The 72089-nt window shown below is 45.9% G+C and overlaps 2 protein-coding genes and 2 long non-coding RNA genes across 7 annotated transcripts; 2 read left to right on the top strand and 2 right to left on the bottom strand.

Moving 5' to 3' along the window:
* Positions 1-32433: 32433 nt before the first annotated feature.
* Positions 32434-33210, bottom strand: LOC123139507 (agamous-like MADS-box protein AGL61). The gene has a single exon (XM_044559292.1). The coding sequence runs from the start codon at positions 33208-33210 to the stop codon at positions 32434-32436; it is 777 nt and encodes a 258-aa protein (XP_044415227.1).
* Positions 33211-38665: 5455 nt separating this feature from the next.
* On the bottom strand, positions 38666-43490 carry LOC123138503 (uncharacterized). 4 transcript variants are annotated; one of them, XR_006469203.1, is made up of 7 exons: positions 43266-43490; positions 41645-42869; positions 41058-41471; positions 40731-40953; positions 40552-40626; positions 38927-39002; positions 38666-38835 (listed from the first exon to the last, which is right to left on the bottom strand). It is a non-coding gene; the product is annotated as an uncharacterized lncRNA (long non-coding RNA). The 4 variants fall into 4 exon arrangements; XR_006469201.1 differs by having other exon boundaries at positions 40552-40953; XR_006469204.1 differs by lacking the exons at positions 38666-38835; positions 38927-39002 and having other exon boundaries at positions 39559-40953; positions 41645-41766; positions 42222-42869.
* LOC123138502 (uncharacterized) lies at positions 43236-47702 on the top strand. Its single transcript, XR_006469200.1, has 4 exons — positions 43236-43812; positions 44144-44590; positions 45946-47040; positions 47260-47702. It is a non-coding gene; the product is annotated as an uncharacterized lncRNA (long non-coding RNA).
* A 1527-nt stretch (positions 47703-49229) lies between these two features.
* Positions 49230-59292, top strand: LOC123134697 (U-box domain-containing protein 33). Its single transcript, XM_044553893.1, has 9 exons — positions 49230-49378; positions 50166-50287; positions 50638-50732; positions 51303-51380; positions 51466-51592; positions 51724-51801; positions 57423-57551; positions 57837-58181; positions 58477-59292. Exons 1-9 carry the CDS (start codon positions 49237-49239, stop codon positions 59182-59184), a joined length of 1824 nt encoding a protein of 607 aa, XP_044409828.1. The 5' UTR covers positions 49230-49236; the 3' UTR covers positions 59185-59292.
* Positions 59293-72089: the final 12797 nt, after the last annotated feature.

The raw sequence follows: 72089 nt of genomic DNA, 5'->3' as shown, positions 1-72089 counted from the left end.
AGGCTGCGTGGCCGCAACTTTATCGTCACCATCTCTGCTGCAGTGCTGCCGAAAGTCGCCGCTGCCGGCCTCCACTGCTGCGGTCGTCCGAACATCCGCCCGGCTCACGCCCAAGTCCGAGACGCCCTCACTGGCATCCTGCGGGCTCATCTAAACTACCCTACCGGGTCTGTTCCGCTCCGACGCTCGCCCTTGAGCTCCGACCTGCCGGCGGTCGCTGCGTCCGTGTGTCCGGGCTCTTCTAAGCTTGACCAGGGCCTCGTCCATCAATGTGTTCCGCTGCGGGAGAACCGCCTCGCCATGGAGCTGCTCTGTTGACCTGCTGCGCCTCCATTGCCGCTGATTCGCACCTCAGCTGTCGCAAGATCACACTTCCAAAAAACCGCCGGCGTTGTAGCGAGTTGCTGTTCCCGCGGCCTTGCTCCTGCTATGAGCCGCCGGTGTAACTCCTACATCCGCCCGACTCACTTGCACCGCCGCCGTCCCTCATGCTGACGAACGGCTCCTGCTGCCCCAGTGTCGCCGAGCCGAACTGAGCCCTGGCGTTATGGAGTTCTTGCCGATCTGGATCAACCTGTTCTTTGGACTCGAGCTGCTGGATATAAGCTTGTTTTTTATGCATTCAAGGGACATTCGGGCCGACGTACACAAGGGTCATCTTTTGTCCGGGTAAACAGGACAAAGGCTCACTATTTAACTCGCTCGTCCGCGCCGGCTTACAATGCCGCGGTCGACTCATCTGTCTGAGCTACCTCTAATATTGTGGTCATCTTTACCGTCCGTCTCTCGCGGCCTGGTCTACATCAACACAATGGGCCGCACCCGTCTGTATGAACTGTTTATTGAGTATGAGCAAGTCACTGCTTGGGAAGCCCGGTTTTTTCTTCCAACAAATTGGAGGCAAATTATCATATATTGTCAGCCGCCGTCTGCACTGGATGGTTCAATGGACAGGCGCACAAGTCGCCGCCACTACAGTTTGGTTAACTTCAAACAGCCAGTTGGAAGGAGCCATTGGCCGAGTTGCTGACACGGCTCATACGGGAACATTTATAACCCGCCGCAGTCACCTCAACCTTCTGTAGGTTCACATCGCGCTATCACCGCCAATGATATACACCTCCTGCTATGGTCAAAAATGGAGAATCTCAAGCCAACTCCTCGAGTCGCCTTGAGACTCGGGGGCTACAATGGTATGACTCGGCAAAACTAGCCGGTTTGAATAAATTCAAGAACTACGGGTCATTGAAGGGAAAAATAACCCGGGCCCCGGATATTACTGCTAGATCGATGAAAATTTAAAAGCCGTCAGAAGATTTCCGGCTCAAAATAAGGACTCTGGTTTAAAATCCGGTTCAAGAGACATCTTTCTCCCACAAAGCACTGAAGCTCTCAAATCCAGTTCGAAATCCGGCCCAGGGTAAATTTGTCCCTCACAAATTTTTGAAGCTCTCAAATCTGGTTTAAAATCCGGCTCAAGGTAAATTTGCCCCTCACAAATTTTTGAAGCTTTCAAATCCGGTTTAAAGTTCCGGTTCAAAAAGAATTAATCTCTCGCAAGTTCGAGTTCTAAGAAAAATTAAAGGTTGCCAAAAAGAACTTGTTGCCATGATGCACGGTTCAAACATAGGTATCCTGCCTTACGACTTATCTTATTAAGGTCACTCGGGGGCTTCCTGCTCATCCAGCATAGCTGTCGGTACCCTCTTGATCGGTGCAATGCTAAATGTATTGTCACTTGGGGGCTTCCTGTTCAAACATAGGTCGTATTCGAACCAAAGATAACATAGCTGTCAAAACCCTTTTGATCGGTAGACTGCCAAACTCACTAGGGGACTTCTTGATCGTATCCGAATCATAGCTTAACCTCTTTTGGGTCCGACGTGGATCGTATTCGAATCAGCGTCGTTAAACAACTCTCAAGGTCATTTGGGGGCTTCCTGTTCAAACATAGGTCGTATTCGAACCAAAGAGAACATAGATGTCGGTACCCTCTTGATTGACAACGCCAGAGCCACTGGGGGCTATATGATCGTATTCGAATCTTAGCTCAACCCCTTTGGAACGGTTTTCTGATCGTATACGAATCAGAAGCCTTAAACTTTTTAAGTCTTTTTTGCGAACAATTTTGGGTTTGACTTGAGACCTTTTTTAGGTTATATCTCAAATGTATATAAGTGTTTTATGCTTAACCTGGCTCGACTTTTGACTATAAGTCGCCAGCTTATGACAATCATCATCTACGTGGAAGAATTGGCTTCTAAAGATTGGGTTATCACCCTTACTGCACAGATCATGTGAACCGGCAGTACAAATTCAATATCACAGTGGTTATATGTGAGATATTATGACCCACCCTGGCTTTGACGCTAAGTCGTCAGGGCATATGTTGTTTAAACTCTTTGCAGTATTTACAGAAATATGGCATATAAATGATTAAGTTCAAGCTTATTACCAAAGTTGATGCTTCAAAATGATTATCCATTCTGGATTTTTCTCAAAGGCTATAAGCCGCCGGGTTATAAAAATTCCGGCTTACAATGGAGGCGTATTAACTCGCCATCGGCCAAGAGCCGCCGGGTATTTAAACTCCGGATTTACTTATCAACAGACGAGGTATTCAAAGTCGCTTTGGCGCAATGGTTATTATTTTATTAATGAATATGATTTATTCTACAATGGAAGGAATAGTCCCGAGTCGCTACAGGCTTACGACCCGGCACTTGGGGGCTACATTATTCAAATTGAGGTTACATCAAATATGCAAGTCTCATGTCGCTGCAAGCATGCATCATGACACTTGGGGGCTAATGCAAAGTCATTTTTTGCTCACCTCATTGAAGACCCATGGGGGCTACCAATTGCTCCTGTCAACAGTTCAAGGTACACAAGTCTTAATCCATTATATTGAAGGATCCATTGCTCAGTTGGTAAAGCACAAAGCTCTTAATCTTGTGGACGTGGGTTCAAGCCCCATGGTGGAGATTACATCATATGATGTTATTATCAATAAATTATATACAAAGTCCCAGCTCAGTAATATCTTACTGAGCCGGCCCTTGGGGGCTACACGTTGCTGCTCCAGTTTACATGATAATGTTTACAAAGTCCCTGCTCATTATTGCATAATGACCCGGCCCTTGGGGCTACATTGGTTGAAGTTTTATGAGCATAAAGCAATTACAAGTCCCAGGTTGCTGCAAGCATGACAACCCGGCACTTGGGGGCTACAGGTGATATGCATATAAGGGAGGAATAACTTCAAATCCTCAGTTTTGAGCAAATCGGGTATTATATTGTTATCAAAGAAATCTGCAAAGTTTAAGACCCGGTGTCCTCATAAGATTAACCCGGCACCAGCAACAATTATATGACCCGGTATCATTTGTTTATAACCCGACAATTTTGGCAATCATAAATCGGCAAGATCTACATCTTTAAGCCGGTTGAAAGTCAAATGAATATTTCAAGACTAATATTTTTTAAGTCGGTGTTTTGGAAGCCGACTCAAGTGGATTATTTCTTACAATATTTATCTACAAGAAGATCAATGTCAGCAAATTGATTATGAAGCTGGCCTGTTAACCCAGATTTTTCAAAAGAAGTATCTGGATTTTTTGCATTGAAAAGGTTGAAGCATATCTGTTAAAGAAGATTTTTCTATGATGTTATGGACATATTTATATCAACAAGGAAATGACAAGGACTTAAAGATGTTCAGGTGACCGGCTTACAAGAGTATTTAACCCGGAGCACAACCTGTCAAATTTGTTCTTGAGTTATTTTGCAGGATCAGTTTAACAAGGATAAATCCAAATTAAACTAGGGGCTAATGTCGGGGATATACCCCGCGGTATGACCCGGACGGATGGATGACCCGGCTGGGACTTGGCGTTTCACTGGTAACCCGCCGGAGGTTTGACGACTTACAAATCTGGTGGCTCACTGGTCTGACGACTCACGGGCCTAGCGACTCACCGATGGCCCCGATGGCGGGTTACAGATCACAAGGCCCAAGGCCCAGTAGGCTGGTTCATGTGATGGTGGGCTGACTTAAGAAGAAAGGTGTGAGGAATATTTCCCTTACAAGGAATCAAGACCCGGACTTGTATCCGGCTTGTAGTAGAAGATAGGCTAGTCCTAGTCCTACTAGGACTCCACATGTAACCCGCCCCTCTAACTTATATAAAGAGGGGCAGGGCTCCCCAAAGACAGGCAAGAAGCAAGATACAATCTCTAGGGCTAGACTCAAAGAGCCGGCTTACCGGCGATTCCCTCATGATCATAATGAGACCTAGCCACAAACAGCATGTAGGGTTATTATCGGATGATGTTTCCCGGGGCCCGAAGCTGTCTAAATCTTTGTCTTGTGTTGCGTCTCTCGATTCCGCCCAACCCCTCTCAAGCTACCACAATAGATGTGTTGGCCTCACGACTAAGTCCTCACACTAGGACATCTGACATGATAATTCCACAACACCAACCGTACGTGTGTTGAACGCGGAGGTGCCGTCCGTTCGGCACTAGGATCTTCGGTGATTTGGATCACGACGAGTGCGACTCCCTCAACCCCGTTCTCTTGAACGCTTCCGCTCGCGATCTACAAGGGTATGTAGATGCACTCCTCTCTCTCGTTGCTAGATGACTCCATAGATTGAGCTTGGTGAAGCGTAGAAATTTTTTATTTTCTGCAACGTTCTCCAACAGTGGCATCATGAGCTAGGTCTATGTGTAGTTTCTATGCACGAGTAGAACACAATATTGTTGTGGGCGTAGATGTTGTCAATTTTCTTGCCACTACTAGTCTTATCTTGTTTCGGCGGCATCGTGGGATGAAGCGGCCCGGACCGACCTTACACATACGCTTACGTGAGATAGGTTCCACCGACTGACATGCACTAGTTGCATAAGGTGGCTAGCGGGTGTCTGTCTCTCCCACTTTAGTCAGACCGGATTCGATAAAAAGGGTCCTTATGAAGGGTAAATAGAAATTGTCATATCACGTTGTGGTTTTGACGTAGGTAAGAAACGTTCTTGCTAGAACCCTATTGCAGCCACGTAAAAAACATGCAACAACAATTAGAGGACGTCTAACTTGTTTTTGCAGCATATGCCTTGTGATGTGATATGGCCAAAAGGATGTGATGAATGATATATATGTGATGTATGAGATTGATCATGTTCTTGTAATAGGAATCACGACTTGCATGTTGATGAGTATGACAACCGGCAGGAGCCATAGGAGTTGTCTTAATTATTGTATGACCTGCGTGTCATTGAATAAATGCCATGTAATTACTTTGCTTTATTGCTAACCGTTATCCATAGTAGTAGAAGTAATAGTTGGCGAACAACTTCATGGAGACACGATGATGGAGATCATGGTGTCATGCCAGTGACGAAGATGATCATGGCGCCCCGAAGATGGAGATCAAAGGAGCAATATGATATTGGCCATATCATGTCACTATTTGATTGCATGTGATGTTTATCATGTTTTTGCATCTTATTTGCTTAGAACGACGGTAGTAAATAAGATGATCCCTCATAATAATTTCAAGAAAGTGTTCCCCCTAACTGTGCGCCGTTGCGAAAGTTCATTGTTTCGAAGCACCAGTGATGATCGGGTGTGATAGATCCTAACGTTCACATATGATGGGTGTAAGCCAGATTTACACATGCAAAACACTTAGGTTGACTTGACGAGCCTAGCATGTACAAACATGGCCTCGGAACACAAGAGACCGAAAGGTCGAACATGAGTCGTATAGAAGATATGATCAACATGGAGATGTTCACCGATGATGACTAGTCTGTCTCACGTGATGATCGGACACAGCCTAGTTGACTCCGATCATGGATCACTTAGATGACTAGAGGGATGTCTATCTGAGTGGGAGTTCATTAAATTTGATTAGATGAACTTAATTATCATGAACTTAGTCTAAAAACCTTTGCAAAATGTCTTGTAGATCAAATGGCCCATGCACATGTCAACCTCAACTTCAACGCGTTCCTAGAGAAAACCAAGCAGAAAGATGATGGGAGCAACTATACGGACTGGGTCCGGAACCTGAGGATCGTCCTCATAGCTGCCAAGAAAGCATATGTCCTAGAAGGACCGCTAGGTGAAGCACCCATCCCAGAGAACCAAGACGTTATGAACGCTTGGCAGTCGCGTGCTGATGATTACTCCCTTGTTCAGTGCGGCATGCTTTACATCTTAGAACCGGGGCTCCAAAAGCGTTTTCAGCAACACGGAGCATATGAGATGTTCGAAGAGCTGAAAATGGTTTTCCAAGCTCATGCCCGGGTCGAGAGATATGAATTCTCCGACAAGTTCTACAGTTGTAAGATGGAGGAAAATAGTTCTGTCAGCGAGCACATACTCAAAATGTCTGGGTTGCACAACCGCTTGTCCCAGCTGGACATTAACCTCCCGGACGAGGCGGTCATTGACAGAATCCTTCAGTCCTCCCACCTAGCTACAAGAGCTTTGTGATGAACTACAATATGCAGGGATGGTGAAAAATATTCCTGAAGTATTTTCAAAGCTGAAATCAGCGGAGGTGGAAATCAAAAAGGAACATCAAGTGTTGATGGTCAATAAAAACACTAGTTTCAGGAAAGGCAAAGGTAAGAAGAACTTCAAGAAGGACAGCAAGGGAGTTGCCGCTCCCGGTAAGCCAGTTGCCAGGAAGAAGCCAAAGAATGGACCCAAACCTGAGACTGAGTGCTTTTATTGCAAGGGAAGTGGACACTGGAAGCGGAACTGCCCCAAATACTTAGCGGACAAGAAGGCCGGCAACACTAAAGGTATATGTGATATACATGTAATTGATGTGTACCTTACCAGTACTCGTAGTAGCTCCTGGGTATTTGATACCAGTGCGGTTGCTCATATTTGTAACTCAAAACAGGAGCTGCGGAATAAGCGGAGACTGGCGAATGACGAGGTGACGATGCGCATCGGGAATGGTTCCAAGGTCGATGTGATCGCCGTCGGCACGCTACCTCTACATTTACCTATGGGATTAGTTTTAAACCTCAATAATTGTTATTTAGTGCCAACTTTGAGCATGAGCATTGTATCTGGATCTCATTTAATACGAGATGGTACTCATTTAAATCCGAGAATAATGGTTGTTCTATTTATATGAGAGATATGTTTTATGGTCATGCCCCGCTGGTCAATGGTTTATTCTTAATGAATCTCGAACGTGATGTTACACATATTCATAGTGTGTATACCAAAAGATGTAAGATTGATAATGATAGTCCCACATATCTGTGGCACTGCTGCCTTGGTCACATTGGTGTCAAACGCATGAAGAAGCTCCATACAGATGGACTTTTGGAGTCTCTTGATTTCGAATCATTTGACACGTGCGAACCATGCCTCATGGGTAAAATGATCCAAGACTCCATTCTCTGGAACAATGGAGCGAGCAACCAACTTATTGGAAATTATACATACTGATGTGTGCGGTCCAATGAGCATTGAGGCCCGCGGTGGCTATCGTTATGTTCTCACTCTCACTGATGACTTAAGTAGATATGGGTATGTCTACTTGATGAAACACAAGTCTGAGACCTTTGAAAAGTTCAAGGAATTTTAGAATGAGGTAGAGAATCAACGTGAACGAAAAATAAAGTTCTTACGATCAGATCGTGGAGGAGAATATTTAAGTCACGAATTTGGTACACACTTAATGAAATGTGGAATCGTTTCACAACTCACGCCGCCTGGAACACCTCAGCGTAACGGTGTGTCCGAACGTCGTAGTCGCGCTCTATTGGATATGGTGCGATCTATGATGTCGCTCACCGATTTACCGCTATCATTTTGGGGATACACTCTAGAGACAGCTACATTCACTTTAAATAGGGCGCCGTCTAAATCCGTTGAGACGACACCATATGAATTATGGTTTGGGAAGAAACCTAAGCTTTCGTTTCTAAAAGTTTGGGGATGCGATGCTTATGTCAAGAAACTTCAACCTGAAAAGCTCGAACCCAAGTCAGAAAAATGCGTCTTCATAGGATACCCTAAGGAAACCATTGGGTATACCTTCTACCTTAGATCCGAAGGCAAGATCTTTGTTGCCAAGAATGGGTCCTTTCTGGAGAAAGAGTTTCTCTCGAAAGAAATAAGTGGGAGGAAAGTAGAACTCGATGAAGTACTGCCTCTTGAACCGGAAAGTAGCGCAGCTCAGGAAAATGTTCATGTGGTGCTTGCACCAACTGTAGAGGAAGTTAATGATGATGATCAAGGTACTTCAGATCAAGTTGCTACTGAACTTCGTAAGTCCACAAGGACACGTTCCACACCAGAATGGTATGGCAACCCTGTCCTAGAAATCATGTTGTTAGACAATGGTGAACCTTCGAACTATGAAGAAGCGATGTCGAGCCTAGATTCCAACAAATGGCTTGAAGCCATGCAATCCGAGATAGGATCCATGTATGAAAACAAAGTGTGGGCTTTAACAGACTTGCCCGATGATCGGCGAGCGATAGAAAACAAATGGATCTTTAAGAAGAAGACGGACGTGGATGATAATATTACCATCTATAAAGCTTGACTTGTCGCTAAGGGTTATCGACAACTTCAAGGGGTTGACTACGATGAGACTTTGTCTCCTGTAGCAAAGTTGAAGTCCGTCCGAATCATGTTAGCAATTGCCGCATACTATGATTATGAGATATGGAAAATGGACGTCAAAACGGCATTCCTTAACGGCTATCTTAAGGAAGAACTGTATATGATGCAGCCGGAAGGTTTTGTCGATCCTAAGAATGGTACAAGGTATGCAAGCTCCAGCGATCCATTTATGGGCTGGTGCAAGCATCTCGGAGTTGGAACATTCGCTTTGACGAGATGATCAAAGCGTTTGGGTTTATGCAGACTTATGGAGAAGCCTGCGTTTACAAGAAAGTGAGTGGGAGCTCTGTAGAATTTCTCATATTATATGTAGATGACATACTTTTGATGGGAAATGATATAGAACTTTTGGACAGCATTAAGGCCTACTTGAATAAGTGTTTTTCAATGAAGGACCTTGGAGAAGCTGCTTACATATTAGGCATCAGGATCTATAGGGGTAGATCGAGACGCCTCATAGGTCTTTCACAAAGCACATACCTTGATAAGATATTGAAGAAGTTCAATATGGATCAGTCAAAGAAGGGGTTCTTGCCTGTGTTGCAAGGTGTGAAATTGAGCTCGGCTCAATGCCCGACTATGGCAGAAGATAGAGAAAAGATGAGTGTCATCCCCTATGCTTCGGCTATAGGGTCTATTATGTATGCCATGCTATGTACCAGACCTGATGTAAACCTTGCCGTAAGTTTGGTAGGAAGGTACCAAAGTAATCCCAGCATGGAACACTGGACAGTGGTCAATAATATCCTGAAGTACCTGAAAAGGACTAAGAATATGTTTCTCGTTTATGGAGGTGACGAAGAGATCGTCGTAAAGGGTTACGTCGACGCTAGCTTCGACACAGATCTGGATGACTCTAAGTCACAAACCGGATACGTGTATATTTTGAATGGTGGGGCAGTAAACTGGTGCAGTTGCAAGCAAAGCATCATGGCGGGATATACATGTGAAGCGGAGTACATGGCAGCCCCGGAGGCAGCGCATGAAGCAATATGGATGAAGGAGTTCAGCACCGACCTAGGAGTCATACCCAATGCGTCGGGGCCGATCACTCTCTTCTGTGACAACACTGGAGCTATTGCCCTTGCCAAGGAGCCCAGGTTTCACAAGAAGACCAAGCACATCAAGCGTCGCTTCAACTCCATTCGTGAAAATGTTCAAGATGGAGACATAGATATTTGCAAATTGCATACGGATCTGAATGTCGCAGATCCATTGACTAAACCTCTTCCACGAGCAAAACATGATCAACACCAGAACTCTATGGGTGTTCGATTCATCACAATGTAACTAGATTATTGACTCTAGTGCAAGTGGGAGACTGTTGGAAATATGCCCTAGAGGCAATAATAAAATGATGATTATTATATTTCATTGTTCATGATAATTGTCTGTTATTAATGCTATAATTGTGTTATCCGGAAATCGTAATACATGTGTCAATACATAGACCACAACATGTCCCTAGTGAGCCTCTAGTTGACTAGCTCGTTGATCAACAGATAGTCATGGTTTCCTGACTATGGACATTGGATGTCATTGATAACGAGATCACATCATTAGGAGAATGATGTGATGCACAAGACCCAATCCTAAGCATAGCACAAGATCGTGTAGTTTGTTTGCTAGAGCTTTTCCAATGTCAAGTATCATTTCCTTAGACCATGAGATCATGTAACTCCCGGATACCATAGGAATGCTTTGGGTGTACCAAACGTCACAACGTAACTGGGTGACTATAAAGGTATACTACAGGTATCCACGAAAGTGTCTGTTGGGTTGACGCGGATCGAGACTGGGATTTGTCACTCCGTATGAAGGAGAGGTATCTCTGGGCCCACTCGGTAATGCATCATCATAATGAGCTCAATGTGACCAAGTGGTTGGTCACGGGATCATGCATTACGGTACGAGTAAAGTGACTTGCCGGTAACGAGATTGAACGAGGTATTGGGATACCGACGATCGAATCTCGGGCAAGTAACATGCCGATTGACAAAGGGAATTGTATACATGATTACTTGAATCCTCGACATCGTGGTTCATTCAATGAGATCATCGTGGAACATGTGGGAGCCAACATGGGTATCCAGATCCCGTTGTTGGTTATTGGCCGGAGAGCTGTCTCGGTCATGTCTGCGTGATTCCTGAACCCGTAGGGTCTACACACTTAAGGTTCGGTGACGCTAGGGTTGTAGAGATATTAGTATGCGGTAACCCGAAAGTTGTTCGGAGTCCGGGATGAGATCCCGGACGTCACGAGGAGTTCCGGAATGGTCTGGAGGTGAAGAATTATATATAGGAAGTCCAGTTTCGACCACCGGGAAAATTTCGGGGGTCACCGGTATTGTACCGGGACCACCGGAAGGGTCCCGAGGGTCCACCGGGTGGGGACACCTATCCCGAAGGGCCCCGTGGGCTGAAGAGGGAAGGGAACCAGCCCCTGGTGGGCTGGTGCGCCCCCCTTGGGCCTCCCCCTGCGCCTAGGGTTGGAAGCCCTAGGGGTGGGGGCGCCCCACTTGGCTTGGGGGGCAAGTTCCCCCCTTGCCCCCCCCCTTGAGATGGATCTCTAGGGGACTGGCACACCCCCGAGGGCCCCTATATAAAGAGGGGGGAGGGAGGGCAGCCGCACCCTAGTCCCTGGCGCCTCCGTCTCCCCGTACCACCTCTCCCTCTCGCTGAGCTTGGCGAAGCCCTGCCGAGATCGCCGCTACTTCCACCACCATGCCGTTGTGCTGCTGGATCTCCATCAACCTCTCCTTACCCCTTGCTGGATCAAGAAGGAGGAGACGTCTTCCCAACTGTACGTGTGTTGAACGCGGAGGTGCCGTCCGTTCGGCACTAGGATCTTTGGTGATTTGGATCACGACGAGTACGACTCCCTCAACTCCGTTCTCTTGAATGCTTTCGCTCGCGATCTACAAAGGTATGTAGATGCACTCCTCTCTCTCTCGTTGCTAGATAACTCCATAGATTGATCTTCGTGAAGCGTAGAAATTTTTTATTTTCTGCAACGTTCTCCAACAGTAGCACCGTATACTGTAAAAGCAAGAGATTGACCTTAGAGCTATCTCTTGGGGCTGCCCTCGTAGGTTGAATCTTATTCCTTTCCAGGATCCAAGATAGCTATTGTTAAAGAAAATCTCTGCATGAAAACTAGCCCTGGCATGCAAAATCGAGACAATCCAATCCAGAGGGAGACAACTAATGTGAGGATGTGTCTAGAATGAAATACTTAGTGTGCGCTGACAAATGAGATACTTAGGTTGCTGCCAATGTTGTAGTTTCTCCCCTCTAACATGTTTGTGGTGTTTAGCCGATCTGATTTAAAAGCCAGGCAAAAACCTTGTGTTTCATAACCACTTTAGATTTTCAATTCAATATGAAGCATTCTAGTGGGCTGAGACCTTTGAATAATACATTTTATTATTCTCTTGCCAAATAGCATGCACCCCAATGATATGACCATTCACATGGTTCTGGTTAGATGGATTGATGACATGCATACATTTTCTCACAAGTTGGAGTTCATCGAAGTCTTGTAACAATAGGGGTGGGTGAAATAGCTTCCGAGCTCATTTGGGCTTGGGCAAAATGATTGAATGAGATGTTTGCATCGATGACATATGATTATAAACGTGGGAGTATCTCAACTAGAACTCCATTGTTCCAATCACATTTTCATGACCATTATCCACTTGACAAGAAGAGATCCCTATGAAAATGATATTACTAAATCTACAATTCACTCTTCATCACCTCGCCTTTTGTCCTTGTCTACATAAGCACACACCCTAGCTAGAGAAACAAATTTGAGCAACATTAGCATGCATGCATGTCTCTAGGCGAGGGGCGTATAATAATATTGCACATTAGGATGAGCATTACTGAATTGTTCATGGACATCCTTTTTATTTGGAGATGATAAAGAGTGTTGCCTTGTTGGATGATATCCTTGGTTTGTATTTTTAGGTACACGTTTATTCATGCCTTTTGTTTTCTCTGTTTGCCACCTGTCATCTCACATCCATTGTGTTGCACAAAATTAGAGCAATATTTTAGGGAAATTACAAATAGCTAACGACTCCCAAATGTTCTAGTGGAGTGAGCCTGGGGCGTGGAGCGGAGGCGGGTGAAGGATGACAGGAGGTACGTTCGCTGTGTGGTAGCCCGTGTTGTCTGGAGTTGTTAGCCAGGCTTATCCCCTCCTAGCTCCATGGTTGTCGCCGCAGATGCCTCGTCCCTCGGCACCGTGCGGCGGATTGCAGTGATCCCTTCAGATGCGCTTGTTGCTTGGAGAATGGCAATAGTTGCGCGATTGCTGCAACCTTTGGCAACCACTCAGCTCGCTGGCATGTCTTGTCATGCTTCCTATCTCTCGCCTTGGCACCCATCATCGTCAAGCTCCTTCTCCAAGTGATGGTCCGACAAAAAACATGCTCCCTTCCAAGGACTTCTCCATGCATCTTGGGTGTCTGTCGTTTCTGCTACCGCTGCCCCGACAACCCCATCTGATACGGTGCTTTAGTCCGTACCCGCAGATCAGACTAAGCTATTGCAAGGTTGGCTGGAATGGGTTGGGAGCTTTCTAGAGCAGGCGGAGGTTACTCTAACCGGGTTCTCCTTTGCGCTGACTATAATGTAGACCACACCGACGCCGCGTCCTCTCGAGGTGGCCGGTGTTGGCTCCACGGAGGACAAGGGATGGTGCTCTATGGTTGTTTCCCCCTCGTGTTGGGGACAATTAATTCTTCGCCAATGTCTGTCATGTCCCATGTATTGCCTACTACTGAGGGTGAGCCCTTAGCGGTGCTCGTGGCTCCGGTCTTACAAATTGTCCCCGAGCTTCCGGAACTATACCCGAGCCCGACCTCGCCTCTCTCTAGAGATTTGGAGTTTGCTACCGGTGTTCTCGTCAGGAGTTTTGGTGTGTTGTTTAAGTGTTGAGGGTTGCGATATTCATAAATTAACCGGGCAACTCTTTTCTTCTTTATTAATCGGCTAGGCAGATATTTCATCTCCGTTTAATAATAATAAAAACAGTACTGTTTGAACCTCAGTTTTTCTGAATTACTTGCAGCTAGCCAAGACAAGCCCGTCGACCTGATGAACTGCTTTTGATGGACTACCGCGCTCAGCTGCCCATTTCTCTCTTAGTCGACACGTATACGCTGGTTTCCATTTTCGTCAGGGACGCCCACCGTCGAGCCCAGATGTATCGACTCAAATGGCAAAATGGTGAGGCAAGGCACGACGTCGACGCGCGCGGCCATCGTCGATGGCGTCCTTGTTCAGTGCATCGGCAGAGCCATACTCAAAATTCGCAATTTTTATTAGTACAAGCCAATGGTGCTTACATTATCATTTGGTACAGTACTGCTGAACTCGTACGTATACAAATTATTCACTGATTTTTACTACTCATGATTTTGAACACGTACGGTGGACTCAAATCAATTCATTAACACCTTTTTGTGCTAGATCAAAACTTTTTATTAACATGAAAACTAATTTTATTTTGACTTCTGGGCAAAAGGAAATCAAGGAAAATTGCCCCTCGCCTTTTGTCCTTGTCTACATAAGCACACACCCTAGCTAGAGAAACAAATTTGAGCAACATTAGCATGCATGCATGTCTCTAGGCGAGGGGCGTATAATAATATTGCACATTAGGATGAGCATTACTGAATTGTTCATGGACATCCTTTTTATTTGGAGATGATAAAGAGTGTTGCCTTGTTGGATGATATCCTTGGTTTGTATTTTTAGGTACACGTTTATTCATGCCTTTTGTTTTCTCTGTTTGCCACCTGTCATCTCACATCCATTGTGTTGCACAAAATTAGAGCAATATTTTAGGGAAATTACAAATAGCTAACGACTCCCAAATGTTCTAGTGGAGTGAGCCTGGGGCGTGGAGCGGAGGCGGGTGAAGGATGACAGGAGGTACGTTCGCTGTGTGGTAGCCCGTGTTGTCTGGAGTCGTTAGCCAGGCTTATCCCCTCCTAGCTCCATGGTTGTCGCCGCAGATGCCTCGTCCCTCGGCACCGTGCGGCGGATTGCAGTGATCCCTTCAGATGCGCTTGTTGCTTGGAGAATGGCCATAGTTGCGCGATTGCTGCAACCTTTGGCAACCACTCAGCTCGCTGGCATGTCTTGTCATGCTTCCTATCTCTCGCCTTGGCACCCATCATCGTCAAGCTCCTTCTCCAAGTGATGGTCCGACAAAAAACATGCTCCCTTCCAAGGACTTCTCCATGCATCTTGGGTGTCTGTCGTTTCTGCTACCGCTGCCCCGACAACCCCATCTGATACGGTGCTTTAGTCCGTACCCGCAGATCAGACTAAGCTATTGCAAGGTTGGCTGGAATGGGTTGGGAGCTTTCTAGAGCAGGCGGAGGTTACTCTAACCGGGTTCTCCTTTGCGCTGACTATAATGTAGACCACACCGACGCCGCGTCCTCTCGAGGTGGCCGGTGTTGGCTCCACGGAGGACAAGGGATGGTGCTCTATGGTTGTTTCCCCCTCGTGTTGGGGACAATTAATTCTTCGCCAATGTCTATCATGTCCCATGTATTGCCTACTACTGAGGGTGAGCCCTTAGCGGTGCTCGTGGCTCCGGTCTTACAAATTGTCCCCGAGCTTCCGGAACTATACCCGAGCCCGACCTCGCCTCTCTCTAGAGATTTGGAGTTTGCTACCGGTGTTCTCGTCAGGAGTTTTGGTGTGTTGTTTAAGTGTTGAGGGTTGCGATATTCATAAATTAACCGGGCAACTCTTTTCTTCTTTATTAATCGGCTAGGCAGATATTTCATCTCCGTTTAATAATAATAAAAACAGTACTGTTTGAACCTCAGTTTTTCTGAATTACTTGCAGCTAGCCAAGACAAGCCCGTCGACCTGATGAACTGCTTTTGATGGACTACCGCGCTCAGCTGCCCATTTCTCTCTTAGTCGACACGTATACGCTGGTTTCCATTTTCGTCAGGGACGCCCACCGTCGAGCCCAGATGTATCGACTCAAATGGCAAAATGGTGAGGCAAGGCACGACGTCGACGCGCGCGGCCATCGTCGATGGCGTCCTTGTTCAGTGCATCGGCAGAGCCATACTCAAAATTCGCAATTTTTATTAGTACAAGCCAATGGTGCTTACATTATCATTTGGTACAGTACTGCTGAACTCGTACGTATACAAATTATTCACTGATTTTTACTACTCATGATTTTGAACACGTACGGTGGACTCAAATCAATTCATTAACACCTTTTTGTGCTAGATCAAAACTTTTTATTAACATGAAAACTAATTTTATTTTGACTTCTGGGCAAAAGGAAATCAAGGAAAATTGCCCCTCGCCTTTTGTCCTTGTCTACATAAGCACACACCCTAGCTAGAGAAACAAATTTGAGCAACATTAGCATGCATGCATGTCTCTAGGCGAGGGGCGTATAATAATATTGCACATTAGGATGAGCATTACTGAATTGTTCATGGACATCCTTTTTATTTGGAGATGATAAAGAGTGTTGCCTTGTTGGATGATATCCTTGGTTTGTATTTTTAGGTACACGTTTATTCATGCCTTTTGTTTTCTCTGTTTGCCACCTGTCATCTCACATCCATTGTGTTGCACAAAATTAGAGCAATATTTTAGGGAAATTACAAATAGCTAACGACTCCCAAATGTTCTAGTGGAGTGAGCCTGGGGCGTGGAGCGGAGGCGGGTGAAGGATGACAGGAGGTACGTTCGCTGTGTGGTAGCCCGTGTTGTCTGGAGTCGTTAGCCAGGCTTATCCCCTCCTAGCTCCATGGTTGTCGCCGCAGATGCCTCGTCCCTCGGCACCGTGCGGCGGATTGCAGTGATCCCTTCAGATGCGCTTGTTGCTTGGAGAATCGCCATAGTTGCGCGATTGCTGCAACCTTTGGCAACCACTCAGCTCGCTGGCATGTCTTGTCATGCTTCCTATCTCTCGCCTTGGCACCCATCATCGTCAAGCTCCTTCTCCAAGTGATGGTCCGACAAAAAACATGCTCCCTTCCAAGGACTTCTCCATGCATCTTGGGTGTCTGTCGTTTCTGCTACCGCTGCCCCGACAACCCCATCTGATACGGTGCTTTAGTCCGTACCCGCAGATCAGACTAAGCTATTGCAAGGTTGGCTGGAATGGGTTGGGAGCTTTCTAGAGCAGGCGGAGGTTACTCTAACCGGGTTCTCCTTTGCGCTGACTATAATGTAGACCACACCGACGCCGCGTCCTCTCGAGGTGGCCGGTGTTGGCTCCACGGAGGACAAGGGATGGTGCTCTATGGTTGTTTCCCCCTCGTGTTGGGGACAATTAATTCTTCGCCAATGTCTATCATGTCCCATGTATTGCCTACTACTGAGGGTGAGCCCTTAGCGGTGCTCGTGGCTCCGGTCTTACAAATTGTCCCCGAGCTTCCGGAACTATACCCGAGCCCGACCTCGCCTCTCTCTAGAGATTTGGAGTTTGCTACCGGTGTTCTCGTCAGGAGTTTTGGTGTGTTGTTTAAGTGTTGAGGGTTGCGATATTCATAAATTAACCGGGCAACTCTTTTCTTCTTTATTAATCGGCTAGGCAGATATTTCATCTCCGTTTAATAATAATAAAAACAGTACTGTTTGAACCTCAGTTTTTCTGAATTACTTGCAGCTAGCCAAGACAAGCCCGTCGACCTGATGAACTGCTTTTGATGGACTACCGCGCTCAGCTGCCCATTTCTCTCTTAGTCGACACGTATACGCTGGTTTCCATTTTCGTCAGGGACGCCCACCGTCGAGCCCAGATGTATCGACTCAAATGGCAAAATGGTGAGGCAAGGCACGACGTCGACGCGCGCGGCCATCGTCGATGGCGTCCTTGTTCAGTGCATCGGCAGAGCCATACTCAAAATTCGCAATTTTTATTAGTACAAGCCAATGGTGCTTACATTATCATTTGGTACAGTACTGCTGAACTCGTACGTATACAAATTATTCACTGATTTTTACTACTCATGATTTTGAACACGTACGGTGGACTCAAATCAATTCATTAACACCTTTTTGTGCTAGATCAAAACTTTTTATTAACATGAAAACTAATTTTATTTTGACTTCTGGGCAAAAGGAAATCAAGGAAAATTGCCCCTCGCCTTTTGTCCTTGTCTACATAAGCACACACCCTAGCTAGAGAAACAAATTTGAGCAACATTAGCATGCATGCATGTCTCTAGGCGAGGGGCGTATAATAATATTGCACATTAGGATGAGCATTACTGAATTGTTCATGGACATCCTTTTTATTTGGAGATGATAAAGAGTGTTGCCTTGTTGGATGATATCCTTGGTTTGTATTTTTAGGTACACGTTTATTCATGCCTTTTGTTTTCTCTGTTTGCCACCTGTCATCTCACATCCATTGTGTTGCACAAAATTAGAGCAATATTTTAGGGAAATTACAAATAGCTAACGACTCCCAAATGTTCTAGTGGAGTGAGCCTGGGGCGTGGAGCGGAGGCGGGTGAAGGATGACAGGAGGTACGTTCGCTGTGTGGTAGCCCGTGTTGTCTGGAGTCGTTAGCCAGGCTTATCCCCTCCTAGCTCCATGGTTGTCGCCGCAGATGCCTCGTCCCTCGGCACCGTGCGGCGGATTGCAGTGATCCCTTCAGATGCGCTTGTTGCTTGGAGAATGGCCATAGTTGCGCGATTGCTGCAACCTTTGGCAACCACTCAGCTCGCTGGCATGTCTTGTCATGCTTCCTATCTCTCGCCTTGGCACCCATCATCGTCAAGCTCCTTCTCCAAGTGATGGTCCGACAAAAAACATGCTCCCTTCCAAGGACTTCTCCATGCATCTTGGGTGTCTGTCGTTTCTGCTACCGCTGCCCCGACAACCCCATCTAATACGGTGCTTTAGTCCGTACCCGCAGATCAGACTAAGCTATTGCAAGGTTGGCTGGAATGGGTTGGGAGCTTTCTAGAGCAGGCGGAGGTTACTCTAACCGGGTTCTCCTTTGCGCTGACTATAATGTAGACCACACCGACGCCGCGTCCTCTCGAGGTGGCCGGTGTTGGCTCCACGGAGGACAAGGGATGGTGCTCTATGGTTGTTTCCCCCTCGTGTTGGGGACAATTAATTCTTCGCCAATGTCTGTCATGTCCCATGTATTGCCTACTACTGAGGGTGAGCCCTTAGCGGTGCTCGTGGCTCCGGTCTTACAAATTGTCCCCGAGCTTCCGGAACTATACCCGAGCCCGACCTCGCCTCTCTCTAGAGATTTGGAGTTTGCTACCGGTGTTCTCGTCAGGAGTTTTGGTGTGTTGTTTAAGTGTTGAGGGTTGCGATATTCATAAATTAACCGGGCAACTCTTTTCTTCTTTATTAATCGGCTAGGCAGATATTTCATCTCCGTTTAATAATAATAAAAACAATACTGTTTGAACCTCAGTTTTTCTGAATTACTTGCAGCTAGCCAAGACAAGCCCGTCGACCTGATGAACTGCTTTTGATGGACTACCGCGCTCAGCTGCCCATTTCTCTCTTAGTCGACACGTATACGCTGGTTTCCATTTTCGTCAGGGATGCCCACCGTCGAGCCCAGATGTATCGACTCAAATGGCAAAATGGTGAGGCAAGGCACGACGTCGACGCGCGCGGCCATCGTCGATGGCGTCCTTGTTCAGTGCATCGGCAGAGCCATACTCAAAATTCGCAATTTTTATTAGTACAAGCCAATGGTGCTTACATTATCATTTGGTACAGTACTGCTGAACTCGTACGTATACAAATTATTCACTGATTTTTACTACTCATGATTTTGAACACGTACGGTGGACTCAAATCAATTCATTAACACCTTTTTGTGCTAGATCAAAACTTTTTATTAACATGAAAACTAATTTTATTTTGACTTCTGGGCAAAAGGAAATCAAGGAAAATTGCCCCTCGCCTTTTGTCCTTGTCTACATAAGCACACACCCTAGCTAGAGAAACAAATTTGAGCAACATTAGCATGCATGCATGTCTCTAGGCGAGGGGCGTATAATAATATTGCACATTAGGATGAGCATTACTGAATTGTTCATGGACATCCTTTTTATTTGGAGATGATAAAGAGTGTTGCCTTGTTGGATGATATCCTTGGTTTGTATTTTTAGGTACACGTTTATTCATGCCTTTTGTTTTCTCTGTTTGCCACCTGTCATCTCACATCCATTGTGTTGCACAAAATTAGAGCAATATTTTAGGGAAATTACAAATAGCTAACGACTCCCAAATGTTCTAGTGGAGTGAGCCTGGGGCGTGGAGCGGAGGCGGGTGAAGGATGACAGGAGGTACGTTCGCTGTGTGGTAGCCCGTGTTGTCTGGAGTCGTTAGCCAGGCTTATCCCCTCCTAGCTCCATGGTTGTCGCCGCAGATGCCTCGTCCCTCGGCACCGTGCGGCGGATTGCAGTGATCCCTTCAGATGCGCTTGTTGCTTGGAGAATGGCCATAGTTGCGCGATTGCTGCAACCTTTGGCAACCACTCAGCTCGCTGGCATGTCTTGTCATGCTTCCTATCTCTCGCCTTGGCACCCATCATCGTCAAGCTCCTTCTCCAAGTGATGGTCCGACAAAAAACATGCTCCCTTCCAAGGACTTCTCCATGCATCTTGGGTGTCTGTCGTTTCTGCTACCGCTGCCCCGACAACCCCATCTGATACGGTGCTTTAGTCCGTACCCGCAGATCAGACTAAGCTATTGCAAGGTTGGCTGGAATGGGTTGGGAGCTTTCTAGAGCAGGCGGAGGTTACTCTAACCGGGTTCTCCTTTGCGCTGACTATAATGTAGACCACACCGACGCCGCGTCCTCTCGAGGTGGCCGGTGTTGGCTCCACGGAGGACAAGGGATGGTGCTCTATGGTTGTTTCCCCCTCGTGTTGGGGACAATTAATTCTTCGCCAATGTCTGTCATGTCCCATGTATTGCCTACTACTGAGGGTGAGCCCTTAGCGGTGCTCGTGGCTCCGGTCTTACAAATTGTCCCCGAGCTTCCGGAACTATACCCGAGCCCGACCTCGCCTCTCTCTAGAGATTTGGAGTTTGCTACCGGTGTTCTCGTCAGGAGTTTTGGTGTGTTGTTTAAGTGTTGAGGGTTGCGATATTCATAAATTAACCGGGCAACTCTTTTCTTCTTTATTAATCGGCTAGGCAGATATTTCATCTCCGTTTAATAATAATAAAAACAGTACTGTTTGAACCTCAGTTTTTCTGAATTACTTGCAGCTAGCCAAGACAAGCCCGTCGACCTGATGAACTGCTTTTGATGGACTACCGCGCTCAGCTGCCCATTTCTCTCTTAGTCGACACGTATACGCTGGTTTCCATTTTCGTCAGGGACGCCCACCGTCGAGCCCAGATGTATCGACTCAAATGGCAAAATGGTGAGGCAAGGCACGACGTCGACGCGCGCGGCCATCGTCGATGGCGTCCTTGTTCAGTGCATCGGCAGAGCCATACTCAAAATTCGCAATTTTTATTAGTACAAGCCAATGGTGCTTACATTATCATTTGGTACAGTACTGCTGAACTCGTACGTATACAAATTATTCACTGATTTTTACTACTCATGATTTTGAACACGTACGGTGGACTCAAATCAATTCATTAACACCTTTTTGTGCTAGATCAAAACTTTTTATTAACATGAAAACTAATTTTATTTTGACTTCTGGGCAAAAGGAAATCAAGGAAAATTGCCCCTCGCCTTTTGTCCTTGTCTACATAAGCACACACCCTAGCTAGAGAAACAAATTTGAGCAACATTAGCATGCATGCATGTCTCTAGGCGAGGGGCGTATAATAATATTGCACATTAGGATGAGCATTACTGAATTGTTCATGGACATCCTTTTTATTTGGAGATGATAAAGAGTGTTGCCTTGTTGGATGATATCCTTGGTTTGTATTTTTAGGTACACGTTTATTCATGCCTTTTGTTTTCTCTGTTTGCCACCTGTCATCTCACATCCATTGTGTTGCACAAAATTAGAGCAATATTTTAGGGAAATTACAAATAGCTAACGACTCCCAAATGTTCTAGTGGAGTGAGCCTGGGGCGTGGAGCGGAGGCGGGTGAAGGATGACAGGAGGTACGTTCGCTGTGTGGTAGCCCGTGTTGTCTGGAGTCGTTAGCCAGGCTTATCCCCTCCTAGCTCCATGGTTGTCGCCGCAGATGCCTCGTCCCTCGGCACCGTGCGGCGGATTGCAGTGATCCCTTCAGATGCGCTTGTTGCTTGGAGAATGGCCATAGTTGCGCGATTGCTGCAACCTTTGGCAACCACTCAGCTCGCTGGCATGTCTTGTCATGCTTCCTATCTCTCGCCTTGGCACCCATCATCGTCAAGCTCCTTCTCCAAGTGATGGTCCGACAAAAAACATGCTCCCTTCCAAGGACTTCTCCATGCATCTTGGGTGTCTGTCGTTTCTGCTACCGCTGCCCCGACAACCCCATCTGATACGGTGCTTTAGTCCGTACCCGCAGATCAGACTAAGCTATTGCAAGGTTGGCTGGAATGGGTTGGGAGCTTTCTAGAGCAGGCGGAGGTTACTCTAACCGGGTTCTCCTTTGCGCTGACTATAATGTAGACCACACCGACGCCGCGTCCTCTCGAGGTGGCCGGTGTTGGCTCCACGGAGGACAAGGGATGGTGCTCTATGGTTGTTTCCCCCTCGTGTTGGGGACAATTAATTCTTCGCCAATGTCTGTCATGTCCCATGTATTGCCTACTACTGAGGGTGAGCCCTTAGCGGTGCTCGTGGCTCCGGTCTTACAAATTGTCCCCGAGCTTCCGGAACTATACCCGAGCCCGACCTCGCCTCTCTCTAGAGATTTGGAGTTTGCTACCGGTGTTCTCGTCAGGAGTTTTGGTGTGTTGTTTAAGTGTTGAGGGTTGCGATATTCATAAATTAACCGGGCAACTCTTTTCTTCTTTATTAATCGGCTAGGCAGATATTTCATCTCCGTTTAATAATAATAAAAACAGTACTGTTTGAACCTCAGTTTTTCTGAATTACTTGCAGCTAGCCAAGACAAGCCCGTCGACCTGATGAACTGCTTTTGATGGACTACCGCGCTCAGCTGCCCATTTCTCTCTTAGTCGACACGTATACGCTGGTTTCCATTTTCGTCAGGGACGCCCACCGTCGAGCCCAGATGTATCGACTCAAATGGCAAAATGGTGAGGCAAGGCACGACGTCGACGCGCGCGGCCATCGTCGATGGCGTCCTTGTTCAGTGCATCGGCAGAGCCATACTCAAAATTCGCAATTTTTATTAGTACAAGCCAATGGTGCTTACATTATCATTTGGTACAGTACTTCTGAACTCGTACGTATACAAATTATTCACTGATTTTTACTACTCATGATTTTGAACACGTACGGTGGACTCAAATCAATTCATTAACACCTTTTTGTGCTAGATCAAAACTTTTTATTAACATGAAAACTAATTTTATTTTGACAGTTCTCGTTCCAGTGCTACTGCATGATATTGACACTGATTAAAAATGGGTTAAAGTAAAATTGCAGATTAGAGCGTGCCAGTTCTTGCGTCAAGCAAGAACAAATCACAGCTAGGATTATGCCATTCATCTGACAGATCATAACAGTGCCTAATATCTTCGATAAGAAGGTAATACTGTTCTAGAAATTACCATAATCTGTTCTAGTTATTGTGCCAGGGATTAATCGGACGCAAGCTTTAGCTAATTAATTACTCAGTTGCAGTGTCGCTTCGCGCTCCGGCCGGCCGTCGATTTCGCTTCCTAGGGGCTCGCCCTAGGTCGCTGACGGTGGTAGTTCTTGCACACGAAGTACACCACCACCTGCGCCACCAGCCCTACCATCACCGCCGCCCACAGCGCCGCCGCCATCGCCACCCCAGCGGCCACCCGGAGCCAGACGCTGAGGCCCATCGTGTCGTCCACCACCAGCGCCTTGAAGGCCAGTTGCACGGCCAAGGCGCAGCCGTCGAGCGTCGAGAAAATGGCAGCCGCGGCCCAGAACTTGCCGGCGAGGAGCCTGCCGCTCCTTTGCATGGCGCCGACTCCCCCGGCGTCCTCCAGCACAGACATCACGCAGGCGACGCGCCAGATCGTGCCGATGTGCGCCGCCCAGATGAGAAACGCGGCGTCGCCCAGCAGCTGCAGCGTCCGCGGCAGCTGCAGCCCGCGCTTCACTCTCCTCAGCCGGAGCAGCGGCGAGAGGGCGGGGATGCCGATTGGCGGGCCAGGCGGAGGCGGAGCCCAGAGAGTGATGTAGCCGAGGAGGACGAGGAAGGCGTCGTAGGAGGTGGCTACGAGGCGCCATGCAACCTTGGGGACGGCTCGGATGTGGCGCGCGGCGCTGCGGGAGTCACCTCGGAAGATCGACAGCAGGAACTCTGGGACGGCGCGGAGGCAGCGCGCGAGGGAGCGCGCGTCGCGATCGTCGGTGAAGCCGTAACTCGGGGCGATGGAGAAGACGCAGAAGGCGGCGGAGCCGAGCAACTGGACGACGATGGCGAGGAGGCATGCGGCCTCCACGAGGAAGAAGCTTGCCCAGATGGCGGCGAGGCGGAGGAGGCCGGCGTCGGCAGAGGAGGCGACGGCGTCGGAGAAGAGGGCGCCGACGAAGGCGACGTGGGCGAGCAAGATCAGGGAGAGCGCGATCGCCGTGCCGGCCACGAAGGTGAAGCCCGGGGGGTCTCGCGGCAGATGCCGGCGAGCCCAAGAGCGCCCAGAGCGGCCATTGCCGATGAGAAGAACTGATCAGCTCAGCCAAGCAAAGGCCTATCTCCGTGTGGAGTGTGGACTGGACACAGTGAGCCGTTCCCCGTGCGCGCATTGCCGATCTCGGGCTCTGGCTCAGGCCGTGGAAACGTTGCCGTTTGCTGCGAAAGCCACTGCTCTGACCACGACACTTGACTCGTCGACCACACAGGGAAGCAGCAGCACGGATGAGTCCAGCGAGTTCAGATATGATGGTGCGGCGGGCAGCAGGTGATGCACTGCAAATCGTCTTGCAACGAGCCATCAAGGGTCACCAGGAGCGGCCATTACGCATTCACGCTAGCTACTCACCAAACGGAGCCTGCCGGCTTGTGGTAGCAGTCAACCGGACGTGGATGGCTCTTGCAGATTTGAGCTAAAAACGCCATGCCCTTTTGACTAGGTGCATCACCCGGTGACGAGGAACAAAACTTTTCTGTCATCGCGAAAAAGACTTGATGCTCAGGTGCATTCAGTTAGTACTGTCATGCTTCACCTCAATGACCAATCAACCAAACCGTACGTGCACCCAACCCAAGAGACCAGCTCGTGCAAGTATGACAAGATAAAAAGTACTCCTGTTTTAAATTAAAGTTTCGAAATGTTAATATCTAGATTTTTTTGACGCGAGCATGCCTTGCTTTGTTTCCACTAGACATTCAAACCAATATCTTATGTTCATATACTTTGATGACTTTCGTCAGCACCATTGCAACAACAACGCTGAAACGAAGAATCGGTGTCCCCATCCCCTCACAACACCAGAGTGTCTGACGGAGGGAGATGGGACGACTGGCCTGCAACCTTGGCGGTGGGGGGAGTAGGGGGAATGGGGTTGCCTCCCTTTCAGTGATGGAAAAATGATGCAAATATAGGGAATACTTTAAATTTTGTATTCTTGAATGGCTCCAAGTACAATACTACGTTCTTTAATCAAAATTAAGACAATTCTCTAGTTTTTTCTTTGAGCGGGTCATGTTTAACTCGTGTTTTTTAGGGGTAATCCACACTTTATTAAACAGGACTTCAGTTTATAGGATTGATTACCAGGTCATGGGCAGTTCCTAGCCACATATGGCGGCCCTCAGCTGACGAAGATGAAAAGTTAGCTAAACCACGAGCTTCGAAACTTAAAAAACGTCTTTCAAAAATAAGATAACTATCCGTGTACATGAAATGTGACCGTATATGAACGCCCGTGCAAGTTTAACAACCAGAAACACGTATTTTACAAGTTTGTGCACCAAACTGACCGTCACGTGCAAGTTTTATGACTCCTGGTGTATTTACCTCTTTGATTAATTAAATTAGACAACCATCAAATGAGATTAAATTGGCATTTGTGCCAATGAGGCATTAATTGTTTAAACAAATTTAAAGGCTTGTGTGTTCCTCCTGACACTATTTGATCGGCTACTTTGTCCTTCAAATTCTATTTGGGGCCACTTAGCTTAAAAAATAATTTTCCACGACAGAACAAGGACCATCTTAACCTCTCATTGTTTTATTGAAGGACAAATTGCACCAAACAATTAAAAAATTAAGATTCATGTATATAACTTATGAATTAAATTATGTATGTAGAACACTTCGTGTTAGAAATATGAAAAAATGACCCTAAAAAACAAATATGACATATTGTTTATTTTGTACAAGCTACACCAGGCCATCTATATTATCTATACCTGCTATAAAGTACGGAGTGCTTCTGCCCCGTCGGCCATCCTACGTTTTATAAAAAGACCCTGGTGTTTTTTAAACAACTTGCGGTCCAGTATTAAGTCCTTCTCCTTTCTCTCTATCTGTTGGGCTTCGGCCCAACTTCTGTGTCTACTGTAGATTACACCTGGGCGTTAGTTAGTATTTCGCGTTCAGCTGCAGTAGGCTCAGTTCACTCTGTTTTCAGCCCGTTTAGGTCCCTGGTCTTTATTATTTACAAAGAATATGTTAAAATGATCATGCTATAAGTTTGCAACCGTAACTCAGATTAAGATAATTTATATATGTAATTTGACTAGAAAAATGCTTAGTTTCCAACCGTGCTATTAGTCGTTCATGTCAACGAATAATATAAAACTGTTTGTAGGGCATAACCTTAATTAACATAATTAATTGCTATTGAATATTAAATGTTTTTACCTCATTTACCCGTTTAGGTCCCTGGTCTTTATATTTACAAAGAATATGTTAAAATGATCATGCTATAAGTTTGCAACCGTAACTCGGATTAAGATAATTTATATATGTAATTTGACTAGAAAATTGCTTAGTTTCCAACCGTGCTATTAGTTGTTCCGGTTAACGAATGATATAAAACTCTTTTGTAGGGCATAACCTTAATTAACACAATTAATTGCTATTGAATATTAAATGTTTTTACCTCATTTAAATTGGCTACATATGTTAAATAAAGTGTGTGTGTGTGTGTGTGTGTGTGTGTGTGTTACCCCATTTAAATTGGCTAGTAGCACCTACTAATAAAGTATGGATTATTTCTGTCTGCTTACCTTCGTTTTTTAGATTTAGCCAATGCGGCTCTCTCTCTCTATCTCTCTCTCTCTCTCTCTCTCTGTGTGTGTGTGTGTGGGGGGGGGGGCAGACCAATCAGGCTGGGCTCATGAGTGCGCTAATGTGGACGTCTAGCCCCTTAAGAATAGAAGACAAGGCATACTCGGGCTGAGGCGATGGGCGCTGGATGGGCATGAACATGATGCAGGGACGGCTGTTGCGGCCCATGGGACGGCTTGTCAAGGTAGCGCACATCAATCCATATTTGTTTACTTATTAAATAGTCCCACCTTGCTATTTACATTAATTCTTACCAGTTTATATACGTTCTTAGGTTATCAGGTATCAAGGGGGCTGCTTCCGAATTTAAGCAAAGAATGAGGCGTGAACAAGCTTTGTACTTAACGGAACAAATGAGAGGGAGAGCAATAGCCATTATGCATAACCAAGCCGGCAAGAAAAGAAATAGACATTAATTGCATGAGAAATAAGGAAGGAAGGAGAAAGGAAGGAGATAGCAAGAAAGGAAATAGACATTAATTGCATAGGAAATAAAGAAGGAAGGAGAAAGGAAAGAGACAGCAAGAAAGTCAATAGACATTAATTGTATGAGATAAGAAGGAAGGAGAAAGGAAGAGAGTAAAGGAAATAGATGGTAATTATGTGGGTGCCATATTAATCGCATGAGTAATTAACAAGGCGGCAAATGGGATTCATGACATAGAGCAATATCCATTATGCATAATCAAGCCAACAAGAAAGGAAATATACATTAATTGCATGAGTCATAAAGAAGGAAGGAGAAAGGAAAAAGACGGAAAGAAAGGAATTAGACATTAATTGCATGAGAAGTAAAGAAGAAAGGAGAAAGGAAAGAGATGCAAGAAAGGAAATAGACATTTATTGCATGAGAGATAAAGAAGGAATGAGAAAGGAAAGAGAGTAAAGAAAATATATGGTAATTATGTGGGTGCCATATTAATCACATGAACAATTAATAGGGCGGCAAATGGGATTCATGACATAGAACAATAGCCATTATGCATAATCAAGACGGCAAGAAAGGAAATAGATATTAATTACATGAGTAATAAAGAAGGAATGAGAAAGGAAAAAGGCGGAAAGAAAGGAATTAGACATTAATTGCATGAGAAATAAAGAAGAAAGGAGAAAGGAAAGAGACGCAAGAAAGGAAATAGACATTAATTGCATGAGATAAAGAAGGAAGGAGAAAGGGAAGAGATGAAATAGATGGTAATTATGTGGGCGCCATATTAATCGCAAGAGCAATTAACAGGCTGACAAATGGGATTCATGACATTCATGATATAATGAAAGAAAGAGAAAGAAAATGGAAAATTCGAATCTGAACCCAAGCTCATCTGCACCTGCGCTCACGAAAAAAATCAAAATAAATACTAAAAAATTCAAAAAATTCCAAAAACAATTGGGGTGGTGGACAATTTGATGCGTGAGGTACGCTCTAATTTTCAAAACATTTGGACTTCTGTGCAGCTCTCAGCAAAAAAGACAAATCGGAGGTCTGTAAAAATATGTACTGTTCATATACTGTTCTGGTCTGATTTGTCTTTTTTGCTGAGAGCTGCACAAAAATTCAAATGTTTTGAAAATTGGAGTGTAACTCACGCATCAAATTGTCTACCACCCAAAAAAATTTGGAATTTTTTAAATTTTTCTGAATTTTTTACGATTTTTTTTGACCGGGTGCAGATGCACCCGGGCACCGAAACGCCGCTCTCAAAGAAAATAGACAGTAATTGCATGAGAAATAAAGAAGGAAGGAAATAGACATAAATTGCATGAGAAATAAAGAAGAGCGAATACATGAGGATTGAATGAGGGAGCATCCTACCAAATGGATAGGACGTGTGGGATTTGTGGGTGCCATATTAATCGCAGGAGTAATTAACATGAGGTGTGGGATTTCTTAGTTGGTATGAATTTTAATTGGAATCAATGGCACACGTAGTGGCCTCATTTATATTTTCTCTACTACTTAAAAAGAACGTAAGGTTCTCATTTCACCTTTCTTCCCACCATCCCTTCGTTCAACCTTCCTTGCATAATAAAAAATCAACTTAATTTACTTACCTTCTGAATCAGTTTCACTTTAATTTACTTACCAAACTTCGGATAAAAAAAGGTAATTCATGGGCAGACATTGATGATCATTTATTTATCTCTACTACTTAAAAAGAACGTAAAGTTCTCATTTCACCTTTCTTCTCACCATCCCTTCGTCCAAGCTTCCTTGTATAATAATAAATCAACTTAATTTACTTACCTTCTGAACCAGTTCCACTTTAATTTATTTACCAAACTTCAGATAAAAAAAAGGTCATTCATGGGCAGGATTTGATGATCATTTATTTACAAAATCGCATTATTATAGATAGGTAAATCACAAGCCGGCGTATTAGAAGATTTATATCTCATTGCAACGCACGGGCATTGTTCTAGTATGAATAAAAATGATGCGGCATTCTTTTTACGACATGTAATCCTCACTAAATTCATGTCATTTTTTCTTCCGTGGAACAGACAACATGCCACGTTTTACTTACTAAATCTGCGCCAATTTTATAACACAATGAACGTTATGTTTGCACATACAATCCTTACTAAATTTATGTCAATTTTTCTACCATTGTAACCCATGGGATATATATTATTTATTAAATAAATGGAGGTATAATATTATTGGTCCTCCCATTTCATATGTCCATGGCATTTTTTCATACTTAGCTAGGCCACTCTACCGATAGTTTGTCCTGGGCCACGGGGCCGCTGCCCCGGTCGTCCGTGCAGTATTCCACCAATAAGAAAACAATGCCCTCCCAACCTGTCTGTGCGACCCGACCCAGACCCACCAGCCCGTTTAGGAGATGAGGAAAAAATAGTTGTCAGTGACAGTAATCACACAATACCATGGTGTTGAATTTTTTCGCCCACAATACCATGAAAGGCATTCCTCGTCAAACAAAATTACATCAGTATAACACTTCATCATGTTTGTTACCTACAAGTTTCAGGGTTTGTGTTTACCTTTTTTGCAATTACTATTTTTTTAAAAAATTGGTTGCACTGGCATCCGAGAGCCATAAGTCCGCTTTAATTGAGCTAAAAAAATAGTATGAGCGAAAAGGCAATATTTTGAAAAGAAGATAGCCAACTATCCACACTAATTCATAAATATTTTGTCTAGGGCATACTTTGGACCTGTGTGCAAATTCCTGTAGACTATTCAAATTTTTGGGCTGGAAATAATACTCTCACGGACCACGGTGCTTGTAATGAGCAGTAACTTAAAATTCTTGCATGCAGATCTTGGCATTTTTGTCAGTGAAGAGAACAAAAGAAAGGCTTTTATATTCATTTAATAATTAAGATCCACCAATGTAAAACATACTGTATTAGAAGAAATAAACTAACAATAATAGAATCTATTGCACTAGCAAACGGGTTTGCCAATTAGTTAAATATGATATTTATTTATTTCTGAAGGTGTCACATGGAGTGGAGGACATGATGTTATGTGAGTTGTGCAGTATTCGGCATGTTTTCTCTTATAAATTAGGTTACTCTGTATTTATTTTTCTATCTATATGAATGTGCAGGAACACCTTGCCTCCCTAAAAAATGATTTATTTGTGATCTTTGAAAAGAAACACTACATTTTTTAGGGCATAAATAAACATTTTTTATGACTCAGAGTGGAAAATTTATTTATTTATTTATTTATATGTGCGTATCAAATTTGTAAAATCGTCTGACCGCTATCAGTGAGGTAATTACACCACTGGTGCTTGAACTTGCCATGAATGTGCACTTTAGTGTCTAAACTTGCAAAATACATTGAACTGGTTCCATAACTTGGCATGGACGTGCAAATACGGTTCACATCTTATATGTATATATCCACCATGCTGATGTGGCAGCCAAAATGGCATTGGGCCCGCTGTCAGCGACCAGATGGCAGTGAGGAGGGCGTGTGACCTGTTTATTTTCTTTTCAAAAACATCCTGAAATTATATTTTTTTCTCTTACAAATAGGAGAGAAACAACACAGATTTGTAAAAAACTGGTAGCGCGGGGGGGGGGGGGGGGTTCAAACCCGCACCTATCGCTCGCATGAGGCGTGGCTAACCAGTAGAGCTAATCACATTTATACACATGTAAATGTTTGAATACTTTATATACTATAAGTCTGATCGACATAAACAAAGTAATTTATTCCAACAAAAAAAGAGTGGGTCAATTATTCGAACACGTACCCTAAGGGTATATAGCGGCCCCACATATGAATACAACCCAAGAAACATAATGTTACAAAAGATAAATTTATCTTTATAACATAATGTGCTCGTGTGGGTAAAACAAACCACACCGCGGCCCATTTTCAACGTGTTCATTTTTTCCATTTAGAAATTTCAAAAAACATGTAAATTATAGTCGTGTGTTATAAAAAGTACATTTGAAAAGTTGTATAATTTCATAAAGTATCTACACATAAAAATAATAATTTTATAATTCTAAAGTGCTCTCATTTTTAATAAAATATTAAAGTAATTTTAGAAATTTTCATATATTTAAATAAATTATTGTATTTGTTTCAAATTTTCCATGTTTTTTAATAAAATAGTCATGTAGTACATAAAAGTGTTCATGCTTTAAAAAAATTGTGTTGTTTTAAAAAGCTTATATAGTATATAAAAGTTTGTGTGTTCTAGTGCGCCCTCAGATTGCAGATCGTTACATGAATAATATTTGATTCATACAATTTGTTACAATTTATAAATATTTTAAATTGTATGATTATGTTTTAAAATAACACTTGGATTCTTTTTAAAATGACACCTAAAATTTCAAACTCTTTTGAAATTATGTTTGTTATACAATCATAAATATTAATTTATGTTGTTCCACCTAGTGTATATAAAGGGTGTCAATCCCTCCAAACATCAAGTGTTTGGTTTGTAGTCGATTGGCTAGCCACACATGCATCGTAACAGCAGTACCCATGTTCAAACTCCCTACAGGCTAGTTGTAATTTTTGTTCTACAAATGTCTGTTGTTTCTCTCCAAGTCCTATTTGTAAGAAAAATAATAATTTCTGGGGCTTCCTGAAAAACTAGGCCACACGCCCACTTTCCTGCCATCCAGTCACTGACAGCGGGCCGCATGCCATGTTGGAACGTCTCTTCAGCGTCATGAATGTATACATATGAGATTTGAACTGTATTTGCACATACATGCCAAGTTATAAAATCAGTTCTATGTATTTTTCAAGTTCAGACACTAAGTGAACATCCATAGCAAGTTCAAGCACCCTGGGTGTATTTACCTCGCTATCAATCTCTTTCTGGCCGAGTTGTGACCACGTCGCTGCATGCAGGCATGATGAACTGGACATCGGATTCGGTGTGGATCTCGTCGTCTTCTTCTCAGTAGGGTAAGCCGGCGTTCGGCCCGAGCCCCTGTTGTACTTGTATCATCTCCATTCCGGCAGCGGCGAACTCCGGCGGTGGCGGCATGGCCATCAACATCTGCTGCATCTCCATCTCATTCCTAGAGTTCGCGCCGCAGCTAGCGAACTCAAAGCCACCACCGCCTGCGAGCTCCTGCTGCGGCGGGGGCGCCAGGAGCATGCGGCTGGCGCTCCTGGCGCGGCCGACGTCCAGCGCCTCCTGGAGCACCTGGTTGGCGCGCGCGGAGACGGCGCCCTGCACGTCCACCAGCGCGGCGGCGAAGGCCATCAGCTCCTCCTCCCCGAGGTCGCGCAGGTAGGCGTCGAGCCACGCCGCCGCCGGGCTCCCCGTGGCGCGCTCCTTCTCCATGGCCTCGTCCGCGCGCTCCTTCCGCGCCTTCTCCGACTCCAGCTGCTCGCGCAGCTGGCCGTACTGCCGGTTCAGCTCCGCCAGGTTGCGGTCGCCGGCGGCACCAAGGCCCGCCGCCGGCCCGACCTGCGCCGCGGCGGAGGGGATGAAGCGGTCGAGGATGGCCTCGACGGAGGGGTGGCCGAAGGAGAAGGCCTTGCCGGCCGGGGAGAAGACGACGGCGGCCACCTCGGCGCCGCAGAGCACGGCCAGCTCGCTCACCTTCTTGAACAGCCCCGCCCGGCGCTTGGAGAAGCACACCTGGCGCGCCTCCTCGCTCTCGATCCGCCGGATCTCGATCTTCTGCCGCCCCATGCTAAGCTTCCGCTTCGGCGCCATCGACATCTAAAACCTCGCTCACAGAGTGTTTCTTTTCTTTGTAGAGGAGGTCTGTTTTCTCTACGGCTCGGCTGCTCGTGTTTATATACTTGTGCTCGCGCGTGTGCTTAGTTGGCCTGTAGCCATGCACATAAATAGATTCCCTAGGAGTATATATGCCAACTCATCCCGGGCAAGGCATTTTTAAGTTCTTAGGGCATCTCCAGCCGTTGGCCCTAGGAAGGGCAAAAAATCGCCCCCAAGGGCGCACCGGCGTTAAACCGCGCACTGGGGGCGTGATGCCCCCCAGTCACGGCGCCCACGGTTAGTCAAAAAAGTCAAATACAGCGCAAAAACGACTCAAATGTAATGCAAACATCGACGAGTTCGTTCAAACTTAAACATATTTCACAAAAAAAGAAAAAAAACTACCGCGGGCTACCCCTGCCGTCTCCCTCGCCACCCGCCCACGCGGTTCTACATGCCGAGGAGGCTGTAGAACCGCGTGTAGTCACCGCTGTCGTCGTCATCGTCGTCGTCGTCGTCGCCGCCCCCGCCTACGCCTCCGCCGTCCCTGCCGCATCCCTCCCCCGGTTGGCGCGGCGGGTTGGACGGTCCGGGGGCGTCGTCGTCGTCGTCGTCGTTGCTGTCGAGGACCACGACGTCGTGCTCGTCCTCGCGCCCACGCTTGCGGGCGGCAATCTCCTCCAGGGCCCGGCGCTGCCGGACCATCTCGTCGCGGAGGTAGTCATCCCGCGCCCACCGCATGGCGTCCTCGTCGGAGAAGCCGCGCCGGGCTATCTCCTCGTACTCCGGCGGGAGGCCGGGCTCCGGCTTGGGCTCGACGAGGATGAAGCGACCGGTGGGTGGAGAGGCGTTGGCGCCGATGCGGACGCCGGAGCTGCGGGTCCGCGCGCTGACCGGCGTGCCCTGGGGCTCCGGCTTGACGGGGCGGAGGCAGGGCGAGCCGCCAGACGAGGAGGAGGACCCCCCGGTCTCCATGCGCCTCGGGGTCCACGAGCTTCCCCGGCGGCGTGAGAAGGAAGGGGGAGCGGGGTACTCCAGGCGCGGCGTGTTACCGTCCTCGATGTACTCGAGGACGGCCTCCAACATGCGCCCAGGCACGCCCCACCATCGACGCCGGCCGGCGGCGTTGAGCCTGCCGGAGGGCACGACGCCGTTGGTGGCCTCGAGCTGCTGGGCGTGACGGCGGCGGAAGTAAGGCTCCTAGAGCGGGCTGTCGGGGACGTACTGTGGCCCCTCCCTCGCCGCACGCGGCAGGTTCGAGCGGATGCGTGCGATCTCCGCACGCCGCGCCGCGCCGGTGGGTACCGGGGGCACCGGCACGCCGCCGCGCTGATCCTCCACGCCCCAAGCACCCGCATGTCCGGCGGGACCGGGTACTCGGCCTCGTAAAGGAGGCGAGCCTCGTCTTCATGAAGATGGCGGCGGCCGAAGCCGTTCGCCGCCGCGCCGTCGCCTGGGAAGCGCTCGGCCATGGGTGTGAACTGGAGACGGCGAAAGAGAGGAGAGGGAGGAACGACGACGGCGGGAGAGTGTGAGTCGCCGAGTACGCCGGGGCGCGTCATATATAGGGCGAGGCGCGCGTGCCACCGTGTGTACGCGTGGCGGGCGAGGGAGGGCGAGGGACGCGCGTCGTCCGGTCTTCACTGCGCTGCCCGTGAGGCATCAATGGTGCAGGCTGACCGGCGCGGTAGCGCGCGGTAGCTTTGGCATTGATTCGCCGCGGGAAACGAGGCGATGAGGACGACGAATGGCCGAGAAGAGAGCCGTGTCGCTGACGCGGCGGGCCCGCGGCTTTTTCGCGCCAAAACAGTTCGCCCGGCGCCCACGGGCGCCCCCCAACGCGCTGGGTTCGGGCTGGGTCCGCCGGCGCTGTTTTCGGCTCAAGCCGGCGAAAATCAGGCTTCTGTGAGTGCGATTGGGCCGTTTTTTCGGCGCCGGCGCGAAAAAAAACACCTGAGGAGACCTTCCTGGGACGCGGCTGAAGATGCCCTTATTACTCACCACTGCTCATGAGTTGTCACTCGTATGACAAGATCTCAGCAGGCTTCAATACTTCAAAATTGGACGAATTTTGAATATTATGTAAATCTGGGTCGGCACCAAGGGTTTTGGATTCCTGACGCAAAATAAAATCTGGGGTGTTTTGGCGGTGATCAGAAAATATTGGGCAGTTACCAGACGATTTTCATGAGTGACTTTTGCCACCTTAAAAATCATTCAAACCAGAGTCTAAATTTAATCAAATTCAAAAAATGGGATTTTCCGCTTGGTGGTGATTTCTCGTGGGTAACCGAATTTTCTGCCTGGTAACATAATCCCTGCTTGACATGAACATATTTCTAACCTCAGAATTCCGGGCCAGATATTTTTTATTTTTTCATGGTAGATTTAAATTAATTTTCAAACCAAATTTTACTAGTGTACAGTAGGAGAGGTTAACAACTGATCAGTCCTTTCTTAACACAAGTACAATTACAGATGCCTACATACACACGTATATATACTCACCTCTATGAACGCACGCACATATATATTAGTTACTCAAACACATGAGTCTCACCTCACGCATAGGTAGCTTTCTAGCGGATTAACAACAATAGGGTGGTAATTATGATAGAGCTAATTGGGTAAATGGTTATCATCTCATCAAGCTCTTCCTGGAATAGTACTCGCAAAACAAAAGAAAAATCTTCATGGAATGGGCACCTCACGAAACATCTGTTTTAGGAGAGGCTCTAGATTTTATCAACGAAGACAATTTTTGTGAGGGGAGGAGAATCTATCTCCAGAACGAACAACGCCTGCGGTGGTTGCTCTAGCACTCAACTATGTGCGTGGAGCATAAGCAAAAATTACACCAAAGATAAATAGATGGCCGGCGTTCCTAGCAGGCCAACTAATCCTAAATGTTGATGCTTCATTCACAGTAGGTGATTATACAACGTTCTGTGGGACTATCATTCGTGATCACCGGAGATCTTTCATGTCGGCGTTCATGGCAAGATTAGAACATGTAGCTGATGTTTTCACGGCAGAAGCGGCAGCTTTACTTGAAGGACTGAACCTAGCAAGAGATACGGGATGCCATTATTTGGTGGTGAGATCGGATAATATCACAGTGGTGGATACACTCAGGCTCAATGAAGGTCACTCTATGGTGGCAGCGCCCGTCTTTGATAAATGTCGTAGTTATCTAGAACATTTCGGCATGTTTACTATTGAGCATTGTATTGAAGAGTCAATTTTCGTAGCTCATGAGCTAGCTAGATGGGGACGTGTTAATAATCCAGCTTGTTGGGTTGATGCCCCGCCTGATTTCATTGTAAATCTACTGGCAGACGATGTTTCTATCCTTTGATTAATAAAGTAAGCTTTCCCGTAAAAAGAAAGATCACTCCCATCATCCTAGGTTGCAACAAGTGGCACACTGCATGTGCGCCACTTGTCGCAACCTAGGAGTTTTCCCATTCTCTTTTTTACATCCGTTTATTCAAAATGTTTTATCTCTTAAACCGTGCGTCCAAATCTTGAATAGTTTTCACCGTTAGATTCCTTATGTCGAGCTCTTCAAAACTATATCTCATGTTGATATGTTTTGATAAACTTTTTTTCACAAAAAAACGGACGAAAAAACCGAACCGGGAACACGAGTTTTTCCCTTTTCGAAAGAGGCACGCCCATGCCTCGCGCGGAAGGAAGGAAAAACAGAAAACACGTTTTTTCGTTTCCGAGAGGCACGACCGTAACTCTCGCGAAAGCACAACGTGCCTCTCGCGCAAGCAATACCGTGCCTCTCCAGAAAAAAAATTAATAAATGTGTTTTTTACATTTTCGAGAGGCACGGTCGTGCCTCGCGCGAAAGCACAACCGTGCCTCTCACGGAAGAATAAAAAAACAGAAAACATGTTTTTTTTTCTGTTTCTGAAAGGCACGGCCGTGACTCTCGGGAAAGCACAACCGTGCCTCTCGCGGAAGCAAAAACGTGCCTCTTGCAGAAGGAAAAAAACAGAAAACACATTTTTTTTCATTTATGAGAGGCACGACCGTGACTCTGGCGAAAGCAAAAACCGTTCCTCTCGCGAAAGCAAAACCGTGATCTCGTGAAAAAAAAGTGTTTTTTCGCGCAATTTTTTTATTCAAAAGCTAAGGAAGACCCGTGAAAAACCGAAACATCGAAAAAACCAGGAAAACCCGTTTTAAAAACCGAAAACGCGTGCGAAAAAAAATTCGAAGGAAGCGCCCAGAGTGCGACATGTGGCGGGCGGCTGAGAGCGCGCCAAGTGGCGCTGATCGTTGTGAGGCTCCTAAAGGAGCGCTCGTCAACTAGTTGCTTCCATCTCACCGTCTACAAATCTCACCCTAAGCCTCCATATATATAAGCACTGAAGATGCGAGCTCTACTCTCACAACCATAAATTCCCAAATTCCTCCGCCTCCTACACTGGCAGCGGCGGCACACATACTTAACCCTCCCCTCGATGCATCTCCCACGTGAGATGGTCGTGGTCGACCTCCTCCCGTGCATGGCTGTGCAAGGGTGTTCGAGCTCCTCGGGTCAGACTCGGGCTTGTACTTAGTACATTGTTAGGGCTTCGAGCTTTGGGATGGGCTCGGGCTAGGTTATTGAAGGCCAGGCTTTTGTAAGCCCAGCCTAAAAAATGCCTAGGTCTAGCACCTACTGTGGTAAATATTAACAAAATAAAATTGTTGGAAGGATATTTACATAATAGGGTGTTTCGCAAGCACAAATGGATAAAGAGAGAGAATTACAGGAATCTGCTAGATGGAAATGTAATCATTAAGGTGTTGTGGCATCCTATATACCCACGGTCGGTCCTGAGACTTCGGGGGCCCGGGGCGAAACTAAATCTTGGGGCCCTTAGAAATTTTCTTCTACCATTCGTCAATGCACAATCATTTAAACATTGTCCTGCTGGTTATGCGACGGTGAAATTATATGTTGCGCTGAGCTGCGCAAGCAAGCAAGACAACAAAGTTGCAGTGGTAGCGGTCTCAAGGAGATTCAGACAATGGAAGCATTGGTTGTCACAAGAAGCCCTTTTGATGGCGATTGCTCGTTCGTGAAGCGAAAATCGCTAGAGCTGTATCTACGTCTTCAATACCCTCTATGATGGTTCATGGTGCCATTATGGGGAGACCTTGGAGGAGATCAGTGGCGGAGCTACGATAGAAAACAAGGGCGGGCCGGTACAATGGAAGACCCATAATTTTAACACGTAGCTCCGCCAGTGGAGGAGATTATGGCGGCAAACAACGAGTTCGAAGATATCCTTTTTCTCTGTGAGAGAAGACCTTCTAACTAAGATGCACACATCTTAGCGCGCCGAGAGATGAAGTTGGTCATCGTATGTGATTGACGGTTTCGCCTAGTGTCCTTTGTATCACACACACTTACTTAAATAAAGCGGACATGATTCTAAAAAAATCATGTCTATCTCATCCAACTTCGTCAAATAAGATGATACAAAACCGAAGTATGTATATGCAAGTCAATTTTAGTAAGTACTCTCCCTGTATTTCTTTACAGTGGCAGTACTAGATATTAGCAGTACTATAATTTTGCCATCCGTGATCGAGTGATCACCAACTCTTGGCACTGTTTCCCTAGCATGAATTTGTGAAATACATAAATAGAATCACATATCAGACCACATATGAGACCAAACGAATACGTAACTGTACCATGCATACACACCTGAAGATGATTATATGTTTCTTGAGATGTAGATCGTGAGGCCCTTGACTCCCATAATTCTAATGATAATATTTGCCTGTTCGAAGTTTCAAATTATAGTGAGGCCCTTGACTCCCATGAATTAACTGAAAACGCAACAAATTATCAACATCTAGACTGAAACAAGCATGCATGGATCAATCTCCCCAATGTCTGGATTACAACCTGCTCCACAGCACGGACGAATCGGTCCTAGAGCTCAACAGTCCACCGGAGGCAGGGCATGGGGTCGATGGTCAGGACGACCCGGACGAGGCGCGGAATCGCCGGCTTGCGATTCACGATCGGGGCGAAAAGGGATCTGCCGAGATCATGGCGAACCAGATCCGGAAGAAAACGCGACGACGTGGCCATGGATTCGGGGGCCCGGGGCGGCCGGCCGGCCCTGATATACCCCAAAAGCAAGAGATAAGCCTTAGGGCATCTCAAACACCGATCACCAAATTTATGTCCTCAAATGTTCTTGCCCGCCGGCCGGAGGCCATCCAACCATATTCAGGAAATGTCTGCTCGGCATCCGCGCATGTCCGGACTTCCCTAGAAGTCCCCCCCCCCCCCCCCCCCCCCCCCCCAAAAAAAAAAATTGAGGGCGATTTGAGGGATTTCGAACGTCCGGACAAGTACGCGGACATTTGGTGAGTAGCTTCGATGGGTAAAAGTGTTTGAACCATCTGGTCCGAACACTTGAGGCAGATTTTAGGACCCGCGCTGGCTTTGCCCTTAGACCTATCTCTCGAGTCTGCTCTCATAACAACATTAATAACTTTTTCAGATAAAGGTTGTTGCAACTTATCATTTTCCTCATCTGTAACTAGATCAGAGTCAGACCAAAAATCATGTCCTAAATGAATATGATCTTTAGCTTCAAAGCCAAAAAGATTTTTTGTAAAAAGAAGTAGCAACTTCCAACATTTGGTGGGTAGAATAGACAGAGCTGTCATCACCAATCAGCACAACCAGATGGTTCATTCTATGATGTTGATTAGCTAACCCATGGAAATAAGAATTGTTCCTACCCCCCAACACAAATTTCCTATCCCTAGATCTTTGCCATAAGGCGGTTCCATCTTTTTTCGAATATAATCCAGTTCCTTTTAAATATCATTCATACATTTTTTATCATCATCTGAAAGTTTATTTTCCTTAGAAAAGACATCAAGAATGTCAGACTCCACAAGGAGATCGCGTTTCTTTTTCTCAAGATCAGCTTCCAAATTAATGCTCCAACCTCTCAATTTTTTTCCTGAACAGCCTAGTCAAATTAATGTGCCGTCGTTGCCGATCTAACCATGTAACTCTCCAAGAGGACGTGTGCATTCAAACTGAATGAAAAGGTGATGTCTTTTACTTCATCAGTTAACCATGAATCTTCGATCTTTACTGGTATGACTTGATAATTCCACTAGAGTAGACAACCGTCAGATCATGGCGATGAGAGCAGCTAGCAGCCCGCGTCATAAGAAAAGCACTAGACTTTGTTGCGCCGTCTTCCTTGAGTTGATCGAGAGCATGTGGCTGGGCAGTCGAACACACAGGTGGTGTGCGATCATGAAAACCATAGGAGAGGAGTAAAGAAGAAGACTTACAGTAGGGAAGTGAAGTGAAGTGAGTGCCTTGCTCGATGATGCAGCAGAGGCGGATCCAGTGGGGGTGCCCTGGGCCTGGGTCCAAAATTGTAAAATGAATTTTACTATATACTCCCAAGTTGTTGCTAGTTTAAGACTATTTGTTGAGATTATGATGATGCTTAGTGTAAACTTTGAACCGTGGCACCCCCAAGCATGTGATTCTAGGTCCGCCACTGGATGCAGCCGTGGTAGCGGTCGCTCGTTCACAAAGCAGAGAACTTGCACAAGTCGTCCGTCAGAAAGGCGAACACAGCTAGCCCCTGCCATGCCATGGGAACTGCCGGGCAACTCTTGGCAGCAACAAGTCAAGCCGGCAGCAGGTGTGTGTGTACAGCTGCCAGCCTACCATAACGAGTCAATCTGTGCACAAAAATATATATAATGGGTCAAGAGGTTACTGAATCAATGGTGTATAAAAAAAAGGCTTAGAGCAGCCAGGCGCAGGGGACAAGTCCAAAGCTGACCTGAGCTGCTGGCTAACCAGCAAGAGAGAACGACACAGCTAACTAGCTAGCTGCCATGGACGCGGCGGGCGGCTCGCACTGGGGCGACTCGTCGGGGCTATCCTCCCCCTCCTCCTCCTCCGGCGGCAGCGAGCAGGTGTACGTGGCGGTGGGCGGGTCCAAGGCGATGGTGCTGTGGGCACTGCACAAGTTCCCCAAAGACACCGCCTTTGTGCTGCTCCATGTCTGCCCCCAGCACAAGCTCATCCCTATCAGTGCGCCTCATCCCCTCCTCTTTCACTTCTCTTCTTTCTTTTCTTTCCTTTTTGTTTTAATTTGGATTAGAAGTTCTTCTATTCTTCATGATATTAGTATATTCCCCATTTCAAAAAGAAGTTCTTCTATGCAGCTTTGTAGTTTCATTACCTGCTAGTACTTCAATAGAGTGAACAGCATAAACAAGACATGAGTCATTATTACCCTGACATGATTGCAAAATAGTTTTAGCATATTTTGGATGCGATGCAATCAGATCAACTAAAATCCTGCAGGATTCGAATAGCATAGAGTTTCTGCTGATAGTAAATTATGGTTGTGAAAGTTAATACCTCCAATGTTGTTCACAGTGGGTGCCAGGATCCCTGCTAGCCAGGTGCAAGAGCAGGAGCTGACTGCATACAAGAAGATGGAGTTGCAGAGAATCAATGACAGTCTGGACCAACATCTGCTCCTATGTGCACAGGAAAAGGTTCAGACATATCAGACACCAGAATGCCAAGAAAACTAGTACTATATGCTTGCTTCAAAAATTGACCTATGCATGTATCTCACAGGTACAAGCTGAGAAGCTGGTGGTTGAATCAGATGATGTGGCAGAGGGACTAGTGCAGCTCATCACTGAGCATCATGTCACTGCCCTTGTCATGGGGGCAGCAGCTGATAAGCATTACACAAAGTATGTGTGCAAATTTCTGAGTGATCTCTTAAAAACTTATAGATTATTATTACTAATTAAACACATCATGGTCATCAGTGAATGCCCTTTACCACAAAAGGGAAAACTAACTCCTCGTTCAAGAGTTCAGGAAAATGAAAGCCCTCAAGTCCAAGAAAGCACAGGTTGTAGAACAGAGGGCAGATCCTTCCTGCAAAATATGGTACATCTGCAAAGGAACGCTTGTTTACCGTAAGTACGGTTGGTCGAGCGCCGGATACTCTTCACTTACGTTGCAGAACTCCAGCCTGCATTTGACATGTTACCCTCCTTGTCTGCATTCTCTCTACACTAGGAAGGCTGTTCCCCTTAGCCATGGGGCAATGCCGCAAGGTACACAAAAGCCTGGTGCTCAACAGTTTTCAGTGGATAGATCAACTAGCTTGTCAGAGATGTGGTGTGTTTCAAATACATGGCTGCACAAACCAAATCTCAGACGATCCGACGGTAATGAAAAGGTAAACACAATTATATAAATGATATTTATTTTGGCATACTTAAAGTTTAGCAGTTACACTTCAAGGAACAAAGAAGCTGCTTCATTTATATTCTCCACATCTTCAGTAAGCAATATGCATCCACACTTAAACTTTGTATGGTCACTGATGAAGCAATCAGAAATGCATATGCACTTCAAATGTGGTCCATGCTGAAGAATTTGCTTGATAAATACACGAAATAGGATGAAGATATTAAACATTCAAGAAAACCTTGACATGACATGAAGTTTTACCTTATCTCACCCAGGAAACTGTTCACGAATTTGATGAGGCTGACAATAAATTCCAGCATATGCTCCGGGAGTTGGAGAGTGTAAGAAAACAAGCTTATGAAGACAACTGCAGTCGTGAAAAGGCAGAAAGGGAGTTGTTTGAGGCTTTCCAGAAAGTAAGTATAGCTTAATTTGCATTTTTCAGTCATGTCAAGTATACTGATGTTAACTGTTATTTCAACTGTATGATGTATGCCAGTAAGAGCATTATTTGGAAGATACACTTGCTACTGTGCTTATGAAGCACCATCACGAACTTTACCATCATCAATAATAAATTTGTAAACAATTTTGGATCCATTGTTTCCAGTAACTGCCAGCTAATTTTTTTAACGAAATACTCTCACATTTAGCTTGTCCAACAGGCACGAGCCTCTGAGAATATGTACTTCGGAGAAGTGAAGCAAAAGAATCAAATAGAGGATAAGTTGAAAACAACACTGGAGGAAGTCGAAAGACTCACAGAAACAACTAATGAACTTTGCGCAAAGCTTCAAGATGAACGCAAGAAAAGATCAGCCATTTGTGTACCAAGCCAGCTCCACATCGACCGGCTCTCCTCTTCTCTCACAGCCAGATCCTCTCTCCCTCGCCTCGTCTCCGACGATTTTGCCTCTCAACAACGAATCCAGATCCGGTGGAGATCGACCTTGGAAGCCACACTGGGAGGCACCAGGAGCAGGAGAGGTCGCGACCGACGGCGGGAGGAGAGGCCCCAGCGGTGGATGAAACGCTGCAGATCGCCGGCGTCTCCGCCTCTCCCCCGCATGCCGCCTCCTCCACTCCCCTTCCCTCACAGCCCCACCCCCTCTCATCTCGTCTGCTAACCCTTTTTCCCTCTCAATACACTCAATAATGAATCCTGATCCGTGCAGATGGATGGCAGAGTCCCTATGGTCGATGGCGCCGGGGAGGAGGCAGAGCGGCAGGACGGGTTCTGTAATGCTGGGTGGAGCGGCGGCCGGAACGGGTCACCGGTGTGAGAGGGTGGAGTCCTTTCGTGTGGCCAGGTAAGCAGATATCTAGCTGGTGGTGAATTTCTGAAGATGGTGTGAAGCTAGTCCGGCTTGCTGTGCTTAAATTATTCCTACATTTGATATACATGCTGTACAAGTGTCAGTTAATTCATTCACAACCCATTCATGATTCTTGTTTTTGATTGACTACGACATACTCCCTCCGTCCGGAAATACATGTCGCATAAATGGATGAAAATGGATGTATCTACAACTAAAATACGTCTAGATACATCCATTTTGCTGACAAGTATTTCCGGACGGAGGGAGTACTACAGAAATACTCCTATGATATGATTCTTATGCAGCTTCCCTTTTCTAACAGAAATATTCCTACAGACTACATCGCCCTTACTTTCAGAATGTCATACTATAGTTTGCATAGAGCGGGGCATGCTCGATCAGTTTGGAGGCCAAGATGACACCAGATGGACCTTACTTTCAGAATGGCATATCGCTATCTATTCTATTTTCTAAATTTAACCTCTTGAAAGAATCACATCTACTGTATATTCTGATTCTACTGACTTAATCAATAGTTGTGGATCCATATTCCTTGCAACACCGTTGATCTCTTGGTGCGGTGGCGCGAGGCCAACCTGGGTTTGCCGGGGTGATCTCCCTGTCACTGGACGAGGAGGTTGACAAGGACACCGTGGTGGAACTTGGCGACGCAGACCACAGGAGGTAGGAGGAGGAGAAGAAGAAGAAGAACCGGCGCAAGAAGAGGAGGAAGAAGCAGCGGAAGGAGGACGCCACCGCAAACAAGGAGGTAAATGTTGCAGGCCTATGCTCAGCTCGTGATTATGTAGTATCATGTATTTATTTTAGCAAAAGAGGATTTAGTAGCAATGTCATGTAGAATCACTTTAAATCGGAAGCTACTTTTTCAACTGCATCAAGTGTGAGCTCACTGGAAGTTTTTTTTATGTGTGGATCTAGAGGAGCATGCCCGTTGCTTTCCTTTGGTAATGCTATTGTATTGCTACGGTCATTTGTTTAACTATGCCTTACTAGGATTCAATGGTCAATACTATCCAATTTTATTTTTTTGCGGACAATATAAATGCAAGTATGTTGTTTCCTGTGCAAAACGCACATACTTTTTGGTTTCGTGAAAATCAAAATGATGCAATGTTTTTGTTTTCACCCATTAAAAGTTAGTGAAACATGTGTGTGCACAATGAAACATTCATGAACTGAATAGCGAATTGAAAACCTTGCATGTGTAGTACAAATAATTTTATCTTAGTGACTCGACATCTGTGTTTGATCTTCATGGAGCTGCAGTTGATGAATATATGCCTTTGATCAACAATTATGCAGTACGATTTCTGCTTGCATTGACATCAGTTCTTTCTTTGCACAATTATTAGTTTTGCTGAACACCACAAGATTTGTTTTATGTTTCTTCTTTTTTATGATCCATGTAGCTATTGCAAGATAAGTACCCTCGAAATAGAACTTCATTGTTGCTGCCTCCAGTTCAAAAACAGCAAGGTACATCATGTAGATTGACAGCCAGCTAATATATTGACGACCTACCATCCTCGCATAGTCTCTCTCTCTCTCTCTCTCACAACATACCATAAGTTCATCCATCTACATGTGGGTAAATAATACAGAAAGAACAATCTTAACCTATTAGAGAATCCAGGAATAGCTAATTTCTGGAACACACATAAGGTCATCCATCTAGGTGTGGATAAATAATACAAATAGAACAATGTTAACCTATTTAGAGAATTCAAGAATTGCTAATTTCTGGAACACACATGCTCTTTGTCAGCTGAAATAGAAAAGCATCACGATATGCAATCTGCTACTCAAAGTAAAGAAAGACGAGCATAAATGAGTTTTATGTTTTGCTATGTTATATGCATTCAATTAATTACTGTTTGTATAAGAGCTATGCCTAAAACTGGAGTGAATTGCTGAAACTGATCATTTAAAAAGCATAATGAATTTGAATATGCAAAACTCCACCGATATTTAACTATTATTCTAAGTTTTTGTGTGCAAGGTCTTGCTGCTTGAAAAACTAATTCTACTGTCATCAACAAGTTGTGAGTGTTATGTGCATAAGAAGTTAACAATAAATTTTTTCTTGTCTATATCTTCTTACAGATATCACATTTGGTTCCAAATTGGTGCTGTGATGTATGCTTCAAGAATTGAAGATCGACACGGTGGCTGAGGGTTGTGTGTTGGCTGTCGGGGCTAGCTGTAGCGGAGGCGACAGCGGCCATTGCTAGCTAGAGGTATTGGCATGCGTCAGCTGGCACGCAGCTGCAGCACAGGAGGCATGGTCGGAGGCAAGAAAGAAGGAACTCTCTAAAGTATAGTATGAATCTCTCCCTGCACTATTAGCTTGATTTACTTGGTTATCTAGGTCACAGAGCATGTCACTGCTGTTACATGTTTCACTTCATTCTTTTTTTTCCTTTTTGTAGAGATGATTTCAGTACTCTATCAGTGTGATGTTAATTAGCACCAAGATGCATGTGTCACTCGTTCGATCAAGTGTGATGAATTTTGTATTTTGTTCCTGGTGATCTGAAATCCCGGTTTTGTCTCGGCTAAATGTTGCTTAATATACACCTGATATTTTGAATCTGATGCAATAACAATAGATAATGTAAACAGGAAAGTGAAAGGGGCGCCTCCCACCACCACTTAGCTTTCTCTCACGAGGCGCCACCAGGTGGCGCCCCAACCGCTAGTAATGTAGCAAAGCTCAGTGGTTTTGGCGTGTGCCGAATGTTCACTGATGAGTTCAGGGGCACAACCACTCTATATAAGCATACCCACCCAAAGGGATCTTTTGTGTACATTGATCCTGAATATGTTATGACTGGTGACCTGACCCCCCTATCTGATGTATACTCTTTCGGAATCGTGCTGTTGCGCCTCTTGACTGGAAGACCAGGATTCGGGCTGTTGAAAGATGTGCAACGGGCAGTGGAAAAGGGTTGCCTGGAAGCAATTTTGGATTCATCTGCTGGGGGCTGGCCAGCTATGCAGGCTGAGCAATTGGCTCGGGTAGGTCTGAAATGTTGTGAAATCAGAAGAAAAAACCGTCCTGACCTGCAAACGGAGGTTTGGACTGTACTTGAACCAATGTTGAAGTCCAGTTCCTTCATGTTGTGTTCCTTATCATTTAAATCAGTATCCGAAGACCTTGGAGGTGTGCCGCCCTACTTCATCTGTCCAATACTACAGGTGAGTGAGTCATAGATTTAACTTGGTGAATATTGTTTTCTTCTATTGTTCATTTTGACATATTAAAGTGTGTAAGCATGCTTGATTAACCTTAAATTTTCCCCTGAATTCTTGTTTCCAATTTATCATTCTTAGCAACTTTAGACAAAGTCAGTAATTTCTTGCATAGACAACATTTGTTATTTCAGGTTATTTCACCCTTGCATTTCTATGGTGCAGGATATCATGAGGGAACCTCTAATTGCTGCAGATGGTTTTACCTATGAAGCCGAAGCTATAAGGGAGTGGATTGACAATGGCCACCATACATCACCCATGACAAATCTTGAGCTACTCCACCGTGATCTTTTGCCGAACCATGCCCTCCGTTCTGCGATCCAAGAATGGCTGCAGACAAATGCAAATTAATATGTTAGCTTTATCACCATGGAACTTTGAGATGAAAAATTGGTGTGCGCGTAACTCCTTGCACAGATTAGTAGGCACAAACCGCAAAAACCAAACGCTTCTGTGTGTATTCAGAAAGAATGATCTAAGATATACACAGTGCTTTTCATTTTGTTTCTTCAGCAAAACGTGTATGTAAAATATAATAGTTTGGAGCTCCATCAGTAGCATGCTGTACTTTGTACATGGATTTATAAAGAGAAAACTGTTTTGGTCATGATACCACCATTGCATGTGCACACTGCTTGAATGAACAATCAATATTGGTGTGGTAATGACTGGCCTCTGAATGTCGATGTTCCATGAATGAATAGTGCATATCAGCATGGAACTATCAATTATTTACAACCATATATGCTACAGTGTCATTTTACATGTTAAATCCAGTTTGAAAATCTAATATTTGCAGCATCGATCTGTCTATTCCGAAAGTCCAAAATGATCAAGCAATCAAACTTCAATGACCTATGATCAGCTTATTTTATCCTCTTGTCAATGACACAGATCCTTCGTGTTGAACAATACCAAGTTTGTTGAATTTTCTTATCAATGCGGTTGATCTACAAATCCAAAAGGTATGATGTCCTTGTCTGAGATGACTGACCAAATTGCCAGCACAATCTATTATATATTGGTCCTTCAGAAGCCGGTAAGGCGGTAACCAGCATGAAACTTCATTTGCCTTGAAGTCCTGATCTATCCGATCTGGACCTTGATTTTTAGCAAGAGTCCAATTCATCTCTGACATATCACTTCCTAACCTACCTTCCGGTCGCTGTCCTCACACTGGGATACCGTATTTCTGAAAGCATGCAATTTCTCAACAAGCACTTCCGTCCAAATGAGTCCGACAGAGATTCCAATCATCCAAAGCTGCACCCCTCTTCACGCATTGTAGTTCAAAGTATAATGCTAGTACTGTATATGCTAATCATCAGATGCTTTAGAAAACAGGAGATGCCTTGATGTACATTACTATATTGACAGCCTGGGAGCAAGAATTGTGTGAAAGCCACCTGCAGAGAACGAACATTATTGCATACATCTAATCATATCAAAACTATATGTGCTGGACAACATTTACGCATCTTGAAAGCAACCCTTTGATGGGCATTGCCGGCCAGGGAGATGGGATGATCACCATCTAATTAGATGACTTCGTTGCTACGCATCAAAAGTCAGTCAACCAGGGGCAGGCATGTACAACAGTTCCTTGGAAGCAGTGGAAATTTCACGGAAAGTTCACCCGAATCAGACAAGTTTTCCTGCCAATAAAAAATAAATTATTATCAGCATGGTCATTTCTAAATTGGATTAGCTGCTCGATGGGTAAACCAATGTTTCCTAAGCTGAAACAACATTTTTCTCATTGGACTACACTTGGGACCCAAAGCAAGAGACTGACCTATAGTGTGCTCACTGCTGCTGGATGCAGTCACAGGAAGACCAAATCCAAGGCCACTATCTAAAACCACCACCATTGCCTCTCCTTCAGGCCTTCTATGAGCTGACACTTCCTAGGAAGAGCAAAGGCACAAAAGGGAAAAGATGCCCCTGGGTTGATGAAAAGTGGTGCAGCACAATTAGGTACTTTCGTAAGCCTTTTAGACCACTTCCAGAAATCTTCACCTTTTCGCGTTTGAGGTGAGGCTTCTATGGTTCAGGTTCTGCTGAACAAGATAGCAAAAGCAGAATCAAGATCTAATATTAATTCTTGATTTTTAACGGTATATATAGGGAGCAAGAAAGATGGATCAAGAAGAGGTTCATATCGCGGTGGGGAAGAACTTCAAAAGAGAGAAGGCTAACATATTATGGGCAGCTGCAAATTTCCCAAGGGCCACACTAGTTCTTGTCAATGTTCACTGGCCATCCAAGTGGATGCCTTTCAGTAAGATTTCTTCAGTCAAATATTTTCCATCAGAAGGAAAAATCAAGAATTAACATCAGATCTTGGTTCAGGCTCTAATAATCACACATGTGCCATTTTTTAAAAGGAAATTTAAAAGATGTTTCATCAGAAAAGAAAACATGTGCAGTTCAGTGTACTGTCTTTCAACTTGTGTGTGAATAGAAAGTAATACGCTATCCAATCCTATAAAGAAGCATTTCAAAGAGATAGATAATAGGAACGCAAATTTTTATCATTATTTAGTAAATGTAGCCATCTTAGATACCAATATACTTATTCTCTCAGAAAAAAGATACCATACACATTTAATTTGTCTACCAGGCCAGGAAAGGAAATGCCTAATCAACTTCCCCAGTATGATAAACAGCCTTTTCCTGCTCTCATCTTATTCTTGACAAATGCACACATAACAACTGCTGTCGGTACTAAAAATGTTGTAGAAGATTACACACATGAGCGAACAGGCCTGTAGCCTAGTGGTTGCAGTGACCTTAGTAGCGCTCCAGGTCCTGTGTTATACATGTGGCCCACATGTCCTGGGCACCCTGTGGCGCGTCCAAGCAGCCGGCCTTCGGGACCTTTTCTCGATCAGGCCAGGAAGAGATTCTTCTTAGTGCAAAACCGTGGGGGCAGTTTCCCCCCACCAGCTGAGTTTTTATTTTATTACACACATCACTTATTGCAACACAAATATAAACAGCATAAAGTATAAATTTATTTTTATGGGCTGTATAAATAATTTTCTGTTTCTACTCAACAACTGCAGTGGGTGGCGAGTTGCTATACAAGTTTGCAGATGAAAAGGAGAAGGAGATGCATAGAGACAAACAAACAGAAGCAACGGTTAAGATGTTGTTACAATATAAAAGCCTGTGTGATACAAGAGAGGTAATGATCTCTATCCTAAGATTTTAAGTTCAAATTAAGATAAATCAGGTTACAGCAGAGCAATTTGTGTTCATCCAAAAAGTCTTGTACCCATTTGGTACTCCCTCCGTCCTAAAATAAGTGTCTCAAATTGAGTCACTTATTTTGTGACGGAAGGAGTATTTGTTTTGAGATCATGGATGAACCCAGACATAAGCTGAATAATTGTTTTATCCGATGCTAATAACTAAGCACACAAATCATGTGGAGACGGATCAAACCAATATTACGCTAACTTCTGAAGAATAAGAGTTATAAGGTACCTATTTCAGAGAAGACATGTTTCATAAACAGGGCATGTATCTTTGCAGGTTAAGGCACATTACATCACACACGATGACATTCTTGTTGGTCTTGTAAACCTGATAAAGAAGCTCAAAATAAAGAGAATTGTCATCGGTTCAAGGTGAGATCTTAAATGAACGCATCCCCAAAAAAGAGCATTCCCTCTTGATATATGTTACTTGATGTAACATGTACACAATAAATGTATCAAGTTTCATGCATAAACCAGTAGAATCAAAAGTCTGAACTTCAACACCCCCTCTCACATGTGGCTCGATAAGGCCTAACATGGACAGAAAGAGTGCAAGCAATTTTTTATTTAAACTGCAAAAACTGAGACTTGAACACAAGACCTCTTGGCATTGATACCATAGTAAGTTCATGGACCAGCCGCTTTATCCAAAAGACCGAAGACCGAACTGATGGAGAGGAGGGGGGCACTCCCCCTCACTTCTAGGCTGCTCCAGGCCTTGGACGTGCGATCGATGTAGGCTGTAACTATTTCTTAATAGTGCGTTGTCCAGGCCTTGAATTCGAGTCTTGGCTCTGATGCCATATTAAGTTTCATGCACCAACCAGTAGAATCAAAAGCCTGAACTGATGGAGAAGGTTGGGCAATCCACGTATACTTCAACAAAATTAATAGTACCTTAGTGGATATAACTGTATAACACTGAAGCAAGTTATACAGGAAAATGGCAAAGCAAGAGGAGCTTCGCAAATGCTGTCAGGTTTGGGTGGTGCTCAATGGAAAATACATGTCCACTAGGTATAGTTTGTCTTAAGTCCATAACTGCAGACATCTGGATCAAATCCAGTAATTACTTGATGGATGAGATCATTCCTAAGTGCAGTAATGATTATCTGAAACATACGGGAAACATTGGAAATAGGGGGAGCTCTGATTTGTTAGCGTCTATACATGAGCTGACTCAGCTGAGCGACGAATCTGATGGATACACAACACCACCAAGTGATTTTGTAAGTAACCTAGCATTACCCACTTTTTTATCCAAAAGAGCACTACACATATGCAAATAATAACTGTTTCAGTTTACAAGTTCATGACTATGGTTCAGAGTTTTGGTCCTAACTCGTGGTGTATTCTCTAGTATGTCTCATTTCAGGCAGATGATATCATCAGTGGGGATGGGGTTATTCAGATGGAGGGTGCTGATCAATCAGCAAAGGTAATAACTCATCTTCGTTTTTGTTTTCAAGACAACTACTAAAACATGTGCATTCAGAAATTCTACCTGCTCACTCTTTAAGGTTGCCCACACATATAGAAACAATATCCAGGGTTTTGTACAATCCTTGCTCTCTCTTGCAAATATCCAGGGTTTTGTAATCCATGATGTACTATGCATTTGAGCTTAATGAAGATGGCACCTCGAGTGCCTTTTCCATTATATTTGAATTTGTTAGGAATGAACAACTAGTATTCCCTGAGGGCCAAAGGCCATTACATATACATGTGTGTGAAAGTGCAAAAAAGCCCCTTATACAATGGGGATGTACACAATGAACTATACACATCTAACACCCCCCCTCAAACTCAGGGTGGATCAACAACACTGAGTTTGGAGAGGAAAAACCCATGCTGCGCTCGAGTCTGTGCCTTCGTGAAGAAGTCAGCCAACTGCAACTCAGAGGGCACATAGTGAAGAGCGAGAGTCTGATCCTGCACAGCAGCACGCACAAAGTGGGCATCCACACCGATGTGCTTGGTGAGCTCATGCTTCACCGGGTCACGCGCAATACTGATAGCACCGGTACTGTCGGACAGTAGAGGAGTGGAGGTAGGAGCAGACACACCAAAGTCCTCAAGTAACCACCGTAACCAGATCACCTCAGCCGTCAACATAGCCATGGCTCGCAACTCAGCCTCTGTACTCGAGCGAGAAACTGCAGTCTGCTTCTTTGTCTTCCAGGCAATAAGAGAGCCACCAAGAAAGACACAATAAGAAGACAGCAAGCGTCGATCCGAGGGATCACTAGCCCAGGTAGCATCAAGAGTAGGCCTGGAGCTCAAGAGAGCTGGAGCGGGGAAAGAAAAGGCGCTGAGAGATCGTGCCACGAAGATATCGTAGAACACGGAGGAGATGACTATAGTGGACAGAGGTGGGGGCTGAAACAAACTGACTCAGGATGTGGACAGGATAGGAGATGTCAGGACGCGTAACAGCAAGATAGACAAGACTGCCAACAAGATGACGATAGCGAGTGGGATTAGAAAGAGGAGCACCATCGGTGGCACGAAGCTGAACGTTGAGCTCCATAGGAGTCACAACCGTGCGCTCATCATCGAGAGCAGCGCGAGCAAGAAGATCCTGAATATATTTTTCTTGGGAGATGTAGAAGCCATCAGAGGTCGAGGAGATCTCAATCCCAAGAAAATAGCGAAGTGGACCAAGATCAGTCATAAGAAACTGGTCACGAAGGCGAGCCTTAACAAAGGCGATGTAGTCAGTGTCGTCACCAGTGATGATCATGTCATCAACATAGAGAAGGAGAAGAGTCCGACCACGAGGAGACGTGTGAACAAACAGTGCGGGATCATGGTCACTGGGCAAGAAACCAGCGGTGGTCACCACAGAGGCGAAGCGCTCAAACCAGGCGCGAGGGGCCTGTTTGAGACCATATAGAGAGCGGCGAAGTCTACAGACCATACCATCAGGAGCATAGTACCCCTGTGGTGGCTGCATATAAACCTCCTCACGCAACTCACCGTTGAGAAAAGCGTTCTAAACATCAAGTTGAGAGATAGACCACTGACGAACAGAAGCTACAGCAAGAAGAGTGCGAACAGTGGTCATGTGGGCCACAGGAGCGAATGTCTCATCATAATCGCGTCCCTGCTCCTGTTGGAAACCACGGGCTACAAGACGAGCTTTGTAGCGCTCAAGAGAACCATCGGAGCGAGTCTTAACCTTGTAGACCCACTTGCAGGTGATGGGACGAACGCCGGAAGGGAGAGGAACCAGATCCCAAGTGCCAGAGCGCTCAAGGGCAGCAAGCTCTTCGGCCCTCGCAAGCTGCCACTCAGGCTGAGTCATGGCAGTCCGATAGGAAGTGGGCTCAGCAATGACAGAGAGACCATACCGATCAGGGGAGTAGCGATCAGGTGGGGGGCGAGGCCGAGCACGGAGATTATGAACCGGGCGAGATGTGGAGGGAGGAGCACCAGAGGTGGAAGGCTCATCAGGGGAGACATCCTCAGTATGAGGGCGACGAGTATAGTGGAGAGGAAACGGTGAGAGAGGGCGACAGACTGAAAATGATGGTGGAGAGGTGGAGGAGGAGGATGGAGAGGATGGGGTCGGTGGTGAGGGAGAGGATGGGGTCGATGGTGAGGGAGAGGGGAGGAGAGGTGCCAGAGGAAGAGGTGACACAGGAGGCACGTAGCGGAGTGTATCGGGAAGGAGAAGGAAAGCAAGGTCATCGACAGAGAAACTCGAGGAAGAAGAACGTGGGTAGTAGGAACGAGACTCATCAAAGGTCACATCACGCGAGATGCGCAAGCGACGACCTACATGATCCCAACATCGATAGCCCTTGTGCTCATCGCTGTAGCCAAGGAAGACACACTCAACCGACTGAGCAGTCAGTTTGGTGCGTTCTCGGGGGGCAAGAAGAACATAGCACACACATCCAAACATACGAAGAGCAGAATAGTCGGGAGAGCGACCAGTGAGACACTCCAGAGGAATACCACCCTAAAGAGCAGTCGATGGCTGAATGTTGATGAGATAGGTGGATGCGGAAACAGCCTCAGCCCAAAAATGGGGTGGAAGGGAAGCAGCAATCATTAGCGCACGAGCCGTCTCAAGCAAATGACGATGCTTGCGTTCGGCAACGCCATTCTGAGCATGAGCCCCAGGACATGAGAACTGGGCAAGAGTACCCTGGTCCGCTAGAAAACCACGCAACAGCTGAGAGATATACTCCCCAACAGAGTCAGCACGAAAAGTACGAATGGACGTGGCAAACTGGGTGTGAACCATGGCAGCAAAACGTTTGTATATAGAGAGAACCTCGCTACGAGATTTCATGAAGTAGAGCCAAGTGTAGCGAGAGAAATCATCAATAAACAAAACATAGTAGCGATGACCACCTTTCGAATCAAAGGGAGCAGGACCCCAGACATCAGAATGAACTAAGTCAAATGGATGCTGAGATACTGACTCACTAGTAGGATAAGGTAACTGAGTCTGTTTGCCAAGTCTGCAACCATTACAACGTAAGGAGACATCTCCAGATACAGACCCTAAGAGGCCCTGACGCACTAACGAAGATAAACGAGAGCCACAGATGTGACCAAGTCGATGATGCCACTGCTGGAAGGACGCAGACGAAGAGGCAGCAAGAGCACGGGAGCTGGCAGAGGTGGTGGCAGCGGAAGGAACACAAAGCTAGTCAACCTCCCAAAGGCCCTCTGACTCACGGCGCCGGGGGCCAGCACCAACCAAAGCTTTGGTGCGACGATCCTGAATGGAGCAAGAGTCGGTGTCAAGAATGACACGACAACCAGAATCAGTAAGTTGGGCAGCAGAAAAAAAATTCATGGTAAGGCGAGGAACATGTGAAACACTCGGAACAGAAAAAGATGGAGTGGAAAGAATGCCACGACTAGCAACAGGAAGAGGTGTGCCATCGGTAGTAAGAACATTGACAGGCAAATCAAGAGGTTGGAGAGAAGACAACACAGAGGAATCAGAAGACATGTGGAAGGAGGCTCCAGAATCCAAAACCCACGAAGATGTACCTGACTGTGTAGATGCCTGCGGTGGTGGAGAAGGGGCTGCAGTCACAGCAGCAGCTGAACCAGTCGACGTAGAGCCTGAGGAAGCAAGGAGGCGCTTGAGGCGAACAATGTCCTGGTCAGTGAGTGACGGAGTCGAGGAAGACACGGGAGTCCCGCTGGAGGAGGAGTGCCTCTGATCTCGCTTCTTCTGGCGACAGTCAGACTCTGTGTGACCTGACCGGGAGCAGTAACCACAAACGATGTCGCGGCGCGACGTGCCCTTCTCAGCATAAGGAGGACGGCTCACCCCCCCTGGAGGAATAGGCAGGAGCGGCGGAGCAGTGAGGCGAGCAGACGCCACAGGGGCACGAGCAGCCAAGACTGACGGAACCAGAAGCAACCCAGCAGAGCGAAGGCGGGTCTCCTCAGCCCGAAGCTCGGCAAGTATCTCTGAGATAGGAACACGACCACGAGCAAGCAAGTGAGCACGTCGAGGCTCAAACTCCGACCGGAGACGAGATAAAAACTCATGGACCCGCTGAAACTCCAGATCAGACCGAGTAGTCTGACAGCAACGACAGGTTCCACAAACAACTGTCCGAAGAGAGTCAAGCTGGCGCTAGATGGCAGAGCACTGTGAATAGAACTCATCAACAGAGGAATCACCTTGCTGGAGTGCGTGCTCCTGGCGCACCACAGATAGGTAGAGAGCATCACCAGAGGGCTGATAGCGCTGACAGAGATAAGACCACATCGCTGCAACTGTGCCAAGTCACATGAACTCGGAAGCAAACTGAGGGAGGACACTCGTGGTGAGCACAGCAGCGGCTCGAGCATCATCATTGCACCACTGAGTGTAAGCAGACAGATCATCCCGGTACACAGAGAGAGCATCAGAATAAGCGGATACCTGCTGATCATAAGCATCAACCGCATCATCATCCAGAGCCTTGGCAGCATCACGGTCAGCCTGAGAAGCATCAGTAGCAAGGACCGGGGGCACGGGTTGGATTGGTGCCACGGGCGCCACCGGGCATGGCGGACAGGAGACCTCGCCAGAGAGAAGACCCCATAGAAGGAGGCCACTCATATGGATGCGCATGAAGCCCACAAACTCAGCATAGTTGGTGCCATCGAAGATCACCGAGCACTGAGGGACCGCGACATAGCCTGAAGAGGACATGAGGAAGTCACTTTGCTGCTGTTGTCCGCGTTTTTTTGGTCAACTGGCCCTCAACCCGATCTGGATCGAGGCAAACGCCCGAACGGATCGAGCGCACCCAGAGAGGCAGGAGGCTCGATCTGAAGCGAGCACGACTAGAAGGGCGACCAGAAGGAGTCCCGGTGGCCGGACCAGGGGGCGGCAGCGGCCGGGCCTGGGGGCGGCGGTGGCCGGACCAGGGGGCGGCGGGGGCCGGACCAGGAGGTGGCGGCGGCCGGGCCTGGGGGCAGCGGCGGCCGGACCTGGGGGCAGCGGTGGCCAGACCTGGGGGCAGCGGGAGCAGCCGGACCTGGCGGCAGCGGCGACCAGACGAGGCGGCTTCAACACAGCAGCGGCAGCTGCCGAACGGGGTGACAGCGACGGCCGACAAAAGCGGGAATGGAGAGGAGACAAGCGGGGGAAGTAGCAGCGAGCAAGACCAGCCTCGGGCTGCAACGGGAGCGGGGGGAAGTGGCGAGCAACGACGGCGGCAGCCAGAGATCGAGCAGAGGAGCACGGAGTTGCAGCGTGCGGGGGAGCAAGGGAAACCTAAGCATCTGATACCATGTTAGGAATGAACAACTAGTATTCCCTGAGGGCCAAAGGCCATTACATATACATGTGTGTGAAAGTGCAGAAAAGCCCCTTATACAATGGGGATGTACACAATGAACTATACACATCTAACAGAATTCACTCTGTGCTTAAGCATGTTTGACCAGAATTATATTTACCACTGCTGCCACATAGACAGGTTGATGAACTGTATCTAGTAAAAAAGAACAAGTGCTACCTATGACTTTTGAAATGTGCAATTTGCGTAAATAACATTAAGTTTTGCTCCATTCACGTATGATGTGCAGGAAGCTGAACAAGGCGTCGAGGAATCAAATGCTTATGAGGAGGTCGAGATTTTTTCCGAAGAGGGTGCTGATAAATCTGATGAGATACAGAGTGCCAGAAATATTTCTGAAGAGGCTGCAAAATTGATGGTAAAAGTCACATGATGCAACTTTTGTTACAGTCCATTCCTTTTGAGATCGGACACAGTAGAGCTTGGACGGAAAACATGCCTAGGTGAAGGTAAGCTAGAAAATAATAAAACATTCAAAATGAAATTAACACCGATGAAGATAAGCTAGTGACATTGTGCTTCAGGAACAGAAAAATAGGAGATAGAAAATCATAAGACACAAGGTGTATATCACGCAACATTGGTACACCATTAAATCTCTTCTTGATTACTTCTTCAGTATGTAGCTTTTTGTTTTGTACAGGAAGAAATGAAGAAACTCCAAAGGAAATTAAAAGATCTGCAAGATGAGGGCTATAATCATGAACAAAGCATCTTGTCACCCAGAAAAGGGAGTGCTTTGCTGAGGGAGAGAACCTTATTGAAAAATAGATACCCGAAGCTGCATATTCCAGATCACATTTCGGAGTTCCCCATGTCGCGTATTGAGAAAGCGACCAATAACTTCCACTCAAAAAATCTCATAGGAGAAGGAGGCTATGGCCCAGTGTACAAAGGAAAACTAGGTGGGGTCATAGTGGCTATCAAGATGTTGGGACCCCACGGTAAACCCCATGGTAAACAAGGTTTCCCAGAGTTTCAGCAGGAGGTAAATATAATAAACATTCTATCAGGTCATTCATTTAACTATCTGAGTATGCACACAACATAGCATAAGATTAACTATAAGAAGAAGCAAACTTAATACAGAGCAATAAGCAAGTAGTCCACCCTCAAAAAAGCAAGTAGTTCTATCTGAACTGTAGTATGATCCCTGTTTCTTCACTTCTTTTATGAGAACTGTTTCCTCCTTATATATAAAAGAACCCGCAGAAGTAGATAACATACTTGCATACCTGACTACTTGGAGAGGCATCTCCTGAATCGTGTTTGGAACTCTCCAGGTTGTGGTACTGAGCAGAACCGAGCACCCACACATCGTGAGGCTGATTGGCGTGTGCCAGGAATCATGCATCCTCATTTACGAGCACCTCCCGAATGGCACGCTCATGGATGGGCTCTCCAAGGGGCTACCATGGAAGGACCGCATCAGGATCCTCGCCGAACAGCGTTCCGCTCTAGCGCACCTCCACTCCAGCTTCCCCCACGCTATCATCCACGCGGACCTGAAGCTGACGAACATCCTTCTCGACGCCGGGAATGTGAGCCGGCTAGGGGACTTTGGAACGGCGCGCATTGTGCAGATGAAGCCCCTGGAGGAGGACACAGTCTGCCGGCGGACGAACCCGATGGGCACGATGGGGTACATGGACCCCATCTTCTTCATGACTGGCGAGCTCACCACAGAGTCGGACGTCTACGCGTTCGGCGTGGTGATCCTGCAGGTGCTCACGGGGCTGCTTGACCTCAACATCGTCGAGCAGGTACAGGAGGCGCTCAGGAGGGACGCGGTGCACGGCCTGCTGGACGCATCTGCCGGCAGCTGGCCAGAGGTGCAGGCTGAGCGGCTCCTTCGGCTGGCGCTGAAGTGCTGTAACCTGGAGCGGAAGCAGCGACCGACCTTTACGTCCGACACCGACTGGAGACCGCTGGACATCCTGCGGACCATGGCGACCGCAAGTAAGTCCCGGAAATGGAGTCGTGGAAAGTGAAGAACTGTGCCAACGCCGCAACGCATAGGCAACTTGCTACAAAATGCCAATAGATAGATAGTAGCATTTCTCTTGTGAACCTGCACTATACATGGGTTTAGTTTGTGATGCTATAGCCTTTTTCTTGTGAATGTACATTAATTAACTAGAACATGATGTATCATAGAACAGAACAGTTCATCCCTCTCATTGTAAATTTTTTATCACGTCAATGTAGTGGCAAAACCATAGATAAATGTGCATGGCAAATTATGTAAGCGCCCACAAACATCTCAGGATCCAATGACCCACATGAGCAATATGTAATAGTGTAATGTTTTTCTTTTATTTGTGAGCCTGCTGCTACTATAACTAAAGCATCACAAACTAAACCAAGTAGTAGTATAACAATCAGATCAATGGGCCGAAAGGTGCTTTCACCCCCAATTTCATCCTGATTGGCACTCCCCCCTAATCAAAATATAAGACATTTTTTTACACTCCCTTTGTATCAAAAAAAACATCTTATATTTTGATACAGAGGGAGTAATAAGCAGCACAAGCACCCACACAGAGCAATGGACCGGATCAAGTAATGCGTGGAGCGCAAATCGCTTGCGGGTAATCTAATAAGTTTCAAACTGACAGTGAAGCTCAATTCTTCAATCACAGCTCTGGTCGGTGACAGATTGTGCTCAGTCATCATCTCTAGGCAGTAGGCACCACTTGAGAACCAGTGTAATCGGATTGCCCGTTCATCTATCGAATGCAGTGCAAGGCAAGGCGGACAAGCATCCACATTCTGAGCCAACCTGAAACTCCATGTCTAATTGTCTATCCTTGCCATGATCAAACACAAATCGATCGACACACAAAGAGGGGGGAGGCGGGGCTGGGTCGGTAGAGAAACGCCATTACCTACCTGGCTGACCTTCTGTCACCTCCTCTCCGGGATCCATCGCCGCCGCCGCCGCCGCCGTAGTAGAAAGGGGAACGCCGCCGCGCTTTCCGACAGTCGGCCAGCCCGCTGGGTGTCGACTCTGAGATGGGCTAGGCCGCCATGTGCACTTGTTATGTACTTTGGGCTTTTATAACTAACTTACGGCCTTCACTAAACGGATTAACTTGTGGGCCTTTTGTATCTCTTCTTTCTCTTTTTTAAGGTTTGTATGTAGTTGTCCTACAAAACAACTCCAGTTCACCTAAAAAAAAACTCCAGTTTCATGGAGCTCCTAACCGGGGGAGCAACTATATAGTGAGTACTTCTTGCGAGAGCCCCGCACGGGTCATTTTTTGTGAAATGAGAGCGCGCCACTTGGCGCATTCTCAGCAGTCGCCATGCGTCGTGTGCTGGACGCTCTCTTGAAATATTTTTCTATTTTTTTTGTGTGCATATTTTCGGGTTTTAGATGATGTTCTCGGAACATGCACACATATCACCTCATCAATGGACCTCAACAAACATTCATGGACATTTTTTTTCATTATATTATGCTACTTACATTCATAAACATTTGTCAAATATACACAAATGCAATATATATGTAACATGTATGTTAGTTTTAGTTTATATATCGGTATTTGTAAATTCCGAACGTTTGGTATTAGGGAATAGATCCGAACGATCTGATTGTCCTTCGATCCTGATACCCCGCGCGATAATTTCTCGCTCGCTCGCAGGAAATCACAGAGAAAAAGTATAGGGAGTCGAACACAGAAGCTATTGCATAGCAAAACCAGAGCACTGCCACCTGGCCTAAACCTGCTTTTGTGTTTTAGCTACAGGTTAGCTATTATTTATACTTTAATCCACTAGTGCAGAACCGGCCTTTAGTGCCAGTTTGTGACGGTCTTTAGTGCCGGTTCACCAATCGGCACTAAAGAGTGGGGACTAACCTCCCCCCCCCCCTTTAGTACCGGTTCGTCACGAACCGGCGCTAAAGTGCAAACACGTGGCACGAGTCAGGGCCGGATGCGTGTAGGACATTAGTACCGGTTGGTAACCCCAACCGGTACTAAATGTTTGGGTGTTTTTTTTTAATTTTTGCTTTAATTTTATTTTTTTAATTTGGCTTTATTTTTTATTTAATTCTTTTTTGTTTGCTGGCATTTCACGATACTACAAATTGTACACGTTGTGCATATATAAATAGATTTTCTCGTACGTAGACACACACACACACACACACACACACACACATATATATATATATATATATATATATATATATATATATATATATAAAATAAATCATCGATATCGAATGTCTCACAGCCAACACCATTAACTATTCACACATATACACATGTATATACATATACAATTTCTCCTACATGTTGCCTTGGTGCCTTCAGAGCACGATGACAAGTGGTTCATGGGGCGGTAGCGGGTAATAGTATTCTTCTTTGGGATCTATGACCTAGTCGAGCAAAAAACCGACTATTTCCTCTTGAAGTGCTAGTATGCGATCCGCTGGTAGGAGCTTATCCCGCACCTCTCTGAACTGTTAAGAAGGAGATCAATATGCATGTGTATTAGTTGTGTGACTAGATATCGATAATGGTGTGAATAATATTTTGACAAACGTATCCAGTCCTGTCTATCAGATCTGCTCCTTTCGGACACCATCATGCGAATGTTCTTGCAAACGTAGAATGCACACAGATTATTCCCCGGCGCCTGCTTCAGGGCCTTTACGAGAATGGAATTGAATCAGATAATGATTAATCAAACATGATAATTAATTAATGATATTGAAACAAGAATTAAAGAGATGGTAGCTAGCTAGCACTACTTAATTACTTACCTTTGGACGATGCCAAAACAACTTTTTTGCCCATTTGACTGGAGTCACCTTGATGAACTTTGCCCATGCCCTGCCCGCCGGCAAAGAAAATTAATAAAGGGGTTATTAAATAGTTCATATCAGGAAATGACAAACTAATAATAGGCCGAGATATAGTTAATAATGATTGAAATTACCTGTTGACTATCCCCTTCACGATGGTGTGGTCTTTATCTTCTTTAAGTAGTGAGTCCAGTAATTCAACTCTTCCTTCCTCAACTTTGATGTCTAACAAGATCCAGTGCCAACTGCATGTGCACATGTTTGCATGTCTTAATTAAGCCAGCAAAGAAAAACAGAATTTGTAGTACAAGACAGTGTGACTCACGGGAAGTTGTAAGAAAGTAGTATATCTTCATTGGTATTGAGGCGCTTCAAGAACTCTAGCATGTTTTTCTCTACATTTGCTTGATAAACTGGAAGCTTCCATATGTACTCATTAATGGTATTTGGGTCAATGAACCCAATGCCATAGCGTCCAGATTTTTTCATTTCATACATCTTCATCCTGCATATAATACCACAGAAAAGAATATAGTGAGGATAATTACATGTAATGATTGATCAAAATTATCACTACATAACTAGCTTGAGGCTTAAATTACTGAAAGAAATCACTTACAGACAATAGCAACTGACGATAGACTTGTCGAGTGCGTCTTGATTGTATAACTGAAATAGTTCTGAATACTCAACGACCAGAGCTTTCTCATGGTAATAATGCTCATGGTTGACATTCACCATGAGGGACTCTCGATTGGAAATCTTGGTAATGTTCATGTATCATTGATGCAATTCATATATTCTCGTTGGGAGGTTCTTGACCTTGTCTGGATGGACCAAAGGTTGGCCCCGGACATATTTCCGTTTTATTTTCGATTCTCTAAGCGGAGACATGGGCTCGATTTCGAGGAGTTGTCCAACAGAGATCTTGAGCATTTCAGCCTGCATTATATGCTCCTCCGTTATTACCACATCGCCCTGCTGGGGAACGCTAATGGTTTGCCCACAATAATATTTGGCACGCGTACTCCTCTCATGTGTTGTTGGCATAACAAGCGGGGGGATCGCTTGCGCCGCCTGTTCTCCCAGCTGGGAAACAGTTTTCCCGCATTTTTTGTCAGCTGCTTGTTGGCTCGAGCTCGAGCTCGCTTCCTTCTGTAGCCGTGATCGATGTAGCTTCTTGATTTGACGCTCATAGTCTGAGTCAACAGGCTTGGGAGCTGGTGCTCTAACCATACGAATGAAGTGGTCAATCGTTTTCTCAGGCACTTTCTCCTTTGGCGGCGGTGCAGGTTTCGGTCCAAAATGGGCGTCCACTTGGGCCTGCACTATGGTTGTGTTTTGCTCCTCGGTCATGTCGTAAGGCCTCTGAGGAAGAGGAGTGAGGTTTGGACCATATTTATATTGCTTGTCTCCGCCTGTACTTCCTGTACTACCTCGACTCGTACCGCTACGCACCATAGCTGCGGCATGTCTCTTCTGCGATTGCTGAGACGGCGGAGACGGCTGACGTGGCTGACGCTATGCCAGACTTGAAGCAGGAGCAGTGGCCTGACGCTGTGCAGGACATGAAGGAGGAGGAGTCTGCTCAAGCGTTCGGGGACTTGGAGGAGGTGGCGGACTTCGAGGAGGAGTTAGCTCACGCGTTCGTGGACTTGGAGGAGCGGGAGTCTGTTGACTCGGTGGCGGACTTCGAGGAGGAGTCGGCTCACACGTTCGTGGACTTGGAGGAGCGGGAGTCTGCTGACTCGGTAGCGGACTTTGAGGAGGAGTCGGCAGACGACGCGGTGTCGGTGGACTTGGAAAGATGATGCAATCCTTTCTCCATAGGATGATACGATGTACGGCCTCTCTCAGTGTGCGCTCACCGTCACCTCTAGCAATGTCAAGTGCTAGTATCGAATATGGCTCCACCACTTCATCAACCATGACACGAGCATAGCCCTCTGGAATCGGGATACAATGGAAGGTTGCTTCAAGGGTAATTGTGAAAGCAACGCCGTCCGCCACCTTCATGGATATGTTCTTCATTTTGGAGTGTAGCTCACAGTTAGTGTTCTCTATGATGTCATCAACAGGGTGGTATGTATCCAGCAGTGTGTCGCCCGGGGCAGAACCAACGCTGCTTCTCGGCATGGATGGGACGGTGCTATCCAATGATGGACGATCATCCGCTTGCTGATGCCGCTGCTGAGACCCCCTTTCCTGGCTAAGTGAGTCGATCTGTTGCTGCTGCTGCTGTTGGAATTTGAGTGCCAAGTCTGCGTGCCTTGCTTCTAGGCCTTCAAGGCATTCTGCGTCCTGCTTCCTCTGCTCCTCCTCCAGCTTCCTCTTCTTCTCCTCCTCCATCTTATTTCTTGCACGGGACTTGTAGTCGTCGTTCCAGTCCGAAAAGCCCTCATGCCAGGGAATAACGCCCTTGCCTCGTGTTCTTCCCGGGTGTTCAGGATTTCCCAGGATACGCGTAAGCTCGTCGTTCTCTCTGTTGGGCGTGAACACCCCCGTTCGAGCTTCTTCTATTGTGTCAAGTATCTTTTGTTCGGCTCCTTTTAGACTTGCCTTATGCGAAACCAGGCCTGTCTTCGGGTCCAACGCCCCCCCATGCGCATAGAACCAAGTTCTGCACCTGGGGGGCCAGCTCCTAGTAATTGGAGTGACCCCTGCATCCTCCATCTCTTGCTCGGACTTATCCCACTTAGGCATTGCCACCGCGTAGCCACCTGGACCCAGCCTATGGAACTGCATCTTTTTTGCGGCATTGGCCTTGTTTTTTATCGACCGTTCCTTAGATAATTCTGAATCCTTGAATTTCACGAAATCGTCCTAGTGTTCTCTTTGCTTCTCCAGTGTTCCCGTGAATTCTGGAGTCTTCCTTTTTGCAGCGAGGAAGTTGGCCCATACAGTTTTCTTGTGGGTGTTGAATGTAATTGCCATCTTCTTAAGAGCAGCGCCCTTGACTTTCTCCACATCTGCTTCAGTGAAATGATATGGTAGGGTGAAATGTTCCATCAAAGATTCCCAAAGGTCTTTTTTGGCTCTGTCGTCGACCCAAGTAACATCTGGGCGCTTAGTCTTTGGCTCTTTCCATTCTTGAATGGAGATCGGGAGTTTGTCCTTCACAAGAAATCCGCACTGACGAGTCCACTTGTTTCCAATGTTCTTAGGCGTCAGGGGTTCACCACTAGGTTTGACGGATTCGATGTTGTACTTTACACCATCCTTCAACAATCTATCCGGGCCTCGCTTTGTCTTGCTGTCTATAGAAGCAGATTTGCTCCATCCGGAGGGCTGAAAGAAGGAAGATCGATTCGTTCATATATCTCAAAATAAAAAAACATGTGATGATCACCAGATGCCTGATATACCTCGCCGGTAGTCTTTGTTATTTAAAGATCAGCATTCTCTGTGTCATCATAAACATTGCTTGTGTCATCATAATAAGAATCATAGTTCATGACTTCATCAGCTCGGTCGTCGAGATCGAATATCTTTTCATCACCCTCTTCGGTATTGTTCAGATATTGGGAGCCGTCATCTGCTTCATTCAGATCATCTAGCCTGCCAGGGTTGCGTATGATGTCGAACAATTCCTCTTCTCTGTCTCTGCTGGTATTATCCGCCATAGCTTTTACTTAACTAATACAGAAGGAATATAGAACAATTTAGTATTCAAATTACAATGCATGGATGCAATCAGTAAGAAAAAACTGAATCATATAGTACATAATATATATGCATCGTCTCGATTAATATATAATCTCGAATACATCATCGTCTCGAATAATATATATAATCTCGAATACATCGTCTCGAATATTATATATCGAATACATCACTGGCTAGGTACCTAATAAAGATCGAGTACTACAGAAGAATCTAGGGCGCCACTCGCGGTTCCTGGGGCGCGGGCGGTGGACACCCAAAGAGAAGGAACCATCACAGGATCATATCTCCGGTCATCTGCCCAAAGAACTTGCCAAGTAGTGGAGAACCTGACGTCGTCCATAGCAGCCATGTAGCGATGGACGTGCTCATCTTCCTCCCTAACACGGCGATGCACCACCTCCGGCGGGGCCGGCTACCTCTGCACCGAATGTGGCCCACGTGAACGCCACCAAAGGAGATCAGGGTCGACGACGGGACCCGAGGCCGGGTTCCTCACCAAGCGGCGCGCCCCTCCAGGTAGCACCTCCGAGTGCCAGCTTGGCGAAGCCCAGTCCCGGACATGGGTTCTCTGAAGCATGACGTCGTCACGAACGGGTCGACGGGGAGGATGCGGACCGGGCATATCGTCGAGAACAAATACTATATGCCCGCAAAAAGTAACATTAATCTAACATTCTATATATGCAAATTCTAACAATTTGACATTAATCTGATTCATCTAACTAAAACTAATTCTAAAATTTCTAACATTTCTGATTATATAACTAACATTTCTAATATTTCTATAACTAAAAAACAGAAAAATTGCTAACATTTCTATAAATATTTCTATAACTAAAAAATATTTCTATATAACTAACAATTCTAGAAATATTTCTATAACTACAAAACAGAACAATTTCTAACATTTCTATAACTAAAAAACAGAAAAAAATTCTATAACTAAAATTCTATAATGTGTGTGTGTGCGTAGTGTGTACATGTGTGTGCGTGTGAACATGGCGGCCGGGGTGAGCTCACCGGCGAGGCGACGACGGGGCGGCGACGATGGGGCGACGGGACGGGAGGGTGACGATGGGGCAGGGGGACGGGGCGGCGACAACGGGACGGGCACCGACGACGACGGGGCGGGGCACGACGACGGGGACGGGGACGGCCGGGATGGCGACGTCGACGGGGACGGCAACGAGGGGCGGGGACGGCCGGGATCGGCGACGAGGGGCGGGGGCGGCGACGTCGACGGGGACGGCATCAATCAGGGCAGGGCGGCGCGACGGAGGAAAGAAACAGAGAGGAAAGTTAAATTTTTTCAACTGTTGTATATATAGGATGGACCTTTAGTACCGGTTGGTGCCACCAACCGGTATTAAAGGTCTGTTTTGGCCAGGCCAAGCGGCGGGAAGCGCACCCCCTTTAGTACCGGGTGGTGGAACCAACCGGTACTAAAGACCCCCTCTTTAGTACCGGTTGCAGCCACCACCCGGTACTAAAGGGGGTGCGCTGGCGTAGTGCGGTGCGACAAGTTTAGTCCCACCTCGCTAGTCGAGGGGCTACCGTACTGGTTTATAAGCCCCAGTGTGGTAGCTCTCTCGAGCTCCTCTCCTAAGCAGGCCTACTGGGCCTACCTGTTCAGTGCTGCCCTGTGGGCCTATTGGGCATTTGCGGGCCTGCATCCTGGCCCAACGGAAGGTTGTGTTTCTAGTCGTATGCAGGCCGCTTTGGCCCAGTAGGCGGGCTTTTTTATTTTCTTAATTTTTTTGCTTTATTTATTTTTGAGTTGTTTTTTGCTGTATTTAGAGTTTCTTTCTGAATATTTTTGCTTTAGGTACAAAAAATTACAAACTTTCCGTTAGTGCCGATAGTTTTCAAATTTGAATAGTTTAAATTTTGAATTATTTGAAATTTGTGTGAATCACTAGTTTGTGAATAACACATAACTACCCTAACTATTACAGAGATTCCCTCCTGGGTGTGAAACACAGAAGAAAGTGAAGATAGTGAATCCGATCACATCCCGGATCTTTGGGTGTGAAACTTTTTCTTCGCGTGTGTCCCTTTGTACCATAGCCATGAAAAATCTTGATCATTTACCTGGATGCTCGGGTCAATATTCATTGTGAATGGAGCAATTTCATCAAACTTTTCATAATCTTCTGACATGTCTGTCTTGTCATCCACTCCCACGATGTTTCTTTTTCCTGAAAGAACTATGTGGCGCTTTGGCTCGTCGTATGATCCATTCGCTTCCTTATCTTTTCTTTTTCTCGGCCTGGTAGACATGTCTTTCACATAAAAAAACCTGCTCCACATCATTGGCTAGGAGGAATGGTTCTTCTGCATACGCAAGATTGTTGAGATCCACTGTTGTCATTCCGAACTGCGGGTCTTCCGTTATCCCGCCTCGTGTCATATTGACCCATTTGCACCAAAACAAAGGGACCTTCAAACCACCTCCATAGTTAAGTTCCCATATGTCCTCTATGTAACCATAATATGTTTCCTTTCCTATGTTGGTTGTTGCATCAAGCGAACACCACTGTTTTGGTTGGTGCTCTTCTTATCTTGGGCGATCGTGTAAAATGTATTCCCATTTATCTGGTACCCTTTGAAAGTCATTATATTCGAAGTAACTGGGACAACGAGTATAGGTCATCTTCAATATCATCATCATGCATGGCACGTTTCTGCAACCAACCGGCGAAAGTCCTCGTTTGTTCACGTGTAATCCAGTCGTCAGACTTCTCCGGGTGTTTGGAGTGTAGAAAATTCTTGTGTTCCTCCATATACGGAGCCACCAAGGCGGAATTCTGTAGAACTGTGTAGTGTCCTTCAGTGAGAGAATGCCCGTCCATACATATTATTTGATCTCCTTCTAGCGTGCCTTTTCCATCTAGTCCGCCCTTATGCCGCGATTCAGGAACACCAATCGGCTTAAGATCAGGAATAAAGTCAATACAAAACTCAATGACCTCCTCATTTTCATGGCCCTTCGCGATGCTTCCTTCTGGCCTAGCACGGTTATGAACATATTTCTTCAAGACTCCCATGAATCTCTCAAAGTGGAACATATTGTGTAGAAATAAAGGACCCAAAACGTTAATCTCTTTGCAAAGGTGAACTAGGACGTGCGTCATGATGTTGAAGAAGGATGGTGGGAACACCAACTCAAAACTGACAAGACATTGCACTAAATCATTCTATAACCCTGGTATGCTTTCTGGATCGATTACCTTCTGAGAGATGGCATTGAGGAATGCACATAGCTTCACAATGGCTAATCGAACATTTTCGGTAGAAGCCCCCTCAATGCAATCGGAAGCAGTTGTGTCATAATCACGTGGCAGTCATGAGACTTTAGGTTCTGGAACTTTTTCTCTGCCATATTTATTATTCCCTTTATATTCGACGAGAAGCCAGACGGTACCTTCATGCTGAGCATGCATTCAAAGAAGATTTCCTTCTCTTCTTTGGTAAGAGCGTAGCTGGCCTGACCCTGATGTATGTCGTCTTTTTCGTGTATACGTTGTTGGTCCTCCCATGCTTCTGGTGTATCTTTTGTCTTCCCATACACGCCCAAGAAGCCAAGCAGGGTCACGCAAAGATTCTTCGTCATGTGCATCACGTCGATTGCGGAGCGGACCTCTAGGTCTTTCCAATAGGGCAGGTCCCAAAATATAGATTTCTTCTTCCACATGGGCACGCGTCCGTCAGCGTCCTTCGAAACAGGTTGTTTGCCAGGACCCTTTCCAAATATTACCTTCAAATCCTTGACCATATCATGTACATCAGCACCAGTACAGTGGCGAGGCTTCGCCCGGTGATCCGCCTCACCTTTGAAATGCTTGCCTTTCTTTCTTACGGGATGCCTGCTCGGAAGAAATCGACGATGTCCCGGGTACATATTCTTCCTACAACTCTCCAAATATATACTGTCGGTATCATACAAACAGTGCATGCATCCGCGGTATCCCTTGTTTGTCTGTTCTGAAAGGTTACTGAGAGCAGGCCAATCATTGATGGTCACGAACAGCAACGCCTTTAGGTCAAATTCTTTCTGTCCGTGCTCATCCCACGCACGTACATCTGTTCCATTCCGCAACTATAATAATTCTTCAACTAATGGCCTTAGGTACACATCAATGTCGTTGCCGGGTTGCTTAGGGCCTTGGATGAGCACTGGCATCATAATGAACTTCCGCTTCATGCACAACCAAGGAGGAAGGTTATACAAACATAGAGTCACAGGCCACGTGCTATGGTTGTTGCTCTGCTCCCCAAAAGGATTAATCTGCGCTTAGACCAAACCATACGTTCCTTGGGTCACCTGCAAACTCCTCCCTGTACTTTCTCTCGATTTTTCTCCACTGCGAACCGTCAACGGGTACTCTCAACTTTCCGTCTTTCTTACGGTCTTCTCTGTGCCACCGCATCGCCTTCGCATGCTCTTTGTTTTGGAACAAACGTTTCAACCGTGGTATTATAGGAGCATACCACATCACCTTGGCAGGAATCTTCTTCCTGGGGCGCTCGCCCTCAACATCACCAGGGTTATCGCAACTGATCTTATAACGCAATGCACCACATACCGGGCAAGCGTTCAAATCCTCGTACGCACCGCGGTAGAGGATGCAGTCATTAGGGCATGCATGTATTTTCTGCACCTCTAACCGTAGAGGGCAGACAACCTTCTTTGCTTCATACGTACTCTCGGGCAATTCGTTGTCCTTTGGAAGCATATTCTTTATCATTACCAGCAACTTTCCAAATCCCTTGTCACATACACCATTCTCTGCCTTCCATTGCAGCAATTTCAGTGTGGTGCCCAACTTTTTTTGTCAGCTTCGCAATTTGGGTACAACAATTTCTTGTGATCTTCTAACATGCGCTGCAACTTCTTCCTCTCCAAATCACTTGCGCAGTTTCTCTTTGCATCGACAATGGCCCGACCTAGATCATCAGCGGGCTCATCTGATGCCTCTTCTTCAGCTTGTTCCCGCATTGCCGTCTCGGCTTCTTCCTCCATTGTTGTATCATCATATTCAGGGAACCCATGGCCAGGATAGATGTTGTCGTCCTCTTTTTCTTCATTGTCTTCCATCATAACCCCTCTTTCACCGTGCTTGGTCCAAACATTATAGTGGGGCATGAAACCGGACTCAAATAGGTGGACGTTTGACGTAGAGTAATTGTGACCATTCTTACAGCCAGCACATGGACAAGGCATAAAACCATCCACCCGCTTGTTTGCCTCAGCGGCAAGCAGAAAAGTATGCACGCCATTAATGAACCCGGGAGAGCATCGGTCATCATACATCCATTGTCGGCTCATATCTTCATTATACACAACACCGAATAGACCAAATTAATACAAGTTTATACATAAAGTTCATATACAACACTTAATTAAATGCAACATACAAATAACTCTCTAGCTAAAGAATTCAAATGCAACAGCAAATGCGATCAAGATCGCAACTAAGGTAATAATTGATCCAACATCATAATGATACCAAGCCACACTATCAATGGCATATTTTCTAATCTTTCTAATCTTCAATCTCATTTTCTCCATCTTGATCTTGTGATTATCGACGACATCGGCAACATGCAACTCCAATTCCATCTTCTCCCCCTCAATTCTTTTCAATTTTTCTTTCAAATACTCGTTTTCTCTTTCAACTAAATTTAACCTCTTGACAATAGGGTCGGTTGGAATTTCCGGTTCACATACCTCCTAAATAAAAATAACTATGTCAACTTGATGGGCATAATTTGTCATAAACACGAAATGCAACAACTAGTTTAAAAGAGAATATACCACATCCGAATCATAACAAGGACGAGGGCCGACGGGGAGGGATATCAAAACCATGGCACTATGTATAACAAACAACGTACGGGTAAGACAATTATACGAGTAACTATATATCCAAATCACACAAACATCAATTTGGTAATGTAAAACATTCATGAACAAGAGCCTCACCAGTGCTGGTGACGGGACGGTGCGGGCGATCGACGGAGATTTAGAAGGCACTAAGTAAACCACACATACATATGCAAACTAAGTGTTATTTTTTACCTCAAATTGCATATAAATCAAATACTAGCAAATATAATTCCTCCCAAATTAATCATTATACAAAGCATTGCAAGAGGTAATCTAGCAATGAGAGTTGAAAGGACAAAGTTGCTAACCTTTGTGATCATTTGAATGGATGGGGGCCTTCAAATCTTGACAAATTTTGGGCAAATTTTGTGAGGAGCTCGAGGAAGAGAGGGGAAGAACAGAGGAAGTGAGAGGAAAGGGGAAGAACAGAGTGGCTCGGGTGGACGAAGGGTTTATGTACGTCGACCTTTAGTACCGGTTCGTGACACGAACCGGTACTAAAGGTGCTGGACGGGCCCCAG

Source organism: Triticum aestivum, chromosome 6B (assembly GCF_018294505.1).
Source record: "Triticum aestivum cultivar Chinese Spring chromosome 6B, IWGSC CS RefSeq v2.1, whole genome shotgun sequence".
Taxonomy (NCBI): domain Eukaryota; kingdom Viridiplantae; phylum Streptophyta; class Magnoliopsida; order Poales; family Poaceae; genus Triticum; species Triticum aestivum.
This window is presented reverse-complemented; position numbering and strand designations above follow the sequence as displayed.

Bases quoted from the DNA above. Each gene is read 5' to 3' on its own strand.
- LOC123139507 (XM_044559292.1), bottom strand. From the start codon at position 33,210: ATGTCGATGGCGCCGAAGCGGAAGCTTAGCATGGGGCGGCAGAAGATC.
- LOC123134697 (XM_044553893.1), top strand. From the start codon at position 49,237: ATGGATCAAGAAGAGGTTCATATCGCGGTGGGGAAGAACTTCAAAAGA. The intron at 49,379-50,165 runs GTAAGATTTCTT...CAACAACTGCAG, and splicing joins ATCCAAGTGGATGCCTTTCA to TGGGTGGCGAGTTGCTATAC. The intron at 58,182-58,476 runs GTAAATATAATA...GGAACTCTCCAG, and splicing joins TCCCAGAGTTTCAGCAGGAG to GTTGTGGTACTGAGCAGAAC.